This window comes from Homarus americanus, unplaced genomic scaffold, assembly GCF_018991925.1.
Source record: "Homarus americanus isolate GMGI-L3 unplaced genomic scaffold, GMGI_Hamer_2.0 scaffold55, whole genome shotgun sequence".
Classification (NCBI taxonomy): Eukaryota; Metazoa; Arthropoda; class Malacostraca; order Decapoda; family Nephropidae; genus Homarus; species Homarus americanus.
The window spans coordinates 351,009-423,097 of record NW_024713894.1 but is presented as its reverse complement, the minus strand read 5'-3'; the positions used below and the strand labels follow the sequence as shown (position 1 = coordinate 423,097).

Here is a 72,089-nt window from a genome sequence, read left to right as displayed (position 1 = left end):
GGTAAACAGCTGCCAACTAGTGTATTATCCAACAATTCTATCGCTGTCAGATCTCATGTAACATAAAATTTCTTCCTTTCAGAAGATTTAGGAACTAAATATCAAAATGTAACATGTAAGATCTATACAGAAATTATTTAATGAAATTCTACAAATGTCTACGAATGTTTTCTTGCAGGACACTTATGTCAACCTAGCCAAGGGCATGCGCATGCGCCGTAGCCTGAATCACAAATTTAATGTTTAGTGTTCGAATTTAACAGAGTTTCGTACAACACTTTTTGTTTAATAAAATCGAAAGCCTTTATTTTCATATTTCATTAAATAAAACTATGCAGCCATACTCTTCTTTGTATAATAAATTTATATCTATATACAATACACTATAGTTTATAAAAATATAACACTACTATAGTCCTACTAACTCATATATGTGAGACTGACCGAAAGTTAAAGAAAATTCTTCCTAACTCTGGCATTTAAACGTTGCTTCAAACAGCAGACCCGCTCACACTGAGAGTCAGTCATCGCTGAGACGCGAGAGGCAAAGGTTGGACGCTCCACAGCCTGAAAGCAAGACAAAGCGGTGTAATAGACTTAAAGAAGCGTACACAAGACTTCAAAAATATATTCAAAATGTCTCATCTAAAGGTTTTGGCTCCTGCAGCATCAACTCTCAGTGATCTGTTGGAACCGCTACCCACCGAAGCAGGTAAATGATTATTTCTTTAATATTTCTCTTCAGCTGTTGCTATGCTCAGCTGGGTCACTATAACGAGGTTGGCTTCAGTGCATTTATTTTTGCCGGTTCCTATTGGTTATTCATGCCTATTAATATTGCTATGAAAACTGTAATTATAGGTAACAAGGAATTATTTATTGTGGTCTAAAATTCTACCTACTGAAGTTCTAATGCTCAGAAGAATTGCAGGTATCACACGATTGCATCATTTCCTTAAAAAGTCCAAATCCATCTTTTGTGCCGAAAATTTTGTAAAAGAATTAATTTCTCTACTTACAACGTATTTAGTAATTTGGTCGAATCGGTAGTAAAGGTTTCAAATTTAAAGGTAGGCGATTTAAGTGAGGTGAAGTGGATATGTCACGTCTTATCAGTGTAATGTTTAAAAATACATTCCTTCCTTGTGGTTTATGGCTTGATTTGAGTTATTCGGTAAGAGGTTTAGCTAAATTAACTAGTGAACCGTGGAGTGTGTTAATCTGAAGAGGTGTATAGTGGTCACGTCACTGTTAGCTTCTTCCGCAACACACACACACACACACACCCAGTGGTTCTATAAACAGCACCATGCCCACTTTAAACTAACCACCACCACCATCATTCATCAAGCACACATTGAACAACGATGTACTTGCAGGCAGCGGTGGTTGGTGGAGGGAGGGTGACTGAGATAGAGAAGAGTTTGAGAAAAAAAAGTTTACTTGTGAAAGTATGTGTCAGGCGAGATAAGTTAAATGTCGTTGTTAGTGCGGGGTGGGATGGTGCCAGGGTGAACGGCTTTTGACTCCATAGTTGATGTTATCTGAACGGTAGGATGGTTAAGCCGAGCGTGCCAGGGTTAACGGCTTTACTCATCGAAGCCAGCTGAACGATGATGAGGTGCCAGGGTGAACGGCGAGGCTCTCAGGTCCTTCAAGGTGTAATGATGGAAGTGTGGCCTCGCTAGGAGAAAGTAGGGGGGGGGGTTGGTGAACGGTAGCAGTTGCTAAGGGGACGCTCACTCACCCACCGAAATTACGAGAACGTCACAGCCAACCAACCATAATTTTTACTCTTACCGTGTAATATATAGGTTAACGGGAAATATATATATATACGTGTATATATATATATATATATATATATATATATATATATATATATATATATATATATATATATATAATGTTTTGATATAAAGATTCCCGTTACCGAAATAGCTCAAATTCGTTGGTAAAATCCACATGTAATAGAATTTATATTACCCATTATATTTTTAGTTATAACATTATTTAGCAGTTCGTACATGATTTAATACTTGATTTAGGCGTGTAAACGGTGAATCTAATCAATTATTTTCTTTGTTACAGAATTGACAAACATTGAAGACCCAACAGAGTCAAGAACCAGATTAGTGCTCCGTGGGCGAGTGGAGGAGGAGGTGCGGAAGTATACTCAAAACAACATTGTGCTACCACCCACTCTGCTGGACCAGGTGGCTGACCACGTCCTCTACCTGTCCAAAGATGAACCCTGTGGTCTTAGGTCAGTATCTCCTGCCATGAGTGTTCTGGGATGGGAGTTACACGAATTGTTATTTTGCATTGTATTGCCAGTAATGAATATGTATTTTTATTCACTCATTTTGTGCACAAGTAAATGGAAAAACTTAATTTTTTGGTAATTTTGAAGGGAAACATGACAACTAGAACTAAAATGTAACTACAGAGATAGATATTGTCCTGGGTAGCCTAACAGGTGATGCTAACATTGTATTTTTCTCTTGTCCTGTACAGAGGGTGCGTGATATTCGTAGCGTATGAAGACCCAGAGTTAGGGGAGCAGTGCTTGGCGCAGGTGAAAGCCGACAAGAACATGCCTTCCACACACTTCCTCGTACTCAAGCTAAAACCCGATCCCACCTCTTGGTACACCAAGATGGCCAGAATCTTTAGGTGAGTCGACCCTTAATACTTTTGTCCGAAGTCTGATAAATTAAAATTTTGATTGGATAGATTTTTAAGTTAATAGATACGCAGTTTGTATATTTTTGCATTGAGACTATTCGAATTAACCTGTTTTTATATGGTTATCTCGGTGTTTTTCGAGGCATAAAGTACTGATGTATGTTTTTCCAATTGTCCACAGGTCATTAGGCGGCAAGAGGCGAATGATCGTATCCCCCAAGTACGAGTTGACAAAGACGACTTTCTGCGAGTAGTTCCAAGGGTGTGTTGGGTTACTGTGTTATTATTATGGTGTTCATCACGAAGCTGCCACACTATACTACCGTGGGCCAAGTCTGGATGACGTCCTTATCACCACCTTACAATAATACTACATAAATGGTGGTCGATTGAACTCTTTGGAAGACGGATGACGGGGTAGCTGTTTTTTCTTCTGTTGTTCGAGTCTTCAGGTTCTTCACTAGCTTTCTTCACGCCACGTCTCAAGTTCATCGTGGGTCATCATCACACTTCACCTCGGGACGTGACCAAACAAACACATTCATCATCAACTTCAGCAGAATCAAAGTGATATGTATCTCAAGTTATTTCTCACAAACCATAACTCACACTGGTTGGTCCTCTCATTACTCACTTAGCTCATAAGAAGGCATACTGGAGATTATTTAGAAAGGAATGAAAATCTAGGAGTGGCACTGCCCTCCTTGCCTCACGGTGCTTGAGGTGTCGTGGTGTTTAGTGTTGTCATGCATCACCACTGTCCATGACTTGTGTAACTGTCAGTCATATATCCCCATATGTCATCATCATCATTTGTTACATTTTACCTGAAAGGAAAACTCCTTGGATCTCTGCACCAAACACCAAACTAGTTCTTAAGAAAGTCCTCTCTTTGTCTTCTGTCTGGGGACTATGACCAACAGGGCAACGGCTTCTACAACTTCCAAAATAAGTTTGAGTGTCTGTCGGTCACCCCAGACTCTGTGCTCAAAAAAAAGGATTTAACGTAATATTTGCTTTAAAATGCTCTTGAACTCTGAGAATGTAAGGTGCATGTTATGGCTCTTGTGGCCCATAGCTCACTGTATACTGCTCTGTTGATTCAAACTTAATTTAAAGGGAAACAAGAAGCAGAGTTGAGCTATTTTAAGTATTTTGTTTATGACTTTCAACAACTTGCCATTAATGGGCACACAGTGTCAGAATACCGTTATATATATATATATATATATATATATATATATATATATATATATATATATATATATATATATATATTGATAGATAGATATTGAGTCGACAGTGTTATTTATATGTATAACAACCTTGCCAGGGTGTTAACTAGAACTAACTGTATTCATTGTCCGGGTCTTACAAATGGTATAATGTTTGTAATTATTCCCGGGCAATTACTGTAACGAATTGGATCGACCCTTCGCCTAGTGCGATACATGAATGGGTCAACTCGGGTCTGTGGAGAAGCTTAAATACCATAAGGACTATCTTCTCCCACTGTCATATGGGAAAAGATATCCCTATGGGCATTTATCATTGGTTCTGGCAGACTTGTGATGCCCCGCAGCGCTGCTAAGGGTGTCTCCTAGTCAGGCACTGGTTGCCTCATGTGATATAGTTGCTTTGTGATAATATTTTTCTATCTCGAAAAATAAACGTACAAATGTTTGAAACTATTTATGGTCTTTTACCTCTTATCCTTCTTCCCTCCCCCGAGAAAAAATGGAAAATATATAAACAGAAAAATTAAAGACTGAACAAGAAAAATTAAATGAAAATATAAAAATTATGGAGAAATTATAAAAAAATAAATACAAACGAATAAGCAAAAACAAAAAAAATAATGAAACAAGAACAGATATGTATAAAAACATTGAATATAATTAAACAATGAATTTTATTGAATAGACCGCATAAATTAAACACTTACTGTATTATTTACTGCATTGATTTACAAAACCATTTACAGAGCCATTTGCAATCTTTTTTACAAATAAACACGCCTGTTAGATGTAGTCATGTGCGTACACACAAATATACACATACAGGAAAATACGCACACAAAACACAGGGCAATAGAGACACATGGAAATATACACACACACAGACAGGAAAAACAACACATACATACAATGAAACACGTACACATTGAAATAGACACACATAGGAAATACACATACACAGGAATACACATACACACGGAAAACACATACACAGGAATACACATACACACGGAAAACACATACACAGGGAAACACGTACACACACGGAGCTCAGCAACCAGTGTGACCTTTACAAATTTCTGGTGTAGCATAGGAACCCAGGTACTCAATAACCTTTCTCTCCCTCTCTTTTTTCCCTCCCATCTCTCTCTCTTTCCCCTCTCTCTCTTTCTTCCCCCCCCCCCAGTTCCCATTCGCGCTCTCTGTCGCTTTGTTGCCACCCTCACGGAATGGAAAATTTTTGTCGAGAAATCCTCTTTTACGAATACACGCTGTTTTTATTGTCTTTACAGCATTTTTTGGCCAATACAACGTTAAGTGGCATAAATCTTAACATTCACGAGTTTATGAGTCAAGTAATAAGCGTGTGTGAATGAATGTTAATGGAAACTTAAGTCAAGTAAATATTCGGTCTGGTTGGCCGTACCCGGTGACTCGCCGCGTCCGAAATCGTCGACGAGGGGAATAACTTTGTCCTAAACCGGTACAAGAAAAACTCTCCGACCACCCCTGTTATTGGATTTCAATCTTTTGTTAAGGATATGTCTGTTTTGTCTATCAGACTGTTATATTTCGCAATGTTTTAGCGTTAAAAGTGAGCAGTGAATCTTGAAGCCACGTCGAAATGATACTATTTTTACCAGGAGACAGGACTTACAACATGAGTCTGGCAACACTGGGAGATAGATTGAACCTCCAGGCGTCGTTTATGGACCCCCCAGCCGTCCATGATACCTCAACCGTATATATCAACCAATCCTCGCTTATATAACCCGGAGAAACTACTAATTAAAAATAAAGACAATACAAACAGAAACAAACAAACAATGCCTTCACTGATATTGATACATCTTCTAAAAATAAATTAAAGCATTAAATATATAAAAAAATCATTCCTTACATACCAAATAATTCAAATTCTAAACCTTTTTTTATTACATAGAAAAATACAACATACACCCATCTTCATGTTAATTGATGACTGGACGAAAAATATTATTCGTCAATGTAAGATGCTTTTGGGAAGGCTTTCGCAACGGCGGTGTGTGTGTGTGTGTGTGAGAGAGACCAACAGGAAGAGAGTCACAAGATCCACATCCTGTGTTCCTGTATCGTCGTCAGATTGCATCACCTCTAACGATGCTTCCACGCTCAGCTAATTGTTGGTCGGGCTGACAACACTGATTTGGGTAAAAGGTGAAGCGCTGATTTATACGTGATGGGACTCAACCTTGATATTGGCTAGGAATCAACCGTTTATATTGGCTAGGAATCATCGATTATATTGGCTAGGATTCAACATTTACATTGGCTAAATTATGCTCTGGATCTTAGGGACTAAAAAAAAAAATACATTCCACTAACGATAAAATCAAAGCAAAACCTAAAAACAATCAATTAAAAGAATAAATTTAAATATAAACCATAAGTAATTAAAACTAATAATAATAAAATAAATCCTCAAGTTTCATAGATTCTCTTAACAAAAAAAATTTGGACAATAAAAAAGAAAACAAAATAATAGAGAAAGTAAATTGCGTCTTTCACCTCTTCTTACGCCTTAAATACGCCATTATTATTTTTTTCGAACACGTTAATTGGTTATGTTGCAACAGGAGTCGTTGCCCATGATGGTTGTGGGCAAAAAACAGAGGGGTGGTTGTGGGCAAGAGAGGGAGGTGTGGTTGTGGGCAAGGTGACAAAGGAAAGGTTCCATTTTACGTCATCTTTCATATCTGGCCCAAACACAACACTATATATATATATATATATATATATATATATATATATTAAGAGTGATTGATTTGAACCATTTTCCTCCTACAACATTTATTTTAACTTAAAAAAAATGGGAAGTAATATTACAAACTCGTTGCCACGTTAACGAGTAGTTTTCCCTCGAGATATTCATACATTTGGATAATAAGTTAATTTTCTTCGTAACTGTTTATAGGAATGGGTTTCAGAGAAGCTAAGTATATTCATAGTTTAATCTTAAATACAAGCTAAGCATAATTTTCGCTTTTTATAGATATATCTGTTGTAAGGTTTATCTGACATCCGGTGTTGGTAATAGTTGTCCCATTTTCTCTTACACAAATAGTGAAAGGGGGAACTCAACAAAATCATGACACCCTTTGGAAGTAAGGTTATTGGCTTCGATTTCTTCAGGTAGGTGGACGACTCTGCTCAAGTACACGACTTCAAAACCCTGCAGCCTGTTAGTGTTGTCTTTACTGTTATTTTTACCACCATTATCACCTCTGAGCAAGTTGATTTACAAGTTTGTGTTGATTATAGTATGATTGTTGTACCAAAAATATACGATTTCGAAACAGCTGTAAGTGTTGTCGTTGCTGTTGTTTTTGCCATGTCTTATACTGTTTCTCTCTGTTGCCAAGATTCAATTACTACTTTTTTAATTACTATTCTACATATCCAAAAAGTTGTCCATATAAATTAATGAAGCCACATAAGGTCAAATAATCCTTCGACAAAACTTCACCAACTCTTCAACATTCAAGTCAAAGTCACCATGAAGTTTTTAAGACTCGTCAAGAGGAACAACAAGAAAGTCTTACACCACCATCGTCATCAAAGACTCCTACACCTCTTCAAACCATTGACAGACTTCAACCCCCCCTTAAAAAAATCTTAATCGACCTGTAAACAAAGACCTTCCTCCTTACCTCTTCTCTCTCCACCTCTCCAGTAAGACTCCGACCGCCCACAAAGTTCGCCAAAGATCAATGACCGCCAAGAAAAGTTCACTCCCCACCTGTTCAACTTTCACAAGACCTTCCTCCTCCTCCTCCCTCCCTACCTACAACTCTACCCCCACCCCCCACACACAGACAAGCAAGGAGACGTCCAGCGGGGGAGGGAGGAGGAGGTGAGTTCGACCCTTTCAATAACAAGAGTTTAATGACACGATCAGGGTGTTGAAAGACGAAATACAGACAAATCGTATCTATTCTTTTACACAATACAGTATATACCCTATCTATACCAACCCGAACTATATCCTACCCTTAAAAAATAAAAAAAATAAAAATAAACTAAAATAAAAAAAAAATAAACGCGTTCTTATACAACCTAAAAATCGGATTCGGATTAATACGAATGTAATCAAAATGACGTAACAGATATAAACATTTTCACCACATAGGAAGATAAACTCATAATTTTTTTTGGCTTATCTTCTTGACCTAGAGACAGACGTTCGTTGACGCCTGAGACAAGAAAAATCAAGAACAAAATGACCAGTAAAATGATCTCAATAAACTCATCAGAATGGATTTATATTTTTAAATTAACTAAGTGTCCTAAAGGGTCTCTCTCTCTCTAACAAGGATATGACTTCGTTTAGTATAAGAGGAGGATCAAACAACATAATAGGTCTGTTTGATTGAGTTAGTTATTGTTGTTAGGTAGTTAGCTAAGTTGTTAGTTAATTATTTTGTTAGTTAGTTATGATGTTACCCCGGGTCGAGTGTATTTCTTAACATACATCCTCTCCTTGTATTAATTTGACCTCAATAATACCAAACTCAGCAACTCGAGTCTGTCACGTCACAGTTTCCATGTCGTTTTATTCCCCAACGTAGCCACAGTACTGTACATACTGTAGATGCTATTTTTGTCATTACTTTAATTTTTTTTGCTATTTTTTTTCTGGTTATCAAAAGGTGACTTTATAAACAGATAGATAATAGACAGATAAATAGCCACAGAAAGATAAATTATGTCTGAATATTAGCTATTGAACTATTGACTATTTCTATTGCATCTCTCTCTCTCTCTCTCTCTCTCTCTCTCTCTCTCTCTCTCTCTCTCTCAACATTACACCATTACCTATGACCACCCCACAAAACAGTCATGTGTACACGCATTGAGAAATCGCTAAGTAAGTGCATTTTCTGCGCCCATACACACACACGATACTTTCCTAATTATGCTCGATTATACTCGCTCCCGCACAAAATACAAGACTACCAGTACGCTGTGTGCTCGCCAAGTAGCCATGACCCCAATAAGATATATAGATTTCTACACAATAAATGCTAGAGGGTATAACGCGGTATCTGGCAACAGTGTACAAATCAACTGCCGCACACCACCATAATCTTCAACTCTCTCTATTCTTAAGTTAGATTTTAATAGTTTTTAAAATGGATTAAATTACAACCTCTTCTACTCTCAATTGGGTATTTAATCACATATAGAATTTAGGGTTGATCAATGGCGGATAAAATCACTTTGAAATTATAGTACTGTAGGCCGTTTAGGGAGAGGTGAAGGTAGGTATATTACAGTACATTATTGATTCTGTACCCCTCAACCTTGTGCTAAATGAACCTTACATCTCGTCAAGGTAAAGCCATTTGGGTAGTTATTAGTATGCAATAGGTTAGGTTAGGTCAGTTTAGATAAAGTTAGGTTAGGTTAGATTAGGTTAAGTCATTAGGTGCGTTATTATCTCTCAAGTTACGAGGAAGATTCGACTTAGGAACCACTGAGACTTAACACCCTGACCTAACTGACTTCAACCACCACAAACTGCTAATTCACGAACCACTAATTTCATTCATTGTACCCGACACATTAACAAAAAACAAAAGAGCAATGTGGATTTTGTAATTTCATTAGTTTTATTTATTTTTTACTTTGTTAACCCTGAAGCTGGCATGAGTCACTTTAAAAGGCCTAGACCCTGAACATAACCTCAAAAGGTTATTATTTTTGTCGTAAGATATAAAAATGTAATTAACTTAAGCAAAAAAACACATTAACTGAGATTCTACCTTAACTAGATACGTTTATTTAACATCAGGTAAGGAAATATGATTAACATACAGATTACCTATGTTAATTTGTTTACGTTTATTTAGTTTTATCTTATGTTAAGAGAGAGAGAGAGATAACGTGAAAAGAAATGAATAAAACAAGAGAAAGGATATCTAGGGCTTTAGAATACCTGGCTTAACCAATCTGTTCTCTATCAGCTTCTCGAAGATTCGGAGCGACAATTTTTTCTTTAACTGATGATGGGAGTAAAGTGTCTGACTCGCCCTCCGTCACAAGGGGTGTGGCCTCGGTATCACATTGAGCTACACACTCTTGTCATAACATGTACTGCGTAAGAAGCTTTAAAATTACGAATAATATTTGTTCTTGTATTCCTAAATACAATATCAGACAAAGCAAAAAAAAAAAAAAAGTTCAGTGTTGAATGTTGATGAAGTACCACGAACAAGACGGCCGGATGATGAATTAATTTTTTTTAATATAACAGACGACACAAACTTGACGATAATTTTCCTTAAAATCGTTAAGTTACGTTCCATTAGTTAATTGTTTACGTCTAATGCGATAAGAATAAATGCAATATAAGACAGATGAATAGTTTATTGGCCCTGTTCGTGGTATTTTCCAAACAGCTCGTCTTGTTGACTCTGCCGTGGCACACAATACAACACAAGGAGTCAGTCCCTCCCCTCACGCTCTCGCTCAAGTGGTGGCAGGTGCATAAAAAACGAGCACTAGCGACGCCTTGAGCAATGGAACTTTCCGTAGCTTAAGACAGTTAAGACACGAGTTATTTATAGCAGTTCTGTCATCATGGGCTGGTAAAGTAATTTTGTTCAGCTCGAATCATGGATCAGGAAACAGTTTTGAATCCTCTTTGTGTTGAGTCCATTATTATTATTAGCTGATGTTTTACCTGTGTAAATCTTGTTATTCGTGATCTAATTAAGTAAAGTTCACTACTTATTTACCTGCATACAACATTAAACACATAAATAGTATAAAATATGCAGGTAACTACTAAAAACATAAATATATAAAGTACACCAGTATATATAAATGCATATGTATACCCAATCACCTATAATCAACAGGTGTGGGGAAGACGCTAATTTTCTACGATAATCTTTGTTAACTTAAGGTAGATACACCCACACCTTCCCTTACGAACACTTTTCATCCTCCGACCGTTGAGTATAATAACTTAACGAACTGTGGTCAAAAAAGTTAAAATTCTGGTTATTAAGTGTCCTCATATTAATAAGCCTAATTAATTATCAAAACTTCATACTTTAGGGGGTACTATTAAGACAATTAATTACCATAATTTTAACATTTCGACCACAGATCCTTAACCCCTTGAGCACGATGACTTAGCCATTAAAGCACGATAAATTTACCCACCGAGTTCGATAACTTGTCATTATATACGATAACTTTATCCCTTGAGTACGATGACTTAAACCTACTGAGTACGATAACTTAATGCTCTTAGTACGGTGACTTAACCCCTTGAGTATGATGAGTCAACTCTTTGTGTACGATGAGTTAACCCTTTGTGTACGATATCTTAACACCTTAACCCATTAGTTCCACACTTAATGGGTTGACTCATTATACACAAAGGTTTAAAGTCATTATGCTCAGGGGGTTTAAGACATTGTACTCAAGTCACTGTAATCAAGTAATTTATTATACTCAGGGGGGAGGGGGGTAGGGGGCTGGCATCATACCCAAGGGCTTAATGAGGTACGGTAGTGAAGTGAAGACCTGGCCAACATGTGCCCTGGTCCCTGACCCCTAATTATACCCCCAAAAATAATAATATTTAATGCCAAGCTCTTTTGGGTATAACTCCCCAAATATGGCAGCACAGAGGTCTAAACGACTCTCTTTTCCAGAATTTCTTATCAGTATATTTCCCAATCCCGTTGAAGCAGTGTATAGGTGGGAAATATATGTAGACAGTCACCAGAAATATATAATTCAACTCGAGCCAGCAGAGCACAAGCACAGCATATCATTTGGAAAGTATATTATCCAGACAGACAAAAAAGTGATGAGATGCTCGGATACATAAGCCCCGCCCCGTTTCCTCCTAAACTACACGTAATCGAATAATATTTGTTACCTAAAGTGTATATAAATCATGTGAAATATATATGCCTAATATCTTACAAGTACATTGGAGTGAAGATTTTGATTGGTGTTGTTCATGTTTAATTCTTTATCAGGAATATGGTGGTATTATCCGTTTAACCGATATTAGATTTTCTTCTCGTTGCTCCCAGGCTGAAGTGACGGCGGTGTTAGATTTCATGTAACTACACATATAACGAACATAAAAATCCCTTTATTCTCCTTCAAATTGGCGTAATTAGCTGTCTAAACCACCACTAAATAATGAAATAAGGTATAATAGAATAATATATATTAAATGATGAATAATATTATATTCATGAACTTAAATCAGATGAAAACTAAGTTAAAGCCAACACTTTCGGACTCGGTATGGTTGTTGCTGGGGGCATTCGTAATCACCACTTGTGGATATGCACATTTTCTATATATTTTTCAAACACACGTTTTTCTAACTCTAAAAAAAACTCAACCACCAAAAACACACAAAACACAGCAAATAAAACCCTAAAAGATGTATTTTTTGTCTCCGTCAGTGAGTTCGCTTAGAAAATAAGACACAATAATTTAAGTTATCGTACCTGAAGTTGATGGGTTTGGAAAGTATTTTTTTCGTCGCTTCTGTCCGCTTGAATATCACTGTGTATTTTAATATTTTCTCTCTGTTAAGTTAAGGATGAGTTGGCAGCGTTAACTAACTGTCGAAATTTTGAGCTACAGCGGGAAAAACTATTCCGCTAAATAAACAAACATGAGGGGCCATGAAATACATGAATTGTTAGTTTTGTCGTCATGCAACCTGACATTATTGTACCCTGTTGCCTCCTGTTGCCTGTATATTGGCCCTTTGTCTATTTATAACGTCGGTTGACTGGTATGTAGTTCTTTGACTGTTTAGTAACCATAGACTAAAATATTATATCACAAAGTTCATGAGTAACCAAAGTACAGTACTTTTGACTTAGTAACTCCTGTTAACTGTTAAATACTTTTGTTGACTATTAAGGCGATCCAGACCACCCCACCATTGTTGGTAACATTATCGTCTGGAAAGAAGGGTGAAATAATCACTTAGTCTATATGTCTGTTGACGACAATGTTCCCAACACTAATGTTGCAAACATTTTCGTGTGATTTTCACAACAGTTAACAACACAGTTGTCAACACATGTTGCCGACATGTTCCGTAGGTGTAAATCCACCTTTAGTTACTACTATTGGCTGTTAGTCATCACTAATGAGGACTTGTTAGTCTCCAGAAACGACAGAGTTCAAGAAGGACTGTTTGTCTGCAAAATGACGTCCAAAAACGACAAAAACCGTCTGAGGGACAAGAGTCAGAATCCATAATGGACGTTTACAGTCCACAAAGTGTAGACAATGTCCAGAATGGAGAGGCAGTGTCCCTGACGACCAGGTATTGTCCTCATTTATTAGTCACTGTCCCCAATGGACAGTCAGTGCCCTATACGGATATTCAATGTTACCGAGCGAGGGTCAGTGCCATCCAAGGAGAGTCAGAGTGACTTAGGGAGGATCATCGTCACCTAGAGAAGGTCAGTATCACCTAGGAAAGGTCGGTATCACGGAGGGAGGTTGAGCACAGCAGTCAAGGCCTCGCGTCACGGTTAATCTACATAGAGTGAATGGAAGGTGGACGAGAGCCCCCCGGCCGCCCCTAGTATTGGGTAAGTTGTCCTCCATTGTTCCTCACTATTACCTGGATTATGTTTCAGGTGTCACCCTATTATGAGAGGTGGGGTGGATGAACTCTCTAGAGGGTTAAGTCAGCCTCGAGTAAGCACCCCTGGGCAGCTAAGAAAAGACACCTCCCCCTCCTCCTCGTCACCAGGTCTTGCAACACCCAGCTACTTCAGGACAGTACCACAGGACGTTGTACCCCCCCCCCAACACACACACAGAAGGGAGATAGAAAGAGACAGAGACTAAAGATGCAAGATCGATAATCTCTCACGTCTTTACATTGTCTCCCAGCCTAGGTAGGAGGTGAGATGGTAAGTTGGGAAGAGGAGAAGACGTATCTACAGGGTGGGGGTTAGGGGAGAGGGGTGGGGGTAGGGGTGTTGGTTGTGTAAGACAGAGAAGAGGAACAATTCTTAATATAAATGCGACACACCAGAGATTAATCAGATAGGTGTTAAAGGAGAGTCATGCACCGAGGCAGTACACAGCTGGGGGTGCTGACTGGTAACAGACGAGACACTATAGTGTAACGTTCTATACCCCATGACTATAGGTAAAGCACACAAAAATAATATAAAAAGGCATATATAAAATTATTTACTATTTTATGAATATTTTAAGGGGCAACGAAGACAAAACACCAGTTATAAAGGATACACTAAAATCATTCCTTAAGTGTGTAGTGTGTGCAGACTGTTGTTGGCGCAGACGAACAATAACAAATACAAAATGATGTTATTAAATGATTTGATGATGAGGTTACGATCAATGGTATGAAAGATATAAATATATCACGTTTGTAAAGATAGAAGAATGTTCCTGACTGACTAACTTAAGTGAAACCCCCAAAATGACATAAATTATACACCTATAGGGTCTGTCTAGGGTTCCCAAACAGTGTCCAGGGCGACCCTAAGTCATCTCGCTATGTCTCAGTTATTGGTACAATGCGCCAACAGAGTCATAGGTAAAAAGTGTCTTGTTTTTGTCTTATCAGAACAAACAAAACAAAAACCAATAACGAGTTATTATATTTTCTTCTTTGTCATTATTTCACATAAAACTAAAAATATCGAATTATGGCCTCAACTATAAATTAACCATCGTTCTCAACTAAATTCAACGTAAAATATATAAATTTAACATTTCATGACCTAACAATTCCTAACTAACCAAATTTTGTTCCCCATAGGTACACACTTTGGAGAGGTCAGTGTACACCCTGAAGAGGTCAGTGTACACCGTGGAGAGGTCAGTGTACACCGTGGAGAGGCCAGTGTACACCGTGGAGAGGTCAGCGTCCCGGAGGTAAGAGGGAGTGACGTAGCCTGGCGGTGTCGTAACTCCAGCAGCGACCCCGGCACTCACACCCTCCCAGGCCGACGACCTCCTGCTGCTGTGGCCCTGTGGCCATGTGACACGTGACTTTGTGGCCCTGTGAGTCGTGGCTCTGTGACTCGTGGCTCTGTGACCCTGCGATTCGTGGCTCTATGGCTTCCAAACCTCAAACAACGAGCACCAAACCAAACCTAAACTAATTAACCCACTTCAACGTAAGCTATCCTGACCCATCTCAACCCAACCAACAATAAACTCATAACCAAACACAATATTGACACACTAGTAATTAACCTCCCCATAACAACCTCTTACAACACAACTCACACACCTGGTTCACTAACTGGCTGAAGTTATATCACTTCACGCTTCGGGCCGTGTTTATACTGTGATGGTGGTGGTGATAGTGGTGATGGTGGTGGTGATGGCTTCTGAAACACATCATTAATCTCTCTCTCTCTCTCTCAGCAGTAAGTAGAACACAAGGAAGGTAAAGATTGTTGACAGTACAGTACAGGTATAGTGGAGTGAGGGGCTGCCTGCCTGGCCTTCACCTGTCACCTGCCCTTATATAACCCCCCCCCCTCCACACACCTGACCATCCTCGGGGTCAACTCATCTGTGCATCCTCTGGGTCAAACACACCTGACCATAATGATCTACCACAGTGACCTCCCATAGTGACCTCTCATAGTGAGCTCCCCAGTGACCTCTCATAGAACCTCCCATAATGAAAATTGTGAAGGAAGACAAGGTATGGGTGCATGACAGCCACACGTGTCACGGTTTGACAGACATCCACAAGAAAGTAATTCACACGAGAACCCAAAATGTCAAGGCATGACAGATACGAGGAAATAACACACATGGCCGCCACAAATGTCAAGGCATGACCGGTACGCGCCTGGGTCCTGAGAAGAGGTGAGTGGACTAGACAGTCTAGTCTAGACTAATTGTCCACTGTCAAGACGTGACATTATACAGTACGGCTTAAAAGTGCTACGTCCCAACTTAAAATTTTGCCTCATTCTTAGATGGGCGAGAACCGAGCATGGAATTACGGTCAATAGATATAGTAAACTTCTGTATAAATCGACCGCCATCAAAGTTCGGTTCTTACCCCCCACCCCTCTCCTAAGCTTAAGGGTAAATTCCAAGTTCGGATGTAAAAATTTCGTCCAATTAAATTTTTTCATTGTAATAATTTTAATCACTTTTAGTATCCTATATTATCATTAGTAAATTTATTAATAAACTGAAGTTCCCTTGGTAGCATTGTTTACGTATAAAATAGTTGCAATAGTGATAATATTAATGCTAAATGATAACGATAACAAAGCTAAATGGCAACACCTATGTTAAAGAAAACCAGTCTCCTTAGGGTAAACTAATATAATTTTACAAATTCTGTTATCAATGTGGATTAAAAAAATTGTTGGGAGAGAGAGAGAGAGAGAGAGAGAGAGAGAGAGAGAGAGAGAGAGAGAGCATCACTCCCCCTGGTAACACAACAGGAACCATGTTTCCTTTATAATGACTGTCTTGAGGTTATCCCAAGGTGATACTGGTCCACCTCTCTCTTTTTTATCTCTCATTCTTCTCTCCCTCTCTCTTTATATTTTGTGTGTATGTTATATATTTATACCTCTCTTTATCTTTTTTATCTATTATCGTTCACATTTTCTCTACCCCCCCCCTCTCTCTCTTTCTCTTTACATATTCGCTTTCTTTTTCATTTTCTTTGTCTCCTTTTCCTTCCCCGTACCTCTTCCTTATTTTATTACTATGATTCTATCTCTCTCTTCTCACGTTTATATTGTGTGTGTGTGTGTGTAGCTGAGTCACAAAGCATTCGTGGTACATATATTTACGTCACGCAATATTTATAAACAAAGATCAGCTGATTTTGAGCGTGACTTTTTCCCGCCAAAATTATTGTGTTGATATATATTAAAGTAACTCGATCCAGCTGATGTTTGTTGTCCAATAATCACGTGACGATATTATTTTCCCAAGTGGTATTCGTAAACAATGATTAAATGAGTTGACCTTCAGTTTTCGCGCCTTATATCTGAACAGAACTCCACTAATTAATGATGATTGATAATTAAAATAATAATGATTGATAATCTTAATGACACATGATGATGATGAAAATAACGACTTTAATTAGAAAATTATACTCACATAACGAAAAAAATACTAAATACAGAAAGCTAATCAGACCAGTTTTGAGATTAACACACATACGGACATGACACAGCGGAAGTACACACCCAATAGCTACCCTTCCCACCCACCCCCCCCTCTTCTTTCTTCTCCCCTTCCGTTCCTTTCCCATACCCCCTTCCTGCATTCTTTCCCACTATTTACGAGTGAGAATTACGTAAGCTGGAACTGCGTAGCTGCTCTTCTCCTTTGTTGTTGTACTGTCCTTCCTTCCCATACGCTACGCAACGCCATCACCCCTTCCCTCTCTCTCACTCCTTCCTCCATCCCTATCCAACCTCTACTAGACTCTCACTCCCTCCATTCCACAGCTCTGTTATCACTCCCTCCAATCCCACCTCCTCTATGCCACTCCCATTCCTTTGAGGATTTTAATAAGATTACTAAGCCCCCACCCTTTCCCCCACACCTCCCTCCCTCCTCATTACCTACCCCCTAACATCACCTCCTATCTATCTCTCTGATATAAACACGTACCCTCCTTCCCCCTACCTATTAAAACCCCCTTCTCTCCCCTCCTCCTCCCTTCTGCACACCTCATTCCTCCCCCCTCTCCCTCTGAGCTTATTGATGAACACGTACCCTCCCCTCCCCCTTATCCTCCTCCCCCTTCCTCCTCCCAAAACACTCTCCTAGGGTGGCCCCACGTGGGTATGCCAGCACCTACCTGCAGCTTCAGTCGACATTTCCATGGCCTCCAGTATACAGTTCACCCTTATGCATCTTTGTTTACTAGACGAGTGAGTGAGAAATTTCTTGAATGGACCGTACTACACAAGCGTTGCCAACTCTTACCAATACTCACTAAGATAAGCTAGTAATGCTTGGTTCACTTTAGCAATAAACTAGTGATTTTTTAATATACTTATCAAAAAGCTGCTGATCATTGGCTACACTTAGATAAACACTTATTCTTGGCTTAACTTAACAATAAACTGATAATCTTTGGTTCACCTTACCTAAAAAAAACCTCTTAAATTCTCGGTTAAAATTCACTAAGAATTTGTTAATCCTTGGTAATTGAACACTGACATTACCTGAGGATTAAGGTAGGTTAGGTTGTTTAATCTACAGATGACCCTAACGAGGTACTGATGAGTGAAGGGTGTTTTAGAAGGTTCAAACAGAGAGACGCCGGGCGCTAATGATCACTCGTGCTGGCGATGTGTCCGTTCAAGGGTTGATGTAGTCTGGCCGAGAGTTTCACAACGTAATTACAACATGTCTATTTAACCCATAAAAACCTGTGGTGGGTTAGGTTAGGTTACTGTTAGAGTGAGGGTAAAAAAATCTCTTATTACGTCGTGACCTCCGTGTGGGGGGCGTGGAGGGAGGAGCGAAGGATGGGGGAAGGGGAGGGGGGTGAAGGGAGGGAGGGCCGGGGAGATGAAAGGAAGGGGTAAGATGACAAGGAGGGAGTGGGGGGGAGGGTAAATGCGTCATTTATCGGACAATATTCAGCTGTCCTGTTGGAGGAGGGAAGGAGAGGTTAGGTGGCAGGGAGAGAAGGTGGAATCTTACGTAAGAAATGCGGGAGGGAGGAAGGGAGAGCAGTAGCAAAGGAGTGACGGACATACACTGCGACGCCACTAGACACACATACAGAGACGCGTGTAACCTCAACGCATCAGTCCACGTGTGTCAGTCAACGCCGCCGTGAGTGTGATCAACAACACGAGAACAGTGCGACAGTGACGCCTGGGGAAAGTGGATGTAAGAAAGTGACGTCTCCTAAGAAAGTGTCGCCTCCTAAGACAGTGACGCTTGGAGAAACTTGGTATAAGAAAGTGACGCCTCCTAAGACAGTGACGCTTGGAGAAACTTGGTATAAGAAAGTGACGCCTCGAAAGAAAGTGACACCTGAGGAAATTTGATATAGGAAAGTGACGCCTCATAAGAAAGTTGCCCCAAAATATTACAGATGGACCGATTGTAAGCAGCTCAAAGCACCACTCCCCTAGCTGCATTAGTGCTGAGTGCTTGGCTTACCTTCAGGGGTGCAAGTGAGGTGACCTGGCATATAAACGGGCCGGGAGCGTGAGGGGGGTGAGGAGGGGGAGATTATTCCTTTTGCTCGGTCAGTAACTCAGTCAGTCAGTCAGGTGAGTCATTCATAAAGTTGACTGATGCTAGGGGGGCTTGAAGTCGTATAGAAAATGAGAATTAGTTGAAAAAAAAAGGCTTAAGAGAATAAGATGGAAAATGCAGCTCCTCCTCAACGCCATCTCCCACGCTGGACCGACTACACCCATCTCTTCAACGCCAGGGTGAGTATCTACGCTCAGGTGTTAACGCCAGGGTGATTGTCAACGCCAGTCTCAGCGTAAAGGTTAAGTCAAGTTAGATTAATCTTACAGGTGAAATAAGCTGTAGTGTCTAATCTTACAGGTGAAATAAGCTGTAGTGTCTAATCTTCAGGTGAAATAAGCTGTAGTGTCTAATCTTCAGGTGAAATAAGCTGTAGTGTCTAATCTTACAGGTGAAATAAGCTGTAGTGTCTAATCTTACAGGTGAAATAAGCTGTAGTGTCTAATCTTACAGGTGAAATAAGCTGTAGTGTCTAATCTTCAGGTGAAATAAGCTGTAGTGTCTAATCTTCAGGTGAAATAAGCTGTAGTGTCTAATCTTACAGGTGAAATAAGCTGTAGTGTCTAATCTTACAGGTGAAATAAGCTGTAGTGTCTAATCTTACAGGTGAAATAAGCTGTAGTGTCTAATCTTCAGGTGAAATAAGCTGTAGTGTCTAATCTTACAGGTGAAATAAGCTGTAGTGTCTAATCTTACAGGTGAAATAAGCTGTAGTGTCTAATCTTCAGGTGAAATAAGCTGTAGTGTCTAATCTTCAGGTGAAATAAGCTGTAGTGTCTAATCTTACAGGTGAAATAAGCTGTAGTGTCTAATCTTACAGGTGAAATAAGCTGTAGTGTCTAATCTTACAGGTGAAATAAGCTGTAGTGTCTAATCTTCAGGTGAAATAAGCTGTAGTGTCTAATCTTCAGGTGAAATAAGCTGTAGTGTCTAATCTTCAGGTAAAATAAGCTGGGGTGTCTAATCTTCAGGTAAAATAAGCTGGGGTGTCTCATCGTGAAGGTGAAATAAGCTGGGGTGTCTAATCTTCAGGTGAAATAAGCTGGGGTGTCTAATCTTCAGGTAAAATAAGCTGTGGTGTCTAATCGTGAAGGTGAAATAAGCTGTGGTGTCTCATCGTGAAGGTGAAATAAGCTGGGGTGTCTAATCGTGAAGGTGAAATAAGCTGTGGTGTCTACTAATCGTGAAGGTGAAATAAGCCGTAGTGCCAAGTCTTCAGGTGAAATAAGCTGTAGTGCCTAATCTTCAGGTGAAAAAAGCTGGGGTGCCTAATCTTCAGGTGTAATAAGCCAGGATGTCTAATCTACAGGTGATTTGACTCGATAAACAGGCGCGCCCTCTGTGTAACCTAGACTCTTGACTATGAATTAGACTTTTAGATAATACTAATCCCTCGATCTAACTGAGGGAGGTAATATTTGTAACCAAACACCCAACCACCCAAACGCCTAACCAACCAACCACCCAACCAACTAAACGCCCAACCAACCACCCAACCAACTAAACACCCAACCAAACACCCCAACACACGCCCAACCAAACACCCCAACACACGCCCAACCAAACACCCCAACACACGCCCAACCAAACACCCCAACACACGCCCAACCAAACACCCCAACACACGCCCAACCAAACACCCCAACACACGCCCAACCAAACACCCCAACACACGCCCAACCAAACACCCCAACACACGCCCAACCAAACACCCCAACACACGCCCAACCAAACACCCCAACACACGCCCAACCAAACACCCCCAACACCTAACTAAACATGACAGATCTATACTATTATACGCCCGTTTTCTTTCGACAGAGGTACAACTGCTGTGTTTATGTTTATCACACACACAGAACAAACACGTAATTGATAATGTATTTTCATGAATTACGGCATATATTTGACCTAATTTCTGCCATTTTCGCTTTATTTTGTCTCTATTTTACCTATAACGTTTGTCTTATCTATTTACCTGTCTATATTAATGATTTTAAGTACCTGAATATAGGGGCTCTAAAAACTGCTGTACTTCATGTTATAATAATAATAATAATAATAGTAATAATAATAATAATAAAAAATAGCAATAATAATAATAATAATAATAATAATAATAATAATAATAATAATACACTGAAACATACAAATACATTAAACAAATAAATAATCAATAACAAACATCAATGTAATATTTTTACTGGTGCTAAAACATACAGGTAAAACATATATTAATTACCTTACCTGGGTCACTTGTGCTAAAGTTCACTCCACCATACACAATACACACAAAAATTCTTTTCAATATCCTTTACAAAATCCTTATAAAATATTCAATAACTAATATTAATTTAATATTTTAACTGGTAATAAAACATACAGGTACAAATAATAATTAACTAACCTTATCTGAGTAACCTGTGCAATGGACACTCGTCAAACTTTATGGCGAATTTCGTAATATGTTTCACTATACAGTATATTTTTTTCTGCTATACACTATGACTACTATATGAGCTCCAGACACCGAGTTATAATATCCACAAGTGGGTATGTGGGTAGTTCAGGCAGGCAGGCAGCTCCTCTTCTCGTGTGTGTATGTCAGTGTCAAGTGCTGTAAGGTGAAAATAAAACGCATGAAAGCTAACATTTAACACCCCAATTCCTTCATTAACTACAAAATTCATGTTTACAATTACATATTTACTCCCTTTAAACTGTCATCATTGTAACAAAATAAAACGGAAAATAGTAAAACAATAAACATTATAAATAAAAAGAAATACAGTAAATAAATAAAAGGAATTAATAAATACGTTTATTGTTGAAGATTAATACTATTGTTTCAGCTTCCAACTTTGTTATGTCGTTTAAATGTTCGAATTTAACGTGTAAAATTTAACAATCATTCAATCTTATTTATATCATTGTTATTGTCTCAAACACCTAGAGATATATAATATACAAATGAATTTAATTTTAACTTGTCTCTCATTTACGAATTAAAGTATACAAAGTCATTCCAACATTTAACTGCATTTCGTCTATTCAATTTCAAATTTAAATGTAACGATCAAGCTGAAGTTAACACGACCCACTGTAACAGAAAACAAATTTAAAATACTTACTAATATAACCAGTTAGTGATGAACAAGACATGACAGAGATGAACATGAAATGGCTGAATGACTGTAATTAGCTACTGGAATGATCCATAACAGTGGCTGTTGTGACTCTAAGGTGGATTATATTTATTTATTTCCTTCGTATGCTTTAACTACCTTACGTATTATCATCATTCTATCACTTATAGTTTCTACGATATATAGCAGATAATGTTATAAGATATTGGGTGTTATTTACCTGTAATAGATAGATAAAGGGGAGTAATAGTCCCCCAAGAAGAGAGGAAAAAGAAGCTCCTTCCTTTTCTTTGCGTCATTTTACTCACAGAAAACGTGGCCGTTGTAATGGCATTTAATATATATTTACTATTTTTATTTTTATTAATAACAATATTCCCTCATTACTATTTCGAGAACGTAAATTGACTGCTTATAAATAACAATAATAGTAAGTAAAAAGACAAATAATAAGAATATGTCATTTTATTTTTTATTATCTACCAGATTTGTATTTACATTGAATCAGCTGTTTAATACACGAAGCGAGCGTTGAACTCTCAATTTATGTCTATTTTGCTGTAACAAGACCTTATAGCAAACGTATCTTAAATTATAAAAATACTTCAATATACAGGGAAGACTCAGGCACAGGCGGGGTAAGTAATAAAGTTAATAAAATCCCGGGAAATAAAAATTTATATTGGAGAGTTTGTGAATGTGATGCTCTTGTATGGCGTCTGGTCAGTCAATCATCCTGGCCGACTTAATGATTGACTCGAGACAGAGGTCAATCAATCAATCTCGCTGACTTAATGATTGACTCGAGACATGGGTTAGCTGATCTGGCATGACTTAATGACTGACTCAAGACAGAGCCCAGTCAATTGTCTTGGTTGATGTAATGATTGACTCAAAGAGAAGAAGTCAGTTGATCTGGCTTAACTTAAATGAATGACTCAAAGATTAGAGAGCGGTCAATTATCATCCTACCTGACTGAATGATTGGCTTAAGACATGGCTCAATCACTCATCCTAATTGACTTAATGACTGACTTGTGACACAGGATAGTCAATCATCCTTACTGACTCAAGATAGGTCCCAGGCAATCATCAAACCTGAATGAATTAATAACAAGACACAAATATCAGTCAGTCATCACGACCCAATTTATCATTAAACGAATTTTTTTTAAACTAAAGTAACTGTGTATGCTAACTGTGTGTACATTTTGGTACTTTAATCCCCTGTGTATGTAATGGTTAATTTTTCTGTTAACATGGTGTGGCAGCCTAGCTTTTAGTGTGAGCTCGTGGATGATTGTAAATATTTTGCGTAAATTTTGCGAAACTGTTCAGGTTAGTCTATGCCCGGTTCGATAAAATTACAGTAAATTATATAACTTGAGGTTGTGTTAGGTTAGACTATGTTAGAGGTTAAGGCAAAGTATGTTAGGTTAGGTGAGAATATGTTAGTTTAGGGTAGGGTATGTTATTGTTAGGTTAGAGTAAGACATGTCAGGGTAGGGTATCTTTGTCTCTCTTGGACGGTCTTTAGCAATATGATGTGTACTAGGTTTTGTACAACACATCTGTCCTTACAACTGAATTATTTCTCAATCTTAAAATAAGACCAGAAACCATCTACTGTTTTAAACAAGATTATATTATAATTATTTTTTCAAAAGTTAAGCGTCATACTGTTCATAATTTTATGGTTTTGAACAAAAATAAATTATGGCTGAACAATTCTGTTGAATGTGTGAGCAGCCAAGTTGATCATCCTGGGCTACTAGGTATTAGAGGACTTGTATAGATTCATTTCATAATATCTGCACAGCTATTTATTGCCTCACCTCTTCCTCCAAAAACAAAATATTGGAAATTTTATATAAAAATTACAGTACTTATCAAGCACCCAGGTTACATTTTTTTGATGCATAACAAAGAAACTATGAAAGAAAACAAGAACTTCTACTCTTAAACAGATGAATAACACTGAAACTTATTAAAGATGTTATTATTGTGTGATGCATGTTGAAGGTTTAAACTGTACATAGACACAGTACCTTGTAACAGTGTCTCAGGTGTGGGGTCTTCACATAATAATTAAGTAGACATGAATACTTGTATAAATGTGTTTAGATGTCAACTTTGGCGAGGTTACTATTTTTTATACTCTCAGATAACTAAAGATATACTGTATACAGGTATTTAATGTCCAAGGAACAATATCATTTACCTAAACCATCATTTGAACTGGTCAGTTGGGTGGTGGTTCATGATGAAAGACCTTGATGTGTTAGTTATTATTTATAACTGTTATTTCTCTTTCAGGTGTTACAATTCCTCCTGTGGACAATGAATGAGAAGAAGGCCCATGAAAATGAGTCAGAAGGGCCAGGTACTGGAGAAGGGGAGGTGGAGGCGGTTCATCAACAACACACAGAGCTACGACACGATCAGGTGGCTCTACCACAGGAGACCGGCATGTTGGAGGACGCAGCATTGCAGGAGGAGACACAGCCACATGATGCCTTGCCCGTCCATAACTCGAATCAACCAGAACCTGACGGACCCAAGGAGCCGGGAGGGCCCGTCAGGAAACTGGGGTTTAGAAGTAAGTCGGGGATTGGTCCTCCACCGCGACCATTTAAGAAAGCTAGGTATGCCTGGGAGATTAAGAACTATGAACATACTTTAAGTAATATGACGCAGAATTTAGGTGAATGTTCGACAGATATTCAAGATGACAGTCAAGACTCTCAATCTAGTGACGTGAACAGTGAAGGAAGTCAAGAAGATGGTGTTTTAGATCCCAGGGAGGGATTACCCGTAGGCAGCTTAGACAGAGCAGCATTTATGGACCCAAGAGCACGGCCACGACCCGATCTCATGCCCCCCATCATGCCAGCACCGTATCCCACGACGTATGGCATGATGGCCGCCCCACCTCCGCCCGATGCCAGTTTACGGCCAGGCGATTGCTTAAAGGATGGCCAGCAGGTGCAACCAGATCCGGATGCTGGCATATTGAGGTGGCACACGAGACAGTTGTGTCGTAGCATCTTTGACAACACAGTGAACAGAATGTTAGAGAACATGGGATTCTCACCAGTAACGGAAAGAAGCCAAGGGATTCACCCCCTTTTAGTCTTAAGCTTAAGTGACGATGAAGAACGAGAGGCAGAAGAGGCCCAACAGCGAGCACTAGAAAATGAAGCCCTAACAGCAGCCATGCACCACAAGGGACTCTTTATGCCACCCTATCATTACGACCCACTAGAAAGTGGCACCACTACAGACTACGACTCGTCTGATGATGACAGTGATCTAGGAGAGGACCCGGGCCCAGATGACTTGCCTCATGACACTCATTTACATATGACGCATATGATAAGCAGACCATTACCTCGTGTACCTGCCATGTCGGCCATGCCCACTATGCCTGCCATGCCCATTATACCCAATGTGCAACTGGCCCCCCCTAGTACCCAGCCCTCCTCACCTCACCCGATTCCGCCCCATCGGCCACAAGAGCCCGACTGTGATTTAGACAAGCACGCCTGTGATGCAGCCATACCTGGAAAAGATACGAGCTGTGGAAATGAAGAATCTACTATAGACAACAACAAGAACTCCGTGGGGGACCACAGCGACACTACGGCAGTGGAGAGCGAAGAGAGCAGAGACGAGGCCGACAGAAGGCAAGCGGACACTCCACACAAAGCAGAAAACGAGAACAACAACGATAAATACTTTGTAGACCAAGCCATTGAGATGGCCATTAAACAGCAAGGCTTGGGTTACCAGCAAGCGTGATGGCCCCGTAGCTTAGCTAGGTCAACAAGTTGAATTGTTCCGTGCTTTTTCTGCCATCCCTTCCTGTGAGTGTTGCTGAATGTGTGAGTTTTAGACTAGTTTCTTGCTGGACACTGAAATGATGTTATTTCTGTCATAGGTCATAATATAAAGCTTTTTATTATAAACTGACTTCGGGAAATTCTTTGCTGGTGAAGTCTAGCATCCAGTGACTTCATACTATACTTGTATTTCCTAGTCTTTTTCAAAGTCATAAATTATGTTATATTTGTTTCAGAGTATGATACTCATTAACTTAGGATTTACGTATAGATTCCGGCACGTCAGACTGTTTCTACCCCGGCTTTGTTTGCTTATTGACATGATCAACAAAGTCTCTCATGAAAAAAAAAATCCTAGAATTGATATTATTAGACAAGATGTAAGCTTTAATGCGTCGAGTTATGTCAAGGGGAAGCAAAGGGAATCAGTCAACAGTTTCATCACTACTAAAAAACCAGAGTTTGATCATTAAGCCTAAGGTTGGTTTGCTGTCTCGCTCTGCTTTTACTTGACGTAGCATAATGTATTCATTATGTGACAGTATGATAAACACATGAATTATCACAAAGTTCCTTATTTCAACCAAGAAAATCAAACATTTTTCTTCTTAATTTAAATATTAACTGTAAACCACTTATTTTATGGTGCCCACTCCAATAGACTGTTAAGTTCCATTCTGGAGACAAAATGTCCTTCAATGAAATCCACATTCAATTCTGAGATGAAAGTTACCAGAATGTCTTAATGTGCTGCTTGATATTTACAAATGTCTCTTGTTTAATATGATCAAACAAATCCAGAATCTCGAGTAATTCAAAGATTTTTTTTATATACTGTATATATATTCAGTCCCCTTAAACTTGAGTGGAAGATCGCCGTACAGTATCTCCAGGAGCCTCGTAAACTGACACAAAGTCTTTACTGTTGTTGTTTACAGGTGGGAAGTAGCCAATGACACTTTACAGTGTGTTACTTGTTTATAAATGTGCTTTTTACTACATTATGTTGTTAGTATTGCATAGCTACTTCTTTTAGTTTCATCCCAGAATTATGTAAAAAAAAAACATTGATGGAGTGACAACCAGCCTAAGCCTAAACTTGTCATGCTTAACAGCACCTAACCAGGAGCTTTGCAAATCTCATTATTTTTACGTTTTGTAACAATAAACTAACGGCATTTATTGGAGTTTATGCCCGAGAGAAAGTAATAGTTATGGATAAATAATAATATTATTATTATATTAATTTGTAGATATTGATAAAAGTTCATGGGAAAGTCTTATAAATAAAGGAGCATAACCTGTATAAGATCTGACTACCAACAAATACGCATTGCTGGAGTGACTGTGCCTATAGCCGTTACTGAGGTATACAAGTGCCATGTTAGCGTAGCTGGGGTGTAGAGAACCGCCGAAGTTGCTTTAAGGTGATTGGTTGTGTTGGGTTGATCAGGGTCAGACGCAGTGACGGTAATTATACTAAACTATTTTTTTTTTCGTATATACTGTAGTGTTTTATAGGGAGCGTCTTGATTGTTTACGAGTCATTTAGGATTTGGAGTCATTATAGCTAAGTGTTTATCTAAGGTGGTGACAGTAAAAGAATCCTGTGAATATACCTGTAGGTCGAGTTTTGATGAATGTGTGTGTGTGTGTGCTTGTGTGCATGTATGTGTGTGTTTGATGTGTGTGTGTGTGTGTGTGTGTGTTGTCAATAAGATACACAATATGATTAGTTGTATCTAAAATGCTATAAAGTACAGTACCACAGTCACACAACCAGTGTTTCAGGGAGTCAAGTGCAGTGTTTTTTTTTTTAGTTTCTTCTTTCCATAGTTTATTTGTATATGGTTAATACAGTTTTTCATAGGATCTTCTGTTAATTATATATATTTTTTCTTCTCCATTATATTTTTACCCAGGGAATCGAATAAAGTTTTTCTTAGGATCTTTTGATAAAAATTTTTTCTCACCATTACTTTATTTCTTCAAGGAATTTTTGTTCAGGTCTTTTGATGATATATATACCTTTTTTTTCAATATGGTATCAGTTTCTATTAAATGAAGTTTAGTGCACGTAGGAACCACAACACGGACACATCAAAACAATGAAGTGTATTAATAGGTCCTCAGTTAGAAAATACGTAAACCCTCTCCTCATCTACATACAGACAGACAGACAGATAAGAAACACAAGTATCAGCAAAATGAAACAAATCTTAAGTGACATGAAACCCAATGATGTAGTGACGATTGTGTATGTAAGAGTTATATGGTAATCATTTGGTATTTTCATTTAAGTAAATCTAAGCTATCTATTCTACCTTAGTTAGGTTAGAATGATAAATGCTTTCGATAAGTTTTTCATTTGACTTTTATGCCATGTCATTGCTTATGGATTACTGCCATAGATACGGGACAAAAGTTACAAGAAAAATTTCCTTCCTAAGCATAGACAACTGGTTAGGCGATACAGTCCATCTGTAGATCCATGATATAGAGCATAATTAAAGGTTATACAGGGTACTATTTAATATTTACAGGTTTTCTTTTTACACTAAATTTTCCTAATAACTGTTGTCTGCTCTGGGGTGATATAGTCTTATTGATAAAGCCCTTCCAAACACTTTAATGATATCTTTACATCTACAGTGCTGAATATGTATAAATTAAGTTTTGTAGATTAATATGAACTTTGATATGCAGTTTCATATCAAGACTACCAGAGCTTAGATGATATAATTAATCAGTGCTTTTCAGTCTTAATTGATGAAGTTATGGCATTTATTTCACTTAGAAAATTTTGGCAGGGACGAAAGAGTCTTGTCTGAACACAAATTACTGCCGCATGTAAAGCATAAATTCACCCACAACACATCTGTCATAATTTTTATTGTTGTTGAACTAGTGCATTACTATCACTGTTATGCACTTAAAATACTTTCGTTGTTGAAGTGGGGTAATAACATTATAACGACAACACATCCAAAACAAAGAAAAAAACACAAAATGACAAACAAACTATACATACTCAATGAACAAATATGAAAAACATTAATATTCTACAAGTAATCATTCACAAATTAGATCTCAGAATTATAATACTGTATTTCTTAAAGGCTTTTGTTACCACTAAAAGAGAGAAGTTGTAGTTATTTAAAAAAAACCTTAGAGTAAATATATAACAGCTGACTCATGAACAAATAAAGGAAAACAAAATATTTGGAAATAGTATTATATATTAAAAGAAAGGTGTTATAATTATTTCATTTTGTATCAATGTGTATTCATATTACTATAGTTCACTTAAAAGCTAACTTGAGAAATCTTGGTTTTTGAAAGATTTGTTCCTTTAAATTCTATATTTTAGAGATAATCAATTTACCTAATAATAAACTAAGCTTAAAGTATTTTTTTTTCACAACACAGTAATTGGCTGCCTTTGATACCTTTTGCTAATGATGTACTGTATGGCATATACACTGTGGCCCTGACTGGCTGATACACAGTGTAATTTACCTGTCTGTAGATTCATAGTAACAAATGCCTTTTTTTGACAATAGACAGGTTAAGTGAGAAACAGAAATTATGATGAGGTCATTGTTGTACCATGGGAGGTATGAAGATCATTTATATACTATTGTGTTTGTTTGTAATAATTTACCAACAATACTAGGTGCAGAGATCCTTGGTAGCTTATCTCTAGTTCTGAATTTTTGTTTGAAAAGTTAAACACCAAAATACTTGAAAGGAACAGAGCCCTTGTTTAAAATTTTACGTTTTGTTTTAATTATACACTATAAAACAATCAGCCGGGTAAATGGATGTATGAGCAAACCTTTGATGTTGAATGTGAAGAATCCCAACAATTTTCCGTCAGCTCATTGAAAATGAATGTACACAAACATCAGGTCTTAAGGGTTCGTTCCTGAACACAACATTTACAAAATGGTCAGTTATATTAGATTATTGAGATCTTATGAAAATTTAGGCAACCCAGCTTATTTCACCTTATGATTAAACACCTTAATACTGTACTACCCCCTTCCCCATTTAGCATTAGGGGTGTTTAATCATAAAGTGAAATAGGTTGGGGGCCTAATCTTCATGTGAATTGATTACTCTGCTTAGGACTGTGAAACTTTTATTCTTCAGGTGACACAACTAACCTAAACTATCCCTGGATGTTAATGTTTTGGTTGGTCAGTCTAAGAGTTAGGTCATCTGCTTTTAGACATACAGTACAGTAAATGTTTTAGTGGTTCTGTTGCAGGTAATTTTCTAACACTGGCCACCTTGTGCAAAACATGTCATTAGTATAAAGGAAAGCTGAACACAGCATCACAATACAATACCCACTGTATGTGAATCAGGTTTTGGTGTTGCACTAGTTTCTGGTATTTTGACATTAAAATAAAGGGGGTATTTGTCACCACCTTTTAATTTGTTCAACATAACTTAAGAGAAACACATTCTTTTCAATCATCTATAGCGACAGTGTCATTGTTTAAGGATGCTAGAAAATCTTTTTAACTTTTGCTACTAAGAAAGTACTGTACTGTATTGAGAGGTTTTGGTAGTAAGTTTACTGGGTATATACGGCCTGTCACTTCTTCCAATGTTTGTTGAGAAGTCTTAATCTAGCTGCACTACGAAGTCATTTTGAAATTTTAAAAAATTCGGATACTTTTTCTTACTTCTTTACGGAGAAGCTTCGTATGCTACGTTTTGTAGCATTTACATTGTGCTTGTAGAGTAGGTATGTGGGGGTATTTGTTAAAACTAATGGGGAACTTTTTTAATTTGATATTCACATATAAATTTTATCCTAAGATAATACAGTATATCAAAGATTTAATTTCTTTTAGATTGAGCATTAAAGATAAACTTATGCTCTACAGTATACATGCCGGGCATGGAATGCTACCTGTGCTTGACTCGCTAATTTAAAGTTCAGTATTTAGTTGTATCTTTATTATTAATGTCATGATGTAGGAATAACCAATTTTCAGCTATTATAATAAGAAACATGTTAAGAATTCTTTAATACTTAATTATAGTGAAAATATTTTATATAGATCTCAATTAGAATTATCTTTTGGAAATTCCAAGTTATATTATTTTGTGATGCTATAGCCATATTACTATGAGTGATAAAAGGATACAGTCATTTACTGTATTATTGTAAACTGTCATGCAGCACAAATTTAGTTCCCACTTTATACTTGATTTTTTCCATAGTACGTCCCATGCCTGTGACAGTCCGGAGCCACGGTGTGTACGTGTAGTTGTTTCATATACTGTATTGGAACAACGTGCTTTTCCATTAGAGTGTGGTTCGAGGTTCATTCTGAACCTTTTCTTTCCCAAGAAAATTGTAACTGAGAATTACTTAGGTTCGTTTTTGGGCCTCTCCTTTCCCAAGAAAATTGTGATTGAGAATTTTTAGATGTATGACATTACGTTAAGTCCTGCGTGTAGTGTCATGGCATGTTTTTCCGGTCGTCCGTGTCACGGCCTGACGAACTTGGTAACCAAGCACTGTCTCCTGAATTTGTGCTGACTGTACTATCGTCGAGATGTATGAGATGGTGTGGTTGAGTTGCACCTTTGAATGTTGAAGGTTATTCACAAGAGATTTGAGGACTTACGGTAATTTGTCAGGTATAAAGGAATATTGAATGCCAGTATGTGCTATTGTGATGATTATATAACATGGAAAGAACAGTTTTAATGATGAGATATGTTTCAGAGGTACAGTAATATATTGCCAGATATTTTGGGTGACAAAAGTGCATAATACCAAATATTTTATGATCTCCTTGTGGTGTTAAGGGCTTCACCACAAGTTCTTGTGATATGTTGTATCAAATGTGTTGGAATTTTTAAATCCTTCATGCCATTTCAGGAGACACACTCAGTCTGGCTAAGTATTCCAGACATTTTTAAGGTGTTTGTTAACTTGCTTTGCTTAAGTTTGTAAGTGGCAAGATGACCAATATTTAAAATTTTACCTTAAATGGGATTTTTTTCTAGCACAAAATCCAAACTTTTAATATTTTTTAAGCAGACAACCCAAGCCTAACTTTACCTGACAGACAACCTTGGGTAGTCTTGGTAAGGTTGCAATTTTTTAGCCAGGTCATGTCACATAAGAATTGAATGGTATGCTGTCCTGTTCATGGTAATATTTTAATGTTGAACATTTTGCTTGTAAGTGCATCTTTGGTAAATGCATCTTCCAAAACTATGTATGGATAATTTTGGTGGCATTAAGAGGTATTAACACCCACAAACATTAACAAAGCATGTCATGTTTTCAACACCATAGATGGAGTCGAGTGTTCTTTGTGATTATTGGCCTTAGAGTATATAAGTGGGTAATAAATGCTTTTTGTAAGACCTTCATTTATTGTGGATATTTTAAGGATTACAGCAAGAGTTTCTGAGGTACACCATGAACAGTAAAGGCTTGACTACCGAGTGCCTGCTTAATCACAGTTGTGTCTCTTTGGTAAATAATGATCCCAAATGCTATATGTGTTGCATGTGTCATTGTTTATTTATCTACATAGTAAATGTGGAATTAACAAAGGGTGCAGTAACCTATTTATATCTGATAGTCTTGATGCACACAATGCTGATCAACAAAATTTTTTATATTGCCGAGGTAATTAAAAGTGTAAAAGAAGTTTTTGCTATCATTTAACTGTATGAATAAGGTAATACTCTTTGTTTTTCTTTTATTTACAAATTTTTTAATATTTTGCTCACAGCAAGTAATGTCACTAGTCACACCAGCTGACACTTAACAACTTATACTGTAAATGCCATAATCATGAGCTTCACATGAGATTATTCCTATTATAGTCAGCGTTACTTATCACCAGGTGAGATTTTCCAAACAGATAAACATCTGCAGTAATGTTAATGCATCTGCACATAGGAAGGTATCTCTTGAAAGTCATTGGTCAGTGCTTAACTTGTATAAAACAATGTTTCCTTTTAATGTGTGTATGTCACATGTGCCGTTTCCTGTTCCCTTATTTTTATGGTCAACTGTACTGAATCTCTTCTGAACGTTGCCTTTTATTTAGTTATATTTTCTTATATAAATTTCCCAGATGAACTTGGGAACACTTGTGCCATCTAATGTACTTTAGATTTGGATTCTCAAAGATTTGCACATTAGTTCTTCCCTATAGATGGGTACAGTTTGAAAAGAACCCATTTAGGTACAGGCACAGTACAGCACTGCACTGTGTAAGAACCCATCTAAGTATGGTAGAATTTCACTGCAACATCAGTGCCATTTTGGGTGTAATTTTTGTTCTGTAGCTGAAGTGAGCCTGTAACATACAGCCTCGATAACAGGGAAAGTTACTGTACTAATCTCCGAGAGTCCGGGTCAGGATGTATTATAACAGTTGATGCCTACCGTATGTTCTTTTGTTATCAAAGTACAGTTTCATTGTCCTGGCTATTGTGTTTATACTTCAGTGCTGTGATTAAATTCATCATTAGCAGTGTGGTAGCATTTGCTGCAGTTTTAACAGAAAAGCACCAGGAATCTTAAGATATTAATTCTGTAAACTGTCTTTATATATTTTTCATTTTCCAATTCTGTGAAATTATAATTACATATCATAAATTCACATTATCTTTGTAAGATTCATAAAACTTGTATTATTGTTTAGCTCTTCAGTATCACAGAAGAATGCAAAGGGTGTTGTTAATTACTGTTGGCAGTAGTATGTGTATATGTTTATTTACTTTGGCAGTCTGTTATGGTTGGCAGTGTGTGGTCGTTTGCTGCTAACAGTACATTATGTCTTTATTATTTACTGTTGGCAGTAGTTAAAGCACAAGAGTATTTTGTCTGTAAAACATACATTGACCACAATTTTGCAGGTGTAAGAGTCAGTCCCATATGTTGAACATTCATTTTATTGCCATAAATGGAGCACATATCAGGGAAGTCGGGTGAGAGGATTTGTCAATGGGTTTAAAATGTCACATGGGAAGCACAAAAACACAGAGTAATGGATTATTACTTTTATCCATTTATCTATGTGTCATGGTCTGTTAGTGGTCTGAATTTTACATATATTTTTTTTCAGTGACATTTAAAACCTCACTGAAAAACTGTCACCAGTATTTATACCCAATTTGGAGACGGGAGTAGAAACACTAAGATTAACGGGCATTTAAGGATTGCGTTTGTGGTGTAAATTGGTCAGAAATGAAGGTATGCCAGCTTTAGTTCCTCCTCTGTTTATACTGTATCATAGGGAACACTTTATGTACATACGTAGTGTTTAACATGCTACCTGTCTTTTTAACCGTCACGTCTTTCAGTTTTCGTCTTAATTTTTTCTGCATTATGACAAATGGAGATTCGCTATAAAGGAAGGAGCACCGTGGCTCTTGTTTACGTTTCTCCTCAACGTATTTTTGCTGGATGTAATTGCCAGTCTCATTGAGCACAAAGATAAAGTGCACTGGTAAACAGACTAGCAAGTAGCAAAGCATTTTATGCTGTGCACAGCTCATAGCCATCTATACAATGGTTAATTTCTGAATTGATTTTATTTGTTATTTTTATATCGAGGGAAATTTCAGTAAACAGACAAACAAACCTGTACAACACTTAGATTACAGACTACTGTATACTGAAACTAAATGTAAATCAGAAACCATTTCCATTGCAGAAGCTCAAAGTACACACACTATCAAATTGAAATGTCCTGGTTTTAATAATATTCAGAGGTATCATAAGAATGGTCATCACTCATTTTCAGATCTAGTTTAATTGATATACTGTATGTGTAGCCTCCCCCCAAAATATTAGTAAGATAAAGTGAGGGTGCTGGGACACAGAGCATTAACAATTTACCACACAGTAGATTAATGAGCTTAAGATAGATCAAACTGCATTCAGTAAATTTGTCAATATCAAGCTTTTAGGAGACAAATACAAGTCTTGCCAAATAAGTGTCATGAACTGGACATTTTTGAAAGTCGTCCTACTAAGGCAGGTCATCTTCGTCTGTCTATAGTGTGATCGATCATGTAGGTGAAGATGCTTTCACAAGGGAGTTAATATTTGGAGTAGGGAGGAATTCTTGTTGATCCAAGATTCACGTTACATCTTTGAAGTTTGTTCTCTCCTCTCTTGTCCAAGGTGCTAAACATCATAATTCTTTCTTTTAAAAACAACAGTGTTTTTATAGTTCCTATTAGTTTGAATTATTGTATTTTTTGCTCTCCTTTATAAATTAATCACTTAACCCGAGTCCTTTAGGTCAGTGTTATACCGGGTCAAATTTTCCCCTTTAATTGTTTACATTATAAAGCAGTCTCACCCGCTGCAAAGAATATCCAGAACCAGGAATCAAAATTAAAGATTAATGGCCGTAATTGAGTACGATAGGTGAAGCTAAAGCACAAATGATCATTATGGAAAATAAAATAAATAATTAAATGCACAATGTGTTTGTCTCACGATGACAAAAGCTCAAGTTACTATACTAGACGAGCTGACGTTAGCCAACCAGTGAAGGTTTCGATTCACTGTTTCAGCCGTCACGGAAATCTATTTTTCGAGTTCGTATACATTTCCTTTTAGTTTCAATATGTTGCCTAATTAATTGTCATATTTTTAGGGAACCTATTGGCAGAGAGACGAAACGTGTAAATATTCATAATTTTATAAACCTTTTATCTATCAAGTTTAAAAATATTAAATGGCCTCACTAAATGTCTCACTGCATGTACGAATGCAATAATAGGGTCCCTAAGGCACTAAATGACTCCTGAGAATAACTTATTATACAAGAAGCTTTGCCAGACCTCACAGACTGGACCATACTCCTTGACCATGTGAATTATGTAAATGATTGGTAGCTTTATATAAATTTTATTGTTGGGGTAATTAGGGAGAAATAGAAAATCTGTGGCATATGCTTTGTACTATACCCTCAGCTGTAAAATAACTAGAAATAAAAGATGTTCTAGTAAACTTGTTTCTTATTTTAACCAAATCCTGGGCAATATAAAACAGTTTTTTATGTAAATGTGACTTATTTTAGATGTGAAGAAGCTTGCTATATGTGTGTACACCTATTTTGTGATGAAGTAAGTAAGTAAAGCTTAATATGTTTGGAGGAGACTATGTGAGAATTCTGCTGCACTGAAATAGGCAACATGTGAAATATTTGTTTACAAGAAGTTTGAGACTCCCTGAAAAGAGAACCTTGTCTGTGACAGTGATCTTATACTGTCCTAAATCTAGTATAACTTACATCGTCTTTTATGATAACAACGTGTGTTAAATTCAGCTGAAGACCTCAACAGGTTACAAAAAATAGATTGGAACACCAAGATGGACAAACAAAATGGTGACAATATGCTCCCTTGATTTGGGGGTGTCTCTTATATCATACAGTTGCTGAGAAAACAATCATTCAAAAAATTATGTTAAACAATAGGACACAATGGACGAAGGACTTTGACAACCCTACCAAGACAGCAGGCATCGCACTGTTCATTCTGAAAGGCATCGACCTCACCCCAGTAAAGATAGTTTTTTGAGTGACTGTACATAAGGTTACTGCCAACATATATAAGTCTACTTTATCTAATATTAGTAATAAATATAAAATACATAACACTAACTAATAAAGTAGCATACACAGCAATAATACTAACATCCCAAGGGTACATCACTTCTAGAGTATTTATACTTTTGTTAATAAGTCCTGTAGATACATTAGACAAGAGGAAAAAGAGAAGAGGTTGATGATTGATGGCTTGGAAAGTGTGTGGCACAGATGACAACCCTGGGAACACTTCTGCGAGTCTCTCCTCAATTAATGAGAAACTTGTGAGCCCTACGAGCACGAAGAAAATCTGCAATGCACAATATCCCCATAATTAACAATTACACATGGATTTTGCCCCCAAAAAAAAATGAGGTGACTATTAGTAATTAATGAGTTAATTTTCTTTCACAGGAAAAATCAATAGTTTTAATTTTATTTTGGCATAACAAGATGGCATAGAAAAAACAAATTCGTTTCCAAACATGCTGTTGCTTTTCACAAGCTGAAAATAATTATAATTTCTTGGCTGCAACACAACCTCTCTCTCTCTCTCTCTCTCTCTCTTTTTTTTTTGAGCAGAGCTAAAACCAAAAATAATCATTGTAAGCATTTGTACTTTGCCACTATGTGACAAGAACACTTTAAGGGATTTTGAAAGTGAAAGTAACCAAACTGTGCCATGAGACAGTTCCAGGTGATTGCTTTAACTCCTCGGTGAATCTTAACACAATGAGTGACCAACTTTCCATGGCATGATCAGAGCTACCAACTCCTCTACATTTATATAAGTCAATACCATACTAAGCTTAAAGCTTCAAAAATACTGACCAGTTTTTCAGATACGACTCTTCACTACTACTACTACAACAACAGTACTACTACTACCTGTACCATGAGTCCATCCTCTATAGTTCCCTTCAGACTAAACATAACCATTATCATAATACTTACAACTAACCCTGCAAAAGTTGGGTTGCCAAGCCTCCGAGATGGTAAGTCCACATAATGGTGTAATCCAGCCAGACAGCCACCACACAGTAGTGTGATGACGATGAGCGGACGAGTTAATTTGGTGTTACCGCTCCTGTCAGAGAAGAATTATTTGTGCCTGTGATATTCACACAGTATACACTAAAAGCATTTTTTTATGTTCCAAAGTGACTTTCATGACAGTCTAAAAATCACACTTGGTCAATTAATGCTGAAAGGCAACCCCTCACAAGATCTTCTCTATAAGAAATTTTAAACCAAGTTTCATCATAAATTTAATTAACACACATACCCACAGACATACAGATTGCAATAAACATATCTGCCTTGCACCCTTCCTCCCCCCCCACCCCATGCAGGTATATTCATGATAAAAAATACAGCAATACAATATTAATTACCTGTTAAATACAAAAGCTCCGAGAGAAGCACCAAGGAAGTAAAGAGCCACATAACCAGGCATAGACACCAGCCACTCCCTGTTGGCCAGAAGGAGTGTGTCTCGGGGAATGTCGCTCAGTGTCCAGGGGCCACCATTACCAACAGTGAGGTACAAATGGTGACATAAACAGAGAAATAAAGCCACCATGGCACTTCCTAGACATTTTAGATGACAAACCCACCATGAGCAAGTAAACTGGAATAAGTAAATAAAATGAAATAATGGTTCAAAACATTAGAGAAGAGGGTTTGATGTGATGAATACATATAAAATGACTACAGTATAGGTGATAGTCAAGGTAAATTATTTTTAGTACTACAGTTTACCTGATCAAGTTTGAGCTAAAGGTGCTTATAAAAAATAAATATATAAAATAATGAATATAAAAAAAGAAAATAACAATTAGTTTCATATCTTTTTGTTTTAATATTTATTGCATTAATCAAGAGCTGTATACAGTCTGAGCTAAATGAATTAAATAACAGACTCCTTTCAGCACACAAATTAACAAAACATCTGAATTTAATAAAAGATAAAGTAATTCTAATAGTACCATAAACTTAACATCATCATACTACTGTACTGTAAACTGTATGAACACAGAAAAAGACGCAAGATAAATACAAGGAGTAATCTTCCTCATTGGGGAGAACACTGCATATGAAATTGAAAAACTTAAAAAAAAAGAATGTGTTGACTCTGCTTGACCCTTTAACAACTGAGACTTTACGGGAAGATTCTACATACTGTACATTTAGCATAAAATCAAACAGGGAATGAGGAATCAGGGAAACACACAGACAGACAGACGGACAGACATACATAAACACACACACAGATACAGATAGACAGACTGACACACAGACACACAATAGAGAAGGACAGTCCAGGATATAACTTAAACTAATCATTAATAGATATTTTGTTCCACGAGAAAATTAACCAGACTCCTTACATACAGTATTAGCCAACACATAAAATATTCGGGAAGATGACACACTCACCTTGATAAACGCAAGAGTGAAGAAAAAATTGGCATGTACACCATACTCTGTCACGTGATGCTGGTAATTTGCCGCCCTCACCAGCACCAGCCTTAACACACCCAGCACACTCAGGATGACTCCATCTCTCATGATGTACCTGTTAAGTTAGTAATTACCGAGTTAAGAATGCTATAATAAACAAAATGCTGGGACCATTGGCTGCCAAGAAAATTTATTCCCAAATATTTATGTTATATTAATGGATGTGCTGTATTAGGTTTAGAGAATATCAAAGACAGTTGTTATTACACTGGTTTGAGTTGTTTGATTTTTACTGAGGAAGTATTGATCCTAAGACTCACCTGTAGTACGGCCTCTTCTTGGTTTCAACAATGCCGTTAATCACGACGAATCCTGCAGCGCCCACATCCATGAGGCTGTACCCATACTCCTCAGTCTTGGCAAACCTATGATGGAAAAGTAGCTATGTTACAAAATCTTGACCTGCCAACTGTAAATATATTGGTAATCAATTTAGACACTTTAGTTTAATAGTATAACTTATCTAAACAGATGAATGTGGGTAATGGCCCTAAAACACTGATGATGATGATAAAAAATAAACTCACAGTACAGTATTAGTTCTCCCAAATATATTATTTACTGTACATTAGTATAGACATGAATAATAATATGCTGATAATGCAAATAAATCCATCTCTAAGGAACATTTTCATAATGAAAAACCTGTGTACGTACATGTACTTTACAGTATCATGAAATTTGTTGGGAAATTACTATATAACTGCATGAAGGTGTGTACAGTATTTGCTTAATAATACAAGACACACCATGAACCACCACTAACATAACCTAAGATTGTTGGCTGAATAAATAAATTGATATAGTATAGTATTGTATATATGCAAATACTTCCACTGTCATGCTGAATGCACACTATACATACCGGCGTGGGAATGAGTGAAAATCAACACCAAGAATGGCAATACATGTAGCCAGGCTTAAGAGAGACCTTAATGATGTCACACACCCCAGGTGCTGAAAAAATTAAAAACAGTAAAAAAAATTTAAAATCCCCCATTCTCATGAGCAATATTACTGAAACATAGACAATATTTTCACACCAAACAGAAAAAACTGATAATTGTATTAACTACATGTACAATAAAGACAAAAATAGTGTCGCGGTTTTGTCCGAAGATTAAATATAACTTGTGAAACATTATGAGAGCCCCCTACCACAAGGCAGAGCGCACCAAAAGTTTTACCCTTCGGCATACGTTTTCACCAAATTTCACGACACGACTTTTGTCTTTCATTGTACAATTCACAATTAAATATAGTACAGTACATTATACAATTACAAATGTATTCCATATATTTCTTCAGACAATAAGGGTTAGCTTATTAGTAGAAATCAAATATCTATACAGAGGCAGTTGATAGCAAGATCAGGGTTGACAATATGATATTTCAAGAGATTTGTTACCGAAAAAAACAGATCGGGTCAAGGGAACCAGATGTTAGCATGGTACAGTTGCAAAAAAATTTTTGCCTTCTCCCTGGGCCTCCCAAACTGATGCAGTATGACCCCATATGAGATAAAACAGCACATCTGAACCAGATGACAGTCAAGGTAAGTTACTTCACTGACTCATTCAGTCTTATAGATTGTGGGGTTTCATAGGGAACGCAAATTACTATGTAGGTCTCTTGAGGTCCATTGTGTAGCATTAGGGTGCTTAATCATCAGGTGAAATAAGCTGTGGGAGGGAGGGGGGGGTGTTAATCTTCACATGATCCAAAAGAGGGCACATCATTATCCAAATATACAATACAAACCTTTTTATTATTAGCATCATTATGAACTGTTATCTTCTCTGGTTTGGTGAGGCTTATGGCTACTCCAACAAGAATTGTAAACAGCGTACTCAGCTCCAGGGTGTAATTTGCCAAAACCGTGAAACTCAGCGTCAGTGGAACAACAATTAAAAAACTGTCCAAAAAATACCACAACCTGAAATGAAAAGTAAATGAAGGTAAATGATTCAACTAATTAAACTGTAACCTAAAATACAATGGGTTAAGGTTGAATTACATCAGTTAGGTTAAGTTAGATAAGGATAAGGTGTGTTACGGATACATCAAGTTATATCAGGTGAGATTATGGTTTGTTTACATTATGATTATGGATGGTTAAGTTAGGTTAAGATGGTCCTGGTGAGCAAATTGCAAGTTAAATTAATAATTCCTTTATAAAAATATCATGAGTCAATGATATTATAATGAATGTCAACAATGTTCTTCATGATGTTGCTAGTTAAGACTCAACTTCTTTACATGTTTTCCTTTTAAGGATTTCACTGACTGCCATCCAGTTGTTTTGACCATTACTGTACAGTTTGTTTCACTCACCATCCCGCTCGTCCTCGTATAATTAATACAGCAAGTGCAGAAGCTGGGAAGGCCGGGGTCACAGCCAGAATAAGGTCAGGGGCTGATGACCCACTGTGGCCACTCACAAAAGCCTCGTGGCTCTCGCGTGCTGAATTCATCGATACCTGTAAAACAAGAAAACCAAATTATGTATTGTGCATATTGTACAATGATATTCAGAGAAAACTTCTTAGCGAGTGTGAAATAAAAGGTTTGACGATTATGAAATATTCCTGTTCATGTAAACAGTTGAAGCAAAAACATGGCATTGTTTTGGGGAGGCACGGAGCATCTTCATTTACGAAAAAAATGAAAAAAATACTATCCCTCCAACCAATTTGGTTTACTTACTAGATATTAAAGAATTTTTCATTAGGCAACTGGTTACCCAGGACCCTGTTCTAGAATGTTACCTATTCATTATAGCCAACCAAATAATCAAACGATGTACAGTTTTATACCATTTTTTTTCAAAATGGCCATTAAAATGACCACCCCGAGCCTATATTTTTTTCTTCTTAATTTACTGGTTAACTCGGGGTCGTTCCAGAGTATTACCCACGTTTTCTCTGTAAATATTTCAGAACATCTCTGGTAAACTTCTTATAAATTTACTAAACTTGAAAAACTCCTGTATGTGTGAACTAGCCAATAACTGTTAACTTATTTTGTATAATACCTAATGATAACTGCGTTGTCAAGTCAGTCTAAATGCCTGTCTCCCTCCTCCCCAACTTGAACTTAATATTGTACTGTACCGTCTTGTTGTGCCAAATTCTGTATTTCTCGTGTCTTTTGGTGTTTACATGGCACTGTCCCGTTTACATGTTTAAAGACCAGTCAGTAAACTGTATCTGCCGGGCCTGGAGGGAGTCGTCTCTATGTTTACATGAGGGGTGGGGGCCAAGGCGGTGGCGGCATACACAACTTTTGGATCCTCTTGGCCACTGATCAGGGGTCCCGAAGAACATGATCAGGGGTCCCGAAGAACATGATCAGGGGTCCCGAAGAACATGATCAGGGGTCCCGAAGAACATGATCATCGGTGTGTGGTAAATACAAGAGAGCTAGTACATGCCCAGAGTGCACAACAGAGCCACTACATGCCCGCAACACCAACAGAGCGTAACACAGTCAGTACCTAACGGAAACGTGACCGACCTCCCTATCAGTGGCCAAGAGGTTAAAATATAATAAAGTTCACTAAAGTCAAATAATTGCTATATCTTACAACCATAATAAAAAAAGTAATTAAGTCCTCCCGTACAAAAGTATCGTTTTCTTTTATTGCAACTAAGAAAACGGATGTAAATAAAGTTCCCTGAATACATTTAAATATTGGACTAAAATGACTTTGAATGATTAAATGGCGGAATTAAATGACTTTGAATAAGTTTAGAGGTGTTACCGTAGTATTAAAGAAACCAACAGAGTATTACCTTAATTAAATGTCTAATAATAATACCCTGTATAGGTTATTTGCGAGGGAAACATCATAGAAAAAAGTGTCTTACCATTGTTTGAACTATTGATCGAAAAGATAAAATTCTCTTGTTTCTGTTGATGTCATTATACTACAACTACTACGACTGTTTTATTCTAATATGACCGTCATTTCTTGTGCAAATGAGCAATTTTTTTTTAATCAACAAAAACCCCAAAACAATCATTTTCACAAGAAATAAAGGTCATATTTGACTAAAATACAACAGAATTTTTTGTTCTCATATCAAATACTAAATACTGTACAGTAAATAAAATGAAGCAGGCTCATTTTGTTTCTTCCTCTTCATTAAGTGTCTAAATTCAACACTAATTGTCCTCTTAATTAGTAATTGCTGTGACCATTCTCTTCTCCTAGCTGGGGCCTCTGCGTGTAGCTGCGAGGAAGAAGGCGTAGTGAAGATTATCATCATCAGTGATGGACGTCAAAATGGTCTAGTGTGAACCGGGCTTAAGCAGAATTACCGATAAAGAATACAAGTAGAAAGGTACAAAGTTTTCAGGATAATGCACAGAAGATATATTAAAAAATTGACAAATATTCACTTCATTTTATTCCAAATCTCGACATTCCCCAGTTGTTATATACAGTTAATTTTTACACACATACACACAAGGTCCCGATACATTCATTCAACATTGCTGACTAACCAGTTCCTACATATGGACTACAACCTTGGGTATTTTGTTAAGCACAGATGGAAGAATATGACAAATACACAAGGTTTCAAAGATGGATCAACTGTAGATTAACACCCCCAGTTTATTTCACTTGATGATTAAACACCTTTTATGCTACCTGGGAGAGTTGGGTTAGGAAAGGTTAGAATAGATTAGTACAGTATTCAGTTTGTTAAGGTTAGTGCTAGGTAAGGTTAGTGTAAGGTAAGGTTAGTGCTAGGTAAAGTTAGGTTAGGTTATTGTTAGGCAAGGTTAGTGTAACGTAAGGTTAGTGCTAGGTAAAGTTAGGTTTGGTTAGGTTAGGTAAGGTAAAGTTACTTAGTGTAAGGTAAGGTTAGTGCTAGGTAAAGTTAGGTTAGGTTAGGTAAGGTAAAGTTACAGTTAGATTAGGATATTTGATCTTGAGATGAAATAAGCTGGAGGATAATCTTCAGTGATCCCCAAAGACTTACAGTGTACAATACGATCAACTGTACAGGCTCGGAGGGGAAGTGGCAATGTAATACTGTTCATATGACATACATCAATTGGCGTACATGAATGCAGAAATTATTTGGGGGGGGGGGGGGGAAGGTTAAAATAATAAATTACGATACTGTATAAATATATATACACGTACAGTAATGTAGCAATCTGTATACAGTACTGTCAGGCTGTTACCCCCATGGCTATAGTGGGGTCCAAGTACAGTGCATAGCAATTTCTTAAGGTTTCAGTCACATGTATAATTTGTTCAAAACATTTCAGATCACAAATAAAATCTTCCCAAAACATTTCAGGGTACCAGGAGAATCATCCTTAAATTTTCAGGTCATATGTACTGTACAAATTATCCTAAAACATTTCAGGTTACATATTAAATACAATCTTTCCTAAACATTGCAATGAGTTGTTGTATTCCCACCTCACTGTCATTGAGCCTCTGATCATTACCAAACACATTACAGTGGCTTCGTTACAAATATCCTGCAACATTTATTGAACCTTTTGATTACCATGACTCTGTACAGTACTTCCTAAATTCATATCAACAGCACTGCTTTTACTACTGATCATTGTAGTGTTGATATACCTCAGTGGTAATCAAGTTTGTACATTAATCCCACATAAGCAGTGAACAACATTAAGGTGGGTCTGATTTAAACATAAGAGAATCTCCAATACATAAAAGAACAAAACCAATTATACTGTAGACACAATAAAAGTTAACAAAGTATAAAAAGCTTTATGGATCTCTCACACATTTGGAGGAAGTTGTAAAAAATTTAAAAAAGTACATTAACTGACAATTACTAATTCCTTGTACATTAATTTACAATAAAAAATGTAAGCTCTCAGTTAAAAAATACATTATGTCACATAAATCAGTTAAAAGGTACATTATGTCATATAAAAGCATAATGTACAAAATGCATCATTCAAGCATTATAAACTACAGTAAACTATCCATAACACTGCATCATAGAGCAGCAATTTATATATAAGGTCCAGGACACATAAGTCCCCCAATACAGTAAAGAATGACGGTTGAGTGGCTTAATAAAGTACTGTACACCGCCCACCTCACTTAACATGGGGGTTGTGTTCCCAGAAAAATTACATTATTTTATTTTTCTTGCCCATTCTGTATGTAGGATGTAAATGAATAAAAAAAAGTTAAGTCTATCAACTTGAAATTACGAGTTGAAAAATAACCATACTGTAACATTAACTCATGCTTAATCTCGCTGGTGCACGAAGAAAAGTTTACATTCATTTTATGTTTTTGACCTACGAGTGTTGATTTTCTTAAGAAGGGTTATGAAGAATGATGGTGGTGTAGGATGTTGGTTGGAGGTTAACAACTGTGTGGAGACGTCATTAGGTGGATCGTCTTCATTCTATCAGGTCACTGAAGAATGTCCAACTTACTTTCTAAAGTAAATTTGGTCTTGCTCTTCTTTGCTGGAGCATCCCTAGGCAGAGGGGCACTCAGAGAACATTTAGGTGGAGCCATGGTGATGAAAGTTAGCAAAAAAAACTGAAGTTAAACCACGCAAAGTTTTGGATGTGGCCGGACTGAGCACTAGCTGAACTCTAACCCACAAGACATGGGGATGCTACCAATGGACTGTAATGTACTTGACCGCTGGCCCAAAAAAATTTTTACCCGATCGAGTTCGTCCAGCTCAACCCACGTTAAAGCAAATTTTAGCCCCGTGCTAAATGATACTATAGTTAAAAACAAAAAGAAAGAAGTGTTCAAGTGAATCCGAGTTTAACAAACCCGTGTTAAGTGAGAGGGTAAGTGAGAGGGCAGTGTATGAATACAGCGGCAGTATTGTGAGCGTTCAGATTGAAGACTCGTATGTTGTGCGTAACTCTGCTGACTACTGATACTTTTAACTCATCAACTTTTCATTTCCTGTATGTACCCTGGAAGCAGAGAGAGAAGCTTATGGTATTACAATCCTGGTCAGAGATGTAATACTTTAAAAAATAAATAAATAATATCATAGATAAAAATCTAACCATGCACATCATTTTGAATCACTTAACAATGAATTGTGTCAGAAATATGAATTCCAAAGACAAACAAACTGCAGATACTACAGACAGCCACAAGCCCAGGCATTACAACAACCATTAAAGTTAAACTTCTACACAGCACAAAATAAATTATGAAGTCTTAATAAAACTAGAAAAACTGAGTAACTCTGTCTTGGAAGCTCAATTATTTCATGGCCAAATTAAAATAAAAAACGTGTAACACCCAAAACTATTGTACAGTACTGTAAAATGAATCTTGCCTTTGGCTTTCAATTTATCTGATACTGAATAGTTTTCATATCAATATACCGTACATAAAGTTAACATATATCTACCACAGCATTAAGTATTAATGACCGCCCATGAGTACAATATTACATACAGTACATACACAAAAGGCTGTACCACCTCACATCATATACTGTAGACAGACATCTTTAATTCCAATCTGGTGAAATCTGAATTAGCTTATCATTCACCAATATGTTTCTGTACAAAGGACCCTCCTGGAAATAACTACCTGATAGCTTGTTGGTTATCATTGGCCAAATTACTTTACTGTTTACCATTGTTGTATACCTGTATTGTCTAGGCACATAGGAAACTGCATACTCCCACAGCCTACAGTACATGCATCATATACTGTACCTACATTACCTATATTCATGCTGAACTGTATAACTAAATAGTTTACATACATCCCTAGCCAACTGTAAACCTATATTATTATTATTATTATTATTATTATTATTATTATTATTTAATTTTATTATTTTCAGCTATCAAGAAAGACTGATGATTATAAAGTCTCCTGTATACAGGTATAATATGTTGACATTCTTACACAAATTTAAACAATTATGAAACTCTTATAAAAACTTTCGTGTTTTTCTTTTAAAATATTTAGTTTTTCTTAATAAACACAATATGCATGATACTAGAGGAGTAATGGGTAAAAATGAAAACAGAAATCTTGTTAGCCTGCATACTGAACCTCAAGTTGTCCCCACATTTAACACACATCTTACAATGACACTTTCAGTTTATAAAATGGCTAGGTTCTTTAATTTTCAGGCTAATATTTTTAGTAATGGTGATATCCATATTAAATTTACAGTACAGTACTCCTATAAAGTTCTTATAAGTACTCCTCCATAAGTAGAGGCCATTAATTATGCTTCTCTTTACTAATTCTATCGTATAAAATAACTCTGCCAGCAAGCATCAGTTATCTTGATAAGAAAGACAATGTACCAATAATTATTTTACCTATAATGTGGTACTATACATAAAATGCTTGTTGCAAATCAAACACTGACCTTCTGCTGTGACCTGAACATTTGACAAAAAATCTTGAACTCTTAGGAGCAAGACAGGTAGTGGTGCCCTTATCCTTAGAATTAAGTTAGTCCCCTACAAGGCCATTCCATCATCTACAAATTCTTTCAAATGCAGCCATCTTGAGGAAAGTTACTGTTAGGTCTTTAACGTGTGGTGTGGCGATGGTTAGTTAAAAAGGGAAATATTTCAGGAAGACCCTATCTGTGCTTTCCTACTGAATAGGCATGAAGAAGCGTACAACATGTGATGCACAGTGAGGAAGTTTTAAAATACTTTTGACACATTACACAATACAGTACAGAATATTCATTTAAAAACAATTACTGCAGTCTGAGATCTAAAAATACATTCAGATATCACTATTACACATGACAAACAAATATTACTGCACATTTATAGATCTATGTCTTTTTTCCTTGAGTAAAATATGGCTGATGCATAATACAGTATATAAATATTATTTACGTTTAGCTTTGTTAAAATATATGGCTGATACACAAAGCATGACATAGGTACTCTCCGTAAAATGCTTCTTACATTCAGTGTAAGAGATACACAATCAATAAATACTTCTTTTTATGCCTTTGTAAAATATGATTGGTATGCGACACCAAACGTGCCAGAGAGGAACCACGAGAAGACGCACCACCATGTTGTGAACCCTAACACACCACGGTAGAACTCTGTGGTGAAAACCTGCAACCATGAGGGTGTTGGTCAGAGACAGGTTATATAAAAGTACATCTCCTGAAATTCTACATTAGATATTACTAAGATAAGTACAGCACTAACAAAACCATTTACTGTATAATATGAAAAGTTATGGAAATTTCAAATGCAATGGACATATTATCCATTGTGTTTGAATGACTAAATGTAGGTTGACGACAATTATATCTACAATAAGTGTTTTATGAAGCTACATGAAGCACCTTCTCCACCTAACTAGAGTGAAGATGTTAGTATGGATGATAAACAAATATACAGTATACTGTCAAAAGTTGATATTACTATGAAAGATTTCAAATAAAATAGAATAAGGCCTTACTCACTCATAATTAGTACTGACTGACACAACTAAAAGATGCCATACCTTCTTCAGCTCCTCCATTCCTAGAGTGAGTATTTTTGTGGCTTCCATGACAGTCTGAGCATCCTGCAGGGTGGGAATAGTTGTTGCTGCCTCACCTTCAGAGTCTGGGGTCAACCCACACTCCTCTGGCTCAATGGCTCTCCCCAGTAATGCTCCCCAGCTGAGTCCTCCTGTGAGTGATATAGTTATGGTAATCTGTACAGTATAGGACTATTTCTGCTTTGTAACTAGTGCACATAAATGCCAGTTGCCTTTGAGAAAGACAAGAACATTAGCTTAAACATTTCAAAGGACTTTCGAAATACAATCAAGGAAAGACAATTGATAAGAGCAAGAAATTAATTGAAAACAACTTGCCAGAGCATAACTATGAGAATGAAAACTGCTGGAACTACATGAACATCCTGGTCATAACAAATATAAGTGACATACTGCACAGAACATGCAGTACAGCACACAAATAACTTTACACCTGTACTTATAAGAAACTGGATGAGTTATAAACCAAGTGAATTTTATGAAATGCTCAGTCAACATCTATAATACATATGTCGTAATACAATGATTCCCATTCTATAATAAGAGATAAGTTATCTAAAAATTAAAGGAAAGAGTACACTCAACTACTCATGAGTTGTTGCATCATTATAAATTACTGCTGCATCGTTTGCATGGTACAGGCGCCGAGATTACACTTACACTCAAGAGCCTTGCTGACAATATCCACACCTCCATACTTTTGTTCACTTCCATATATCACATTTACTCTTACAACTTGTAAACTTTTATTGTACTGAATAATTTTAATTTTCCACACATTACATGTGAGTACAGTATATGAGGAGATATTGCACAGTGAGGCAACTGGCTGAGTGACTACTGGTGGAGACGAGACTACTTGTCTCCAGTGAGTTTGAGGATTAAGTTATATGATGATTACAGGAGCATCATGACACATTGACAGTTTATTTGTAGACTTAATAACACTACGAGCATTAGAGAATAATAAAATAAGTAAATGTATTGGTAGTAAAAAAAATTACATTATTTTAACATATTTTCATTATTAGTGTACTGTACTTGGGTAAAAAAAATTACAAAAACAGTGATTAGTTCATGACTTTTGACTTTTCACATAGAGTATACATCAAAACAAGGGACAAAATTAGGTTTGCTTTTTCGTAACTTCACATTTTTCTAAACCTAACTTTCATAAATCAGGGATTGCCTGTATACCTTACATTACTTTAGTGCAGTAGTATATTACAATCAGGGAACATTATGTACCTTCTTAAAACAACTATATATTGTCCAATTCTCTAAGATACAGGTATATAATTTAATAGTTTCTTAATAAATGACACAAAAAGAGAAATGGATCATCACCACCACTTTTACGCCCATTTTCCATGTCTGTGTAGGTTAGCCAGGTACAATTATAAAACAAACACACACACACACACACACACATATAGATAGAAGAAGAAGAGTTTAATCTCACCTAGTGTTTTAAACATGAGGGAGAGGAAGAGGCAGAGAATTATCGGAGCGACGTACTGAAGGGTCACGACACACAGGTAATAAAACACCCGGGCTATCTGTAAGAAAGAGATGCCAATCATCATCCTCATCTAACACAACAACAGTAAAAGGTTATGGGATGGATGACTAACATGTAAATACAGTATAAGTGAAATAAATGGAGGAGAAGGATGAATGAATAAGTTGGATGAAGGGAAGGTCACATTCAGAGATAGCCTAAAAAGGGAGAGTGGAATAGTTTTGGGATATTTTTAATTATTTCTGTGTTTTTAGGGCAAAATACTTGGAGCTTGATTTAAAATGCAGTATATTGAGATCAACTTAAGATTATACACCTGGGGGGGGGGGGGCAAGGTGAGTAAAGGGGGTGGGGGCCATGAGGCCATGTAAACAAATAATTTTTAATGTTGAATTCTACTAAAATATTCACACAATTATAAATTCAGCTAGAACCTAACTTAACAGCTAGACATATCACAAACACCAACATTCTCTGCCATACAATACCTCTACAAGTTAGTACACCATAACAAATATATAAATGCTGGTACTGTACAGGTACAAATCATAAAATTTAGTCAATTGAAAAATTGGGGGCATGAGGGTTTGGTGAAAACCAAAAGGAGAGGCCTCATGCCATAAAGTTTGGGAACCATTGTTCTAAACAGTCCTCGTGGGTTGACAGATGCATCTCTATGGGTGCAATCTGGGTTTGGGATAAGCACACACTGGTATTCACAATAACGAACCTTCTTTTGAAGTTCCTTGTTGGTGATGCGGCCAGACTCTTTCTTCTGAGCCTCAATCTTCTCATAGGCAAGGTTGAGGTAAGACTGCAGGTAGTAAGGCATCAGGCCCAACCTCACTACACTCACCAGTAAGATCAGTATAATGCGCACAATGTCAAACATGTCTGAGCTCATGCTATGGGAAAGAAACATTATATGGAGTAAAGCAGTGTTGAGGGGAGACAGAATGAAATTCTTCCTAGGAAATCATGGAGATTACTGTATGTACTTTAATCTTGTATCATTTATATACTTATGTAGAGAATTTACCAAGAGTTTCCTCCCACCTAAATTAGCCGTTTTCATCAATTTTCCTCATATCCGTACAGTATTGCTCTTGAAATTTCAGAGAACTTATGTACTGTACAAAAAGTGAGAATCAAGAGAAAATAGATACAAGAACATAGCAAACAGCCCACTATAGCTCCTTTACATTAATCAAATACAATATTGTACATCTAATTAATGGTTCAATGACAAGAGGCAGATTTGTTTATAAGGCAGCTCTTGAATATATAGTAACAAACACCTCTCAGATAAACACTACCAAAATGGCAAATGATAAATTGAAATAAGCTACAGGAAGTACGGCAAATCCCTAACAAATTATGACATGTAACTGTAATCCCCATAAAGTACAAAGTTCAAGCATATATTTTAGAGTCAATTGTTGAAATGATCCAACTAGATTTGTAAGTTAACACATATATAACTAGACAAGTGGTAAAAAGTCCTTCTCACTAGACTACTTACAAGGGATGGCTACGACCTGGCCAAGTGTATTCTGTGAAGTACCGTCTTGAGATCGGCTTGATCCACATTGTCACCAGGAACAGTGGGGCAATAAAACTAATATGGAAGAACAGTCTCAGGACCTTATTCTCAGTGCAGTACCTGTAACATTAATTATGACCCTGTAATGGTAGAGCACAATCTGGGGAAATAAAAAACAAACTGAAATAGTTTAAGTCCTTGACTATTCCCAAAGTAATTCTTATAGTGGTATATGAGACCAACTATTAAATAAACTAAAATAAAGTAATACAAATTTTTTAGATGTCACTTGGACATTTAATTATACAGATATTAAACTGCCGACAACAGATCCTTAATCGGCATGTTGAGATTTTGAACAAAATCAATGAGATAAAGGTTAATTCTAGGAAAAAATTATAGGAAAAAGAACTTTTTCTCAGAACTGAAATTAAATGTCTAACTATTTAAGTATATCCACAATAACACATAAACACAAAAAAAGGGGACCTTGAAAAAACAGGGTTGGTAAAAACCATTGTTTGAAAACAAATAAATAAATCCTTTTTTTTTTAACAAAAACTTGTTTTGGGGGTTTTCTGGTTTAAATCTTATTATACCTGTATTTGATTTAATAAGTTTTATATATTTTCAGTCCTGTTTATATTTTTTTAATATGCTATTTATATTAAACATTACATTCAGGATGATTTACCAACCATTTATACTCTTTTCCATCTCAAAACATCACTGTGCCAACCCTGAAAATTAACAGTACAAACTACACAACAAGCAATCTACCTTAGAGAGTCCCAGTGCATCTTGCCTAATCTGAGTCCAGGGAACGTGAAGAAGGCGCCAATCAACGCACACAACACAGCAAGGATGATCTTAAATGTCACCTTAGATGCTGGACCGCTGGAAGTAAAGACTTCATTAAATTTGAGCTGACTGATTATTAATTGGAAGATCTTAGATGCTGTGAAAAAGGGACAATATAAGCTAACAGTAAGACCTTTCACAGATGAAGACTGCATGTCCAGTGTATGGCAAGGTGTACCTGTACTGTGTTTACCATGTGAATGTTCTTGCTCTGAGTATGTGTCTTTTGTAAACATAACTAGCTGTTCTGTATTCATTAAAGTTATCCTTTACTCTACATTACATGACAGTGTGACATGTTAGCTTTTAAGATTTTTACAGACCTCAAACATCCTTTTCAGGTTCAGGTCTATGTAGGAAACAGCTGTATTACCATTGTGAAGCAGAGTTTATAGCACTTAAATTTTTAGGTGTTACATTACACATACTGAAATTCAGTGATGACTAACTCTGATGGCAAGCCTTGTGCCTTGAGGAATGCTGCAGCACTAGAATTGAATGATGAGTATGCCAAGTCAAGGCCCAACTCCAACTTGCTCTCATCGAGGATCAACATGCCCAGGGCTATGAGGAGGTAAGTGAAGAAGGAGAGGACAACCATAGCCTTTTCCCCACCAGAGTCTTCTCCTCGGAAATACAGCATTGAGAGGGAGAACATGATTTTACTGAGGCTTATGTTAAGGCAATAAAACCAACAGTAATTAAGAGAGTACAGTACATAAACTTATATACAGTACATAAAAAAAATTACAATCTGGAATAAAAAAAACAAACAATGCCTATGTTGGTCATTAAGTCTCCTGCCATAATAATGAAAAATGCAGTTATAATTATATCTAATTATTCTTTCATGTATTTATTTCTACCAAAATTCTTCATTGCTAAAAAATCTAAAAAATTCCACTGACCACTTTTAGAGATTTAGAAATAGTGTACAGTACAATTTCATCACTTTAACAAACACCGATCTCTGTTAAAATATAAAATAGTGGCTAAAACTACATGCAACTCCAACTACTGCACTAGTTCCTAAACTTGCATATACAGTGTACTGGATACTAAAGGACTTCATCCCTTAACACTTTAGAAGACTTAAAAAAAGTTTCTGTACTACTATATAGTTCTTGATTCCTACAACTGTACGGGATGGTCTGCTCCTGTTACTACTGTCTCACCATACTCACTTAACACCTAATACACTAAACAGAAATACATAAAGAACTGGGAGTATTTTAATTACCTGTGTGGAGCATAAACTTGGCAACACACCTATCATTCTGATACTGACATCGCTATTAATAAAAGGATACAATGAAAAGCCAACAGCCAGTAGACACCACAACATACTCAGGTTCACCTCAGCTTTAGGGGGAGCCACTGCCATAAAAATCTGTAAATAACAAACAAGAAAAATGTGTAAAAAGATCCTTCAATAACTTCCCAAAAACAGCAACTTTGACTTTTGACCTTGTGACCCCAGAATGCAAATACCTGTACACCTCTATGTTGTCTTCTACATTTCATACCGATTGAGAATTATCATGAAGGAGATTTACAGTACCAACCAGCCAAGTACGAGATGATAAGGAGCCATGAGGGGTTGTAAACAGTGTATTAGATAAGTTGCTTGATGGTGTAACATTTCCAAAAAGCATATTAGATGTAACTATAAATTTCAATCCTAACCTGAAGGAATACAACAGAAGCATAGACTATGTAACCTTGGCAATGACTATGACCCAGAGTAAGTTTTTTTTTTCACCACCTGAAGATTAAGCATGCAAACTTATTTCACCTTAAACTGAACCATCCCAACACTAACCTAACCCCCCAAGGCAGAGTTAGGACGGCTAAGCTTCAGGCAAAATAAGCTGAGGTGTCAAAACATCAGGTGGTCTGGGTTTTTTCTTGAGTCAATATTTGTTGAAACTAACACAAAACTACATTTATCCATTTTTTTTTTCAACTACAGCATTTCCAAACACAGCTTGTAAGCATCTGCTTTTTGCTTGCAGATGGTTTGGATACCTTCCTCAGGAAAAATAAAAAACACAATGTGGAATCTTTTGTACAATTAAAACAAAGTAATTTTTACTACCAAATTTATCTAACGTTATCTTAGTATTTTGAATCTAAACTAAAAACAAATAAATCCTTCACTTCGTACGTACCTCTGTAATAATATAAACTATTGCCGAGCAGAGAGAGAAGTCAAGGAGCCACTGGTACTCCGTGTAAAACTTGAGTTGCATCACCTCACCCGGGACCATACGTGATGTTTCCAGGGTAAGGTCTAGAGTACGAGGTACTGTAAATGTCCCATCATCTTCAGCCGTTCCTCCTCCTTTGCTATTCCCTTTGCCTCCCCCTTTACCTTTTTTGCCCTTATCTTTAGGAACACCTGCCAGGGACCGCAGCTCCTCATCAGTAGGGTGTAGATAGTATATAAGTCTGTTGTGTGAGAGTATAACAAATATGGAGGGTTTATTCTCCTACTAAAGACTCAATGAAATAATAAACTATAAGACCATGCCATAAAGAGAACACTAAGGGCTCCAGTTTTGTCCAAATTTAAACTAAATACTAAGCACATGATAAAAATCTACCCTGTATTGTATTCATAAAATAAAAGAAACTTACCGATAGATTTATGATACAATACTACAGTATATTCAATAGAAGGAATTAGTAATATCAGACTAACTGGGGGAAGACCAGTCCCAAAACATATCTTATGAAAGTGATGAAGGGTTACAGTGAGAAGCTGATGACTGATGCAAGGCTACTCATTCCACACCTGCCTCGTGTACCTTCTTTTATTATGGAAACCTTGTCATCACCTAAAGTGGTACACCAGTTTTCACTGGCAGTTAAAGTTTCCTCAGGTATTTCCACATGCTTGACCATGTGTGCAACGAACAAAAAGTGACATTACACTAACTGGTTAAGCTGAGGGTAACATCAGAGCCACTATGATACTGTCCAAAAGCATTAACTATGTCTAGGAGCCCCAGTGCTGGAAAATATTGAATTCTGAAATACTCTGAACTTAATATATATTTTGTATAAATATGAGATTGACCAAAGTTATGACTTACCCTGTGCCACAGAGCAACCACCGTGCTAATGAGTAATGCGGTGTGATGCGAGACAGCACACTGGCCGTCACCATCGTCACCACCAACTGCACACCAAAAACTGCCTGAAACATATAGTATACAAATATATTCAGTATATGATGGCTTCACAAAAAGTTAGCTGGTTTAACTACAGTATTTAACTTCTTATCTCATAAAAAAAACGACAATGATTCTGTGAACCCGGTTTTGTACACTGCGAATTGGAATTTACATTTCGTTTGCTAAACACATTTTCACGTAATATTATATTCAAATCTCTTTCCTGTGAACTTTAAACGATCTGATTTGACCAATAAGAGAACATTTCAAGTCTTGGGGGATTTATAGATATATTCATCCTCGTTATGGCTCCTTTGTGACCTAAACACTAAAAATGATCCCAAGGTTATGAAAGGTTAGGTCAGGTTTTCAAAAATTATTCTGATAATTTTAGTGTGTGCTTTAAACCCACATTTATCCTCCTCTTCAAAGCCCTGCCCATTTGTACAAATCATGGTTGTATCTCAAAAAATAAACATTAGCTCCACATCATTGAACAACAAGAAAAAACTTATGTAACAGAATTCACAGATGGACATAAGATGAATGTTGACCCGTTTGTTTCAAGCAGTACCAAGATTAAGCAAACAAATTAAATCATCAACATAATCATCATGTGAGAGGACCTGGTGAAAGTTTAATCAATAATACTAAATAAAACAGCCTAACAAGACTTCCAAACAGCAGTACTAACAAACTCGATAATCAAAACACTGCACTTCTGAAACACATTATTACAGCTACAGTTTTTACTTCACTATAAAATAAACAATAAACACAGAGTAAATTTAAAAGACCTACAATAACATGTCATGTCAATCACTCGTCATCTCTTATAGTTAAAAATCAACAACACAACTGGAAATTATCACCAGCACAACATTAATATAACATTCTCCTACAGCTAAAAATCTATATTAAACAATAGATTCAGTATAAATGAAGAAGTTACCATCGTTGTTAGTGAGCTGCGGCCCGGCGGCTATTTTGGTTTGTGGCCGACGTGCACCTGTGAGCCTCTACCACACCGGGGAGTGTTGTGTCTACTCTACTATTAGTCACCTTCTCTACTCTTAATATATCTTAATTTAATCCCTACTAACAGTTCTTTCCACAGTCGTAAGATCAGATTATTCAGATTCTACTGCGCAGCTGTTAGTGTCAAATAGAGTTAATTACTTGATGTGATAATTAATGTTGCGAGGAGAATTCGGCCCATTTTATTGATTAACAGTTAGAAATATTTCAATTGTTTATGTATATTGTATTTTTTGTCATCAGGGATCTCAGACAATATATACAAACATTCTTCTCCAATAATTAGATCATTTGGTCCTGTAAATAATGGGGGGCGTCCACAGGCCAAATACTTGTTCAAGACTATGTAAACTTCTTTATTTATAATTATTTAGCATATATATACACCAAATATGTATAAAAATAATACATTTTTGTATCAATAGCTATAAACCTATTTAAATTTAGAGGAAAACTACATATTTTAATTCTGAAAATAATATTTAAAGGGAACATTAAAACCCGGTTTAAAAGTCCTCATCAGCTGACATCATAAACACACTGAGGACATCACTGTTGCCTTAAGCGTACGATAAAGCTTTTGTCGTGTGCGGCTTAAATTACACATAATTGTCTTTCGTCTATTACTTCCAGACTCATTATTATTGAGGTATTTTTAATAAGTACCTTTTAAAAATGTCTTCACGTCTCGGTATAATTCCAATCTGTAATTTCTAACATGTTTATCACTCAATATTTACACACTTTTCCCTGAGGACCACAATGATAATATGTGCCACGATGGGGATTATATTTTATTATAGGTATATATGTTTCCTGAGTATATAAAGTGTTCATTATTATCGCTAAATCAAAGTAATGCAAGGCTTCCCCAGAGATAAGTACGTTAACAACACAGTTCACGTATGATAAAGTAAATACCTGTTGGTAAATTCCTCAGAGATTGATAAATATTGCACCAGAAAAGGAAAAGTTTGTGTCCAGTACAAGTATTGGTCTGGTTGGTGGCAGCTTCACTAAGGGTGACACTGAGTGATACATCCAGAGACGATATCATCATGGCTGAGAATAACTTAGGCAGACAGGTTAGTAAGAATATTAAAGCCAAAGCTTGGAATTTAGTGAAACTGACAAGGCTGGAAGGGTCATTTTTCGTTAACCACCCATCACCTTCTTACAATTTTTTTCAATTACTATTAACATATCTCTTGGTGGGGCATTCCAAAAATAAACGAGATATTCACGATTTAATTGTAATAATCACAAATGTTTCTAAGTCACAATTTGATGTTATGGCTCCACCCTCCTGCTAAGTAGGACGCAGCCTGTTAGGTTAGGACGTGGCCTGTTAGGTTAGGTGAGATAAGGGTAGTTTAGTTTTAACTTTTTGCCCATGAAAAATTTATCTTTTTGCTAGTTTTCTTGGTGTTTAAGGTGATTCTGACATATATTTATGGTGGAAATCACTCATTTTCAGCCCCCCCACCCCCACGTACACACACACCTGAAACGCCGCATTCCCAACGTGGCCCCCTACATTGTTGGAGCGGGAATATATATATATATATATATATATATATATATATATATATATATATATATATATATATATATACAGTCAACCCTCACTTTACACGGTTAATGTAACCCACAGGGTACCGCGGAAAGTGAGAAACGCGTAAAGTGAACAACATAACATAGGGGATTAATTGAAATAGAGACCGGGCCGACCCCCAAACTCCACTTTTTGACGACACACAACTATGTTGTAGTAAAAATTTTATCTTAACTTTATGATGGTATGCACACACAAGTAATATAGAAGAGGTTAGGTTAGGAAAAATAAAGGTTAAGTTAGGAAAAATAAAGGTTAGGTTAGGAAAACTAAAAGTTAGGTTGAACACTTACGTAAGTAGAAGAGATGGGTTGGCGTACGGGGATGGAGGCTGGTTCCAAGGCAGAGGGCAGGCTACTGGCCCTCAGGTGAGTCGCCATCACTGTCATCCACACTTGTCAGGGCCTCCCTGACAAATCCCTCAAAGTCATCTTCACTGTCTCTACCTCTGTCACTATCACTGGCTTGGGCTGGCTGTGGTGGGTTGCGGGCGAAGAACTCTGTTATGCTTTGCTGACGGCTGGTGTTTATATTATCGTGATAAACCTTGAAGTAAGGCTCCATAGTCTGCAACAGCTGGGTAGTGACGATTTCATACCTGTTTGTGTCATGGTCGTCGGAAAGGAGGAGCTTGATTTTCTCGACACACTCGATGGCACCCCTAACATTACTGTGGGATAAGCGGCGTTCTTCTTGGGATGATGCACCACCTGCCTCTTCACTGACGTCATCATCATCTACCATCTCGTCGGTAGTCACATCAGGATCCCTTACCACCTCCAGGATGTCGTCGTTGGTGGTCTCGGAGAAGCCTGCAGCTGTAACACTCTGCGCAGCTTCTCTGGCAAGGTCCACTGCTACTGTAACAGTCTGAACCTCACCAGTCACAGATTGACTCTGCCTTACGCCCGGAATGCCTTGCAACACATGTCTCCATGCGTGACGAACAGTTGCTACAGACAGCTGATCCCATGCCTCCACCAAGAAGTCCACAGCTTTCTTGATGTTAAATATTCTCCAGAATTGTTTGAAAAGTATTTTTTGCTCTGCCAACTGTTGATCCTCGTCTTCTTCGCTCTTGCTATCGGTGGTGGTGTCACTCAGGTTACGCAACTCTTCCCTGGTGTTGGTGTAGTCGTTCAGGAGCTGGAATTTTTTTGTTGAGAATGCAGCTTTTACATTACAGATTAACTCTTGGTCCATGGGCTGTAATATAGACGTAGTGTTGGGAGGAAGGAAGACCACTTTTATGTTGGGGTGACGATCTAACAGTAGGGGCGAGTGTCCTGGTGCATTGTCAAGGAGCAACAAAATCTTGAATGGAACATTTTGTTGCTCGCAGAATTTCTTCACGTCAGGAATGAAACAGTCATCAAACCAGGAGAGTGACAGAGCAGAGAATATCCACGCCTTGCGTGCGGTCAGCCAGTGGACATTAATCTTGCTCATGTCCACGTTCTTGTAGGCTTGCGGGCTGTGTGAATCACCGATAACTTTGGTTTACAGATACCGGAGGCATTGGTGGTAAAGAGGACGGTGATGCGCTCCTTCTGCAACTTCCGACCCCGAATCTTGCTGGCAGACTGGACAACTAAGGTCTTGGAAGGTAGCTTTTTCCAGAAAAGACCAGATTCGTCCATGTTAAACACCTGGTCGTCGGTGTACTGTCCTTCCTCCATAATCTCACGTAAAAACGGAGGAAATTCCCTAGCCGCAACACGGTCAGCACTGGCTTCTTCACCACCACTGTTTATATTGGTGATCTTGTTCTGCATCTTAAACCTCTGTAACCACCCAGAGGAAGCATTAAAGGGTTTGGGCTCTGTAATTCCCATCTTTCGTGACACTGCAGCATACAGTTCACGTGCGTACTCCTTAACAGAGCACGTGTCGACCGCCATGTTCCGTCGTGCCTGACGCACCAAGTAGCTCACAAGTAATTTTTCTGTCTTGAGAAGCACCTGGTTGTGAAAATACTTGATCATAGAAGCACCTGTAGACTTTGTGATCTTCATGTGCTCCTTTATCTTGGCTGCATCCTTCTTTATCGTCCGGATCGTAGATTCGTTCACACCATGCTGGCGTGCCAAATCAACCTGTCTTGTTCCTTTCTCTAACTCATGGATGATCTTGTACTTCACCTCGTAGCTTAAGGAACGTCGTGTCTTCTTGGGCTTAGGGCGGCTGGGTCCAGGCAAGGAAAGGTTTTTCTCTGGGGGTGGTGGTCTGGCGGAAGCCATTTTAGAGAACAATGGATGCACGATTACACGGTGTGGCCTGGAGGGATGAAACTGCTGCGGCTAGGTCAAGCGTCGTCTTTCCTCCCTCCCTCCCTCCCCCGGGTGGACACGTCATATTACTTTAAACTAATTACAGCTAGCAGCGGAGGGAGGTAGGGATGCATGGCCAATCACAGTCCGATACGTCATATGACGTCAGTGATAACGCAACAGAGACATGCACTGCGCAACCTTACCACGCGGCTTGGCCAGGCGGAGGCAGAGGAGGGAGGAGGCGGGAGCAGGCGGGTGGGGCGAATCTAAAAATAGCGTCGAGCCGGACACTCTCCGCGTAAAGGGGTATACGCACCGCGGAATGTGAACATCCTGGGTTCCGGCAGGGCACCGCATAAACGTGGAAACGCGAAATGTGGGACCGCGTAAAGTGAGGGTTGACTGTATATGATTTGCCCCAAAGATAAATGACAGAATCACCTGAAACAGAAAAATAAATGCGAAAACAAATATATTTTCTTCATGTGAAAAAGGTGAGGGGTGGTTAACGAAAAATGACCGCGGGATGCAACTGAAGCGGAACTTGGCAGGAAAGATAAGGAATTTATTTACCGTAGTATTCCCTCTGATACAGTAATACAGTAGTTAGATATACCGGGACTCTCATTGTAGTAATATTCTGATACTTATTTTATCTTCAGGTTGATGAAATTGAGGCTCTTTCTTCCATCTATGGGACCGACTTCCACACAGAGAGCTCTGAGCACAGGTGTTATAGTGTAGACATTACAGAAGGGGAATGGATGTCTCTCCTACAGGTAAGATTGACATGAAAGAAATTCTAAAATGATGGAGTTTAAGCCCTGAAGCCCCGCGATCCAAACTGTAACGTCTGAATAAACCCTTATTTTCTTCATGACCATAATCTCATCTTGAATTTTTATGAAGATTATCAGTTAAAGGATTTGTTTAATAAATATTTAAATCTATTCAAATATTTTGTTGTTATTGTATTTTTATAAACATGTAACCCTGAATCATAAAAAAAATATCATATATAAAGTAAATTGTAAAGTTGTGTATCATATTTTTTTTTTACTTATTTTATACAAGGGCAGTTATACACTATTTACGGACCTTCCAAGTTGATGTTAAGGGTTTAATTGTCAGGATTTGTGAATAAATTATAGTATACAGGAGATTAAGTTGATATGGGGCTGTACATTAAAATTTGTAAGCATGGCACTGGTCTGTCTCGGTAGGTCGTCAGGCTTCTATAGTTGAATTCTTGTTCTAGTGTCACAAATAGCCTTATATCTTCAAGCATGCCATTACTCCATCACAGGCAGCCTAAGTGAAGCATGTGTTGACAATTTGTTTGTTTTGGAGGATATTGCTTAAGCTTGGATCCAGTCGAGGACTTTAGAATCAAGTCCAATATTGCTGCTATTTAGCCCGGAATTCCACCTAGAAACTGTTTTGAATGGTGTGTATTTAAATAGAACCTTTGGATATACAGTACAGTAATTACTATGGTACTGAAAAATATTGTTCCCTGAATGGCCCCTTGGACAGCCTGTAGTCCTAATGGTGACCTGCATAGATTACTCTGCACTCAGCCAGGTGAGGGAGAGGAACATTTATTAGAATTTGGGTGTTTCAGTACAGGTGTAAGTTCAAGTAGTAAAACTACTGGTAGAAGGAATTGATGGAGGTTCTCTGATGGGTGTCTACACAGTAGAGGTGAGAAAAGGGTTAGCATTGTACCGATGCTTTTGTTTTTTTAGGTGACAATGCCTCCAGACTATCCGGGAGAATCTCCTCCTATTTACATGTTAAGTGCACCGTGGCTGAAGGGACTCAAGCGCCAGGAACTGTGTGGATACTTGGAGGATATATATCTGTAAGAACTTGAAATAGCTGATCTGTGAAGAACAAGCTACTTATTATTTTGGTAAAGAATAAATTCACTTTCCCGGAAAAGGCAAATATTTATGAGATAACATTCAGTTGTGTCAGTATTTTCAATGACTCATGAGGTTTCACACTCTTGACTTACACATATGAGGGAACACTTGCTGTTATTGGAGTGTCATGGTGTGTTCTCTTTTGTTTCCAAATTTAAAATCCTAACAAAGACTTTGAATAATTGTAAGAACCCATGAGTAACTTATTATAATGCCGAGCCAGTCGAGTTTATATACATACTGTACGTAGTCATTAACATTATTTTGTTACTTACAGAGAAAATGCTGGTGAGAGCATTGTGTACATGTGGGTGGAGAGAATACGTGAGTTTATGGTGGAACAATCACAGCTGAGTGAACAAGAAGCTGAAGAACAACAGGTAAAGATAATTCTTCTCCATGTTAGTATAAATCAAATACCCTGTATATGTAGAATTTCTTTGTCTTTTTTACTCCCATAAATACTGTACAGTCGTTTTATGGGCTGGCAAAAACTATTCTCTCTTGGCTGTTAACTTTAATTACCATGAATTAACTCTTGTTTTACAGATTCTTTTCAGATTTTTGGAAAACAACAGTAACTGAGGCACACAACTTCGCTTGGGTTATTAAAATAAAATACTGTACCTGACATTTATTCTAAAAACACTTGATTCGAGTTATTCCTTCTCACTGATGTGGGCAAGAGTTTGAATGCCATGAGCCTATAATAAAGAATGTGGTAGGGTGGGGGTTGGCCCTTGTATACAGTATTGGTATCACTCACAGGCAAAGAGATTAAGTTCACTCAATAATTTTCAGGTATATGATGCTGTATTCCCATAGATACTGTAGAGTTACAGCACAGTATATTTAATTACTCACGTATTAATATGAATTATTTTAAAGTCTCATTTTTGTTTGATAAATGGTTTATTGTGTTTCAGGTCACCACAGATTTAGCATCGGTGAAGCTTGAGCAAGACACTGAGGACCTTACACCTTGTCCAGACATATTTTCTGGCGAGATTATTTCTGACCGAAAGAGTCATTTCCAGCCACATCTTGCAGGGGTCAAGTCACAGGCTGAAGTCAGGTACAGTATTGTGAATCTGCTTCATACCCATTAATTTCCAGTCATTTTTGGGGTTATCGATTTTTGCTTTGATTTCTATACATTTGTTGGATTCAGTGGCTTTATTTTGTGGACTCTGTTGATCCCCTTAATTGAAAATGTTTGGGGGTTATGGTCAGGGTATTGTATGTTATTCATCTTTCCTCTACATAGACATAAGGTTTCCATTTGTCTTATTGACTTGAATTGAGTTCTTTATGCAAGTTGCCTTCATTAATGTTGCTTTCACAAGAACCAGATTTATATTTATGCAATCTATTTTTTCCATCTCAAATGTTATTTATACTTGTATACCATTTCCAGAGCCACCATACCTTACTTGTTCATTGGTGAGTCAATAAAAAAGGCAAGGATAACCACAATTTTCTGTAGACTGATCTGTGAGTTGCCTTTGTCAGGAAGTGGTGTGGTACTGCATTAAATTTAATCTTAGTTTCAGGGCCTTACATGTTAATAGTGCTCTTGGTCATCCCACCTCTGTTGGTGTATACATGGAAACTTGTCACAGCACAGAATCATTGCCAAAATGGGGGCTGTTGCTGGGAATGTAACCACCTGTACACTAAGAATTTTCTAGGAAGACAACCCCCTGTTTAAATGAGGCTAACCTGTATATAGTTTATGAACCTTTTTGGTGTTGGTTTTGGTCAGGGGAATGATCATTGTGGTGTTGGCTGTAGAGGACTTCTTTTGTATACTGTAGTAGTGCTTCATATTTGTTGTATTTCAGGCAAGTATTGAGAAAATTGTATGAGAACAAGAAGATCGCCAATGCCACTCACAACATGTACGCCTACCGCTTTACCCCCGAGGGATCCACCAATGTGAACCAAAACTGTGAAGATGATGGAGAAATTCATGCGGGAGGTCGCCTCCTGCACCTCCTCCAGGTAGGTAAACCCTTCTAGACTTTCTTTCCATCCTATCTCTTGTATGGTTTCTGACACGCAATATGTCACACAGCAAGCGACACGCATATCGCTTACGACAGTCAATATTATAAGTACCCGGTACCAGTCCTAATTGAGTGATTGACTGAGGGAACTCTTTTAACTAACTCATGCTGACTAAACTTTTGACCATTTCTTTGTTGTTCTTGTTCTCAGATCCTTGATGCCAAAGATGTGTTGGTGGTGGTGACAAGATGGTATGGCGGTATACACCTTGGGCCAGACAGGTTCAAGCATATCAACAATTCTGCACGACAAATTTTAGACTCTTGTGGTTATATCAGTACACACAGTGATAAAAATAAGAAAAATAAAAAAGTTAAATAGTAAATCTAAATGTATTACTTACCTTTAGAATAACTGAGTACAAGAATTACAAGGTAATTTATTGTCAATGATACAGATCCTAACTAAACAGAGCCTAATGAAGATAAGGGAGCCTTAGGCAACAGAACATCCCATACTTAATTACTGCAAAGAAAGGAGATGTATAAAGTGTATGATGAAAAACTGAAGAGGCAGAATTTATTCTGAGGAATCACAGGTAAAACAAAATGTGTTAGATAATGTTGTCAAGTTAGCAGATGTGAGAAATAAATTATCAAGTACTGGTAGAGCTTAGACGTGTAGAGTACTTACAGTAGTGGTTAGTTTGTCTGCCATCTTGATATACTTCATCTAATTTAACTTTCAAGCTAATGTTTATTGGCCAGCCAATCATAAGCTGGCATGGTGGTTACTTTATCGGCTGGCCAATCACAAGTTAGTAAGTCAGTTATTGTACTGACTAGCCAATCACAACTTAGTAAGTTAGTTATTGTACTCGCTAACCAATCACAAGGTAGTTACTGTACTAGCCAGCCAATCAGTGGTATTTACTGAACAATAACTGGATAATTACATGGTTGTTATTACCTGTATATCACATTTTATATTATAAATATTTTAGCTTAAAGATTCCTCGTGACTTTGTGTGATATATTGAAACTTTTAGGCAAGAATTTTAGTGTAAGGTCAAAATATAAATTTTTAGTTACGTTATTATTTTAGGTCATTCACAGTACAGTTGAGGGAGAATATAATTTTTATTTACTCAATACACTCATTACTTGTGGTCATAACTAGCTGTGTAGGCAGGCTAGAAAAATAACTTAAGTAAATTAAAACTGAAAAGAAGTAAGATTTGTTAATACTGTACTAATATTATCTACAGATTAATAATAATAGTAACTGATAATACTGTAATGGTAATACTGATACTATTATTATCATCATTATTATTACTGCTCACTAACACACAGTGATAGCATAAGACTTTATATAGCATGAGTTAGCTGTCAGAGAGTGAGGGCTATAACATATAGTATATTATTTAGCACCCGTACATAAGAGGTTTGTCCGTAACTGAGTTAAATACTGTACCGGTATTTATATATACTGTACACAAGTGGCTGAAAAAGTCTATAGGGAATGTTTCATTAATTTGTACTAGACTGATAGATTACTTTCAGGATAATAGTAATGTCAATATCTGCTTGTGAAAACTTTACAAGAATTTTCACTGGAAAAGACATCTATTTGAAACATACAATATGTTTCTGTTAATTAAATAATTCCCATATTATCCTAGTGTCTACCTCTACACAAAATCTCACCAATATTCTCAATACCCAACTGCCCTCTTAGCTCTGAACAGGGTTTCCATCTCTCAACATCACATTACACATCCATCATCTCATTCTCATTTCAGCTTGTACAATCCTACGTATGTCACCATCTTTAACCGCACATTTCAGTACTGTACCATAAAACATCACACTTCTCACTCCAGTTGCATACATCTTTCCTTTCACACAAAGAGAAGGTCTTCACCATCAAATAAAGGCAGCCGCTCCCTAAACTTCTTCCAGCCACTACCGAATCTTGTAACTGAGCAGCTTCAGCACCACCGCCAGCATTGATCACAAGGATATATTTATACCGACCCGGATGTTTTACGTAATTAACACAAAGCTGTTGTTGTTCCTTCAACCGGTACAGCATAAAATGGCTAATATAAAGTTACACTCACACTTACACAAAAAGATGGTAAGTTTTGTTAAAGAAATATTGGGCAATGCAGTTGAGCACTAAACCAACTGTGTTTTGGATGACATGAATCAACCAAATCTGAGTTATACACTCCTACTGTACTTGGTTATTAAGATAGGTTAGGGTATATCAGGCTAGGTTAGATTTACGCTAGTTCAGGTTCGGGTAAGTTATGTCTAAGTTAGGGTAGATTAGGCTAAGGTTGGCTAGACCAGGTTAGGTTCATGACAAAAAAAATAGTACTTTTGATGTTCAGTTTGTGATGTTGCTGGGCAGTTGATCATAAGTTTAAGATGTTATTGGGTAGTTGATGAAAGGCTTAGAACATTGGGATCTGGCAGAAGTAGTAGTCGAGCGTCCAGCAACTGGCATGCCTCCACGACCCTTCGGGGGTGATGGTGATGACTGCACAATCTAGGTCTTTCCTTGGCCAAAAACCATTCCAGTCCCAGTTAGTGTAGGAGAGGGATGAGCCTGTGTTGGGAAATGTACAGTATGGCGTTACAGTATTAGTTGAAATTCTTCCCGAGGGGTTGGGGGAGGGTGGGAGAGATGTGAAGTTCTAATATTAATTTTATTTATAATTTCTGTCACCTCTCAGTTTAATAGCCATTCGAGCAGTTAGTTTGTACTTTGTTACTTTATTATGATCTACAATAACCAGTGTTACTTCTACGGTGGGAGACAAGTGCACTATTATTGTGCCACTAACACCAATATTAATGTCATAATGAAATAATTATAAGAGTAAGATTTAAAACTGAATAATAACAATAATAATAGAAAGACTTTAGAATAGGTGAGAATACTACTGAAGGATAGATAATAACACTAAAGGATAGATACAAGTTGAATTAATTAGAATCCACAAAGCATCAACATTTATAAGGACTTACCATCAGCGTATTTCCAGTCGCCCTCAGATTCTAAGTCGGAGACACCGATGATGGCGGTCCATATATTGTGTTTCACCATCATGTTGTACAGCATATTGTTCAGTTTTTTATTCTGTAGGGTAAATAGGTAGATAAACAGATTCAGTATATAAAAGTTTACATTGATTCAGCACGTGCACAGACAATGAAGGTACACATTACAGTATATATGCTCAGTGCAGAGATAACACTGTATTGTCCAAGTTATTTAAAATCGTTTTCTTACAGGTGAATAGTACTTTAGTAACGCCACCTTTAGTATTTAATTTGGCTCATGTCAGACGTTTTATTCAGCACACAAGGGATTAAGCTAAGGAAAGGAAACACTAAGGACAAAGTTTCCCTTTTCCTTCCCAAGCTTGTCATGGTATTGACTGATACTGTATATAGATGATTGTAGCCCCCTTTCTTCAGTAGTACCTCCTTACTAATACCAAGTATAGGTACCTCCTGATGCCTACCAAGTACCTCCTGATTACTACCTCCAAAAAGACAGAGAACTTTTAATTGTTTTGATCTTAAAAGAGCCGTAGTAACCCCTAACTCACATTGACGGAGACTAGGTGACCACCATCTTGAGCACATATCTTAGAGGCAATGACGGGGGTCTGGCGTTCAATCATAAGTTTGATGTAATCTGTCCCATAGACGTAGTAGCCGTCCTCCTCAGCTGCCGGGGAGAGAGTTCAAGATTACTGGTGAGGTGAAGGGGTGAGAGGGGAGGAAGGAGACAGTTACAAAGTTAGGAGGGTGAGAGGGAGGAAGGGAGGAGATAATTATTCTTTCTCGACTACCAACATCCACCATCAATTATACTACTGCTACAACCATTAAAATAACTACAATTACCACCACAATCCCCAAAAATTAAGCAACTAAAGCAACAATCACAAACAGTCACACTTAAATACAGCATTGTAACCTACTACTACTACTACTACAGTACCACAACAACCAGTAGTACAATGATTTACTTCTCTTCAGGATGTACAAGTTGTAACCATTGTACTGTACAGGTTTGGTTCCTCCAGGCTTGACATTGTACAGTACACATTTCTTCTCTAGGATGTTGATGGCATATCCATTACACTCCAAGTTCTGTCAATAGGTCAAACATCAACTTGGGTCATAGAGTTTATCGCTGTATGGGGCAAATCTGAATCTGAAACCTTTGTCGGCTATCCTTGGTCAAATTACCTTACTGTTTACTATTTTTGTATAACCCGCACTATCTAGGTACATTGGAAACTGTATACCCGTACTTCCATGGTAAACCTGCATTGTCTATTCATATGCTAAACCAATTGTATACCTGGATGATGATTTTCCTGAATTATTATTATTACTGTATTATTATTATTATTATTATTAAACTCCCTTAAATGTATCAACTCCCTTAAATATATAAACACCCTTAAATGCTACAACTAAATCTTCGATACCTAAGGGGACATTGAGGTCGGCACTGCACTCGACCAGCCTCACTTCCCAACCGTAAAGTCAAAGGTGCTCTAATGGCTCCAATATGAGAGATAAAACTTAAAAATATCCTTGAGAATTAGGTCCTTGAGAGTCATAAAATATAAGTAATTTATTTAAGTACTGACGTTTGTAAATTAGTAATGAGGTGATTAATGTTGGCTATTGAAGGGGATGCCAGAGTTAAAAATAATGAATAAATTAAGAGAAACACAGAAAAGTAAGTAATAATTATGTATTTATCAAGAGAGAGACAGACAGACACAATGAGAAAAAGAAAGAGAGATAGAGAGAGAGATAATTAACATCCATCTCAGAATGTTAAACGTTGTACATTACTTACGCCTACTAAGAGAGAGAGAGAGAGAGAGAGAGAGAGAGAGAGAGAGAGAGAGAGAGAGCCAGCAATACCTACCTTAGAGCAGACACTCTCGCACTCCGTCTTGGTACTGATGGCGGTGAAGGAGGCGATAATCCCTGTAGGGAGCCACTTGTCGGTGATGGAACCGGTGGTGAAGAAGGTACCTGGCTTGGCCCTCACTGTGTGCCCCTGTAGGATACCCATCACCACGAGGGCTGGAAGGATCCACCTCCCTAACATCCTACAGAAGAAGGTCCTTTTCGATGTTTCTATGGTTCTAGTCGAGTCCAAGAGTCCTGCAGGATATATGATGAAAGGTTTTAAGGGGATCTTATGAGGATAACAGGAAAGAACTCCTCAACCAACATCCTACAGCAGGAAGTCGTACTCCTACTCAAACCCAAAAGTCCTTCTACAGTCGTTTGTAACTCTCTGTACCATACTAGACCGTTTGTAACTTTATAAAGGTGAGTGGAGGATACAAAGAATACGTCAGCAGTTCCTTATGAAAGAGAGAAGGAAAGTTTCTAAGGATACAGAAACAGAAACAAAAGGACCTGTAGCTTTATAAGGAAGGTAAAGAGGCTTATATAAAGGTTTTAAATTTTAGTTATGCATCATATTACTATAGAGAGTTTATATAAGTAATTGTAGCCTTCATTTAAATAACGATTATGTGTGTATGTACAGGTATATGTGTGTGTGTGTTTGTGTGTGTGCGTGTGGCAATGGCTCGTGTTATGACTGTACGGGCCTCAGTGTAGTCATGACGTTATTGACTAAGTTTTCTTACTCCCCACCTCCTTACAGCCTAACCCCCCCCACTCCCCAATCCCTACACCCCACCTCCCCAATTCCCCACACCTTTTCCTCCCTAACAGAATCCCAACTCCCCACACTACCACAATCCCCACCTCCCCCATCTGTCTTCCAGCGTCTCCTCCCCACCACCACTCTCGCCTCCCCTTTCTTCCTCTTCTTCTCCCTTCCCTCCCACCTCCATCCTTTCCTCAGCTTTTCCTTCCTTGCCTCTTCTCCTTTATCTTCCTTTACTCCCCTTTCCCTTCTCTTCTCTCTATGTGTGTGTGTGTGTGTGTGTGTGTGTGTGTGTGTGTGTGTGTGTGTGTGTGTGTGTGTGTGTGTGTGTGTTACAACTTCCTCTCAAACTCAGGAAAGAGACTTAAACCTTACCCAACTTTCGTAGTTTCACGGATTGAGAGTGATTATCCGGGGGTGCAGCTGGTCCTGGAGGCAGCTGGTTACATGTGGCAGATGGTGAGACACAGATGGTCCCCAAGGTAATCCAAGAGACAGATGGTTACAAAAACACAGGGAGAATGAGGGTCACTTGAAAGCTGGTGAATCTCCAAAACAGATGGTCCAGGAGGCCAGATGGTCTTGTAGGCCAGATGACAAACCCAGATGGTCCCGGAACTCACTCGAAGAATCCAGATGGTCTTGACAGGTGGTGGAACAGGTGGTGGTGCACGTACTACAGCTGGCCCGGTACTGGTGGTCAGGAGAGGTGAGGGGAGGTGAAATGCAAGAACACTCCTCGCTCTCCCTACCGTGTCTCGCTCAAGTATACCTCACCGGCCTAGTATATCGGGTAGACCTCCTTCATATCGACTAGTATAATAGATAATGCGTCCTTTGCATGTATGTATGTATGTATGTATGTATGTATTTTCATGTGTGCATATATATGGTATACATAGTTTCCCGTTTATGAATGATTACACATACAGCATGTATTAATGAAAATACCAACACATCTAAATAAAATCATACACGCATACAGGGATCTTACCAATATAAATTATACAACAAGAACCTATACAAGACACTTATATCAGTTTACATATATAATTCCTTACATACAATACAACAGAGACATGATGAAGACGTCTAGAGGTAGATCAGAGGCGGCCACGGTCTCCCAAGCGTCGCTAACAACACAGGGCCGTGTTTGGGTACGTCACGAGACACCTATGTGGTTGTCACCCAGATTGATAAAGGTTTCACACGCAACAAGGATCGATAGAGCATTAATCTAGACAAACACGATTAAATTTTATGTTATTTTCTTTTTATTGTGATGATTATCTCCTTAAGGCAGAAAATATTGTCAAAAATAATAATATGTCAAAACTGTATTTTTGGTCTCAGTAAATGAATATGATTATTATTCATATTTAATATCTATGCATGAACTGGATCTATTTATAGGCAATACAGGTATAAAATATACATCGATAATACAGGTATATAAACAATACAGTACATTACAAACCTATACACATCTCTATGAAAAT

At 37.5% G+C, this 72,089-nt stretch overlaps 6 protein-coding genes across 7 annotated transcripts; 3 read left to right on the top strand and 3 right to left on the bottom strand.

Annotated features, from left to right (window-relative positions):
* Window positions 1-523: 523 nt before the first annotated feature.
* LOC121875063 (protein charybde-like) lies at window positions 524-4,379 on the top strand. Its single transcript, XM_042379413.1, has 4 exons — window positions 524-712; window positions 2,092-2,266; window positions 2,518-2,676; window positions 2,870-4,379. The coding sequence occupies exons 1-4, from the start codon at window positions 637-639 to the stop codon at window positions 2,940-2,942; spliced, it is 483 nt and encodes a 160-aa protein (XP_042235347.1). The 5' UTR covers window positions 524-636; the 3' UTR covers window positions 2,943-4,379.
* Window positions 4,380-22,886: 18,507 nt separating this feature from the next.
* On the top strand, window positions 22,887-36,241 carry LOC121875025. The gene is made up of 2 exons (XM_042379382.1): window positions 22,887-23,016; window positions 24,695-36,241. The coding sequence occupies exon 2, from the start codon at window positions 24,719-24,721 to the stop codon at window positions 26,177-26,179; it is 1,461 nt and encodes a 486-aa protein (XP_042235316.1). The 5' UTR covers window positions 22,887-23,016; window positions 24,695-24,718; the 3' UTR covers window positions 26,180-36,241.
* LOC121875035 (GPI-anchored wall transfer protein 1-like) lies at window positions 36,124-42,740 on the bottom strand. Its single transcript, XM_042379387.1, has 9 exons — window positions 42,458-42,740; window positions 41,679-41,824; window positions 41,106-41,280; window positions 40,210-40,301; window positions 39,605-39,709; window positions 39,261-39,399; window positions 38,216-38,451; window positions 37,776-37,908; window positions 36,124-37,131 (listed from the first exon to the last, which is right to left on the bottom strand). Exons 2-9 carry the CDS (start codon window positions 41,816-41,818, stop codon window positions 36,856-36,858), a joined length of 1,296 nt encoding a protein of 431 aa, XP_042235321.1. The 5' UTR covers window positions 41,819-41,824; window positions 42,458-42,740; the 3' UTR covers window positions 36,124-36,855.
* A 999-nt stretch (window positions 42,741-43,739) lies between these two features.
* LOC121875016 (transmembrane protein 161B-like) lies at window positions 43,740-57,276 on the bottom strand. The gene is made up of 11 exons (XM_042379373.1): window positions 56,943-57,276; window positions 55,910-56,013; window positions 54,983-55,262; window positions 54,122-54,201; window positions 53,261-53,476; window positions 52,731-52,847; window positions 51,930-52,070; window positions 51,138-51,312; window positions 50,348-50,444; window positions 48,847-49,016; window positions 43,740-48,449 (listed from the first exon to the last, which is right to left on the bottom strand). The coding sequence occupies exons 1-11, from the start codon at window positions 56,943-56,945 to the stop codon at window positions 48,330-48,332; spliced, it is 1,503 nt and encodes a 500-aa protein (XP_042235307.1). The 5' UTR covers window positions 56,946-57,276; the 3' UTR covers window positions 43,740-48,329.
* A 259-nt stretch (window positions 57,277-57,535) lies between these two features.
* LOC121875046 (protein IMPACT-B-like) lies at window positions 57,536-65,239 on the top strand. 2 transcript variants are annotated; one of them, XM_042379403.1, is made up of 7 exons: window positions 57,536-57,677; window positions 61,579-61,695; window positions 62,665-62,780; window positions 63,122-63,224; window positions 63,771-63,919; window positions 64,689-64,848; window positions 65,065-65,239. In XM_042379403.1, the coding sequence occupies exons 2-7, from the start codon at window positions 61,681-61,683 to the stop codon at window positions 65,233-65,235; spliced, it is 714 nt and encodes a 237-aa protein (XP_042235337.1). In that variant the 5' UTR covers window positions 57,536-57,677; window positions 61,579-61,680; the 3' UTR covers window positions 65,236-65,239. The 2 variants fall into 2 exon arrangements, with proteins under 2 accessions (XP_042235337.1, XP_042235331.1); XM_042379397.1 differs by lacking the exon at window positions 57,536-57,677 and adding an exon at window positions 57,729-58,113.
* Window positions 65,240-65,974: 735 nt separating this feature from the next.
* LOC121875004 (C-type lectin lectoxin-Lio3-like) lies at window positions 65,975-70,065 on the bottom strand. The gene is made up of 5 exons (XM_042379365.1): window positions 69,829-70,065; window positions 68,909-69,032; window positions 68,483-68,604; window positions 67,896-68,007; window positions 65,975-67,473 (listed from the first exon to the last, which is right to left on the bottom strand). The coding sequence occupies exons 1-5, from the start codon at window positions 70,012-70,014 to the stop codon at window positions 67,319-67,321; spliced, it is 699 nt and encodes a 232-aa protein (XP_042235299.1). The 5' UTR covers window positions 70,015-70,065; the 3' UTR covers window positions 65,975-67,318.
* Window positions 70,066-72,089: the final 2,024 nt, after the last annotated feature.

Bases quoted from the DNA above. Each gene is read 5' to 3' on its own strand.
- LOC121875063 (XM_042379413.1), top strand. From the start codon at position 637: ATGTCTCATCTAAAGGTTTTGGCTCCTGCAGCATCAACTCTCAGTGAT. The intron at 713-2,091 runs GTAAATGATTAT...TCTTTGTTACAG, and splicing joins ACCGCTACCCACCGAAGCAG to AATTGACAAACATTGAAGAC. The intron at 2,677-2,869 runs GTGAGTCGACCC...AATTGTCCACAG, and splicing joins AAGATGGCCAGAATCTTTAG to GTCATTAGGCGGCAAGAGGC.
- LOC121875035 (XM_042379387.1), bottom strand. From the start codon at position 41,818: ATGAATTCAGCACGCGAGAGCCACGAGGCTTTTGTGAGTGGCCACAGT. The intron at 39,710-40,209 runs GTATGTATAGTG...TTTCCATCATAG, and splicing joins TTTCACTCATTCCCACGCCG to GTTTGCCAAGACTGAGGAGT. The intron at 38,452-39,260 runs GTGAGTGTGTCA...TACTTATTCCAG, and splicing joins TCACTCTTGCGTTTATCAAG to TTTACTTGCTCATGGTGGGT.
- LOC121875016 (XM_042379373.1), bottom strand. The intron at 53,477-54,121 runs GTATCCTTTTAT...CATAAGCCTCAG, and splicing joins CTGGCTGTTGGCTTTTCATT to TAAAATCATGTTCTCCCTCT. The intron at 48,450-48,846 runs GTATGGCATCTT...TCATGGTTGCAG, and splicing joins GAATGGAGGAGCTGAAGAAG to GTTTTCACCACAGAGTTCTA.
- LOC121875046 (XM_042379397.1), top strand. From the start codon at position 58,087: ATGGCTGAGAATAACTTAGGCAGACAG. The intron at 63,225-63,770 runs GTAAAGATAATT...ATTGTGTTTCAG, and splicing joins AAGAAGCTGAAGAACAACAG to GTCACCACAGATTTAGCATC. The intron at 63,920-64,688 runs GTACAGTATTGT...GTTGTATTTCAG, and splicing joins AAGTCACAGGCTGAAGTCAG to GCAAGTATTGAGAAAATTGT.
- LOC121875025 (XM_042379382.1), top strand. From the start codon at position 24,719: ATGAATGAGAAGAAGGCCCATGAAAATGAGTCAGAAGGGCCAGGTACT.
- LOC121875004 (XM_042379365.1), bottom strand. From the start codon at position 70,014: ATGTTAGGGAGGTGGATCCTTCCAGCCCTCGTGGTGATGGGTATCCTA. The intron at 68,008-68,482 runs GTGAGTTAGGGG...TTTACCCTACAG, and splicing joins GTCACCTAGTCTCCGTCAAT to AATAAAAAACTGAACAATAT. The intron at 67,474-67,895 runs GTAAGTCCTTAT...TTCCCAACACAG, and splicing joins CGACTGGAAATACGCTGATG to GCTCATCCCTCTCCTACACT.